Raw genomic sequence first — 72089 nt, forward strand, 5'->3', positions numbered from 1 at the left:
TGGCCACACCTCCCTCCCGGTCGGGGTGGCTGATTGGTCAATTTCTTCTCGAGTCAGAAATGCTGATTGGCTATGCTCACGCTCCCTCTCGGAGTCTTTTAAAGGGACAAACGTATCATAGGGCAGAGTTCTAAACAAGTCTAGACTGTCACAGGAACTGGATAAGGATTTATCTACTTTTGCCAACGAATAGACAATAAGACCCAGGAGGATAGAGAATAGCACTAAAACCAGAGAAAAGTGATTTAAGATTCAAAAAACCTGTTAGAATCTGCCTGCCACTTCTTAGCTGTGTGATATTGGACACATCGTCACTTACATCAGATTTAGAGCTGGAGGCCAATGCAGCCGCCTAATTTTACAAATGAGACTGAGACTCAGAGAAGTTGTGTGATTTGGCCGAAGTCACATGAGTAAATGGTAATGGAATTCAAAATCAGGTCCTGTGACTCCAAGCATTCTTAACACTGTATCAAGCAAGAAAACTGACATTCTATTTTCTAAAAATCTTTTCCAGCTCTAAATCCTGTATCTGACTTCTTCACTCACATTATCAGGAGCCTTTAGCCCATAGGTTCACTGCCCCTTTTCTGCACCTAGTAAACACTGCTTCTTCAGGACAATCCTCAAATAACTAGGTCTCCAATCTCTCAAATCAAGTCAGGGAATGACCTTGTTTGCTGCCTTGCCATTCTATATTAAGTCAGAGCCCTGAAAATCTTAGATTCCAGGTAGATGGGAAAAACTAAAAAGGTTTGGCCTATTGGAAAGTCCCTTCCACAGCCATCTCTATTACTGGTGGACAAAGGTCATCGTGTACTCTGTGCGAGGGAGAGAGTACATCATGGGTTTGACTTATCAGACCCTGTCCTAGACATGTAACAGTATCTAATGTTCTTCCAAGTACAGTAGATAACATTACCTAAACAGCAGGGGAAAACCATGTTCCTGAGAAGAGCAGAAAACTAAAGAAAGATGTTGGTTTCCTAATTGTCATCTGCCATCATATAAAGCAACTCAAGACTAAATACAATGCTTTGAAAAGACCTCCATTTTTCAGAGTCCAGGTACTTCTCTTCCATTCTTCCCCAGCCCTTCTTCCCCCACCCTTCAACCTCTCAATGCATTCAAAAGTGGCATGAATCCCTTGTTTAATAGGGACAGAGTCTGGTACAAAAGACCAACCAAAACAATTGTAGATCTTATGGTGTAAATCTGAGTATGTTGGTGTTTCAGATCACACTAAGTGTCCTTAAATTACAAACATAAATCTACAGGTAGTAAGTTAATCAGGGGGAAAAAAACAAAATAAAACAAACAAACAAAAAAAACCTGGATACTATTCTTGGATGGTTTTGTTTAAAGTTAAAAGAGATTCTGATGTAACAAATCATGAACTAAGAAAACAACAAAAAACATCCTATTCTGCCCAATGGAGGGACTCCGGGTAAGATGTAGTATGGCAGTTTCCCTGTCTTATATAAGGGGGGGGGAGGGGAAGAGCCCTATTACAGTAATAGCAACTCACCTGACCTATATTTGAACACCAGTATTTGGCTACCTGTCACAATGGCTTGGTTTTTATTCCTAGGCTATTATGAGTAGAAAACACATCCTTGGTGATACTAGGAGAATAAATGTAAATCCAATCAGTAGGTAACATGTATGTCACAACTTAGTCTGTAAATTTAAATTAAGTAGGGTGGGGAATACACACACATACAATACTGACAAAATCTCTTCATATAGCAAAACAAAGAAAAACAGGAGCAGGGAACCATAGATGGAATCCCTAAGTAATCTGGGACAAGGTAGTGGGGGAGAACGTTTTAAGTGCTAGCAAATGAAAATCGTACTACATTTGGCATTGTGTACATGTCAGCTCCTTAAACTGTCTTTTAACTGAATGCTGTGATCCCCTGAATCAAAGCCTTTGCCCCACCCCCATTTTCAATGTTGAACAAACTTTTACATCTAAATGGTACACTCAAGCTAACTTTGTAAGTTTGTTACATACTAGTTCTATTTTTCTCATTGAGATTCAGTTTCAAAGCATTAACAGGTCATATTCCCAAACTAAAGCATTTTAATTCTTGAATGTCCAACCCTTACCTGTTCCATTTCCACCAGCATTTCAGGCATAATTCTTATTTCAGGAAATAGATTTAGAGATTGCCCTAACCCCCCAGGCAAAGTCCAGGGCTAGCCGTTTCTTTGTCTACTTCAGCCAGGAAACAACACTTGCACTGGAAGAGGGAGGCTTTTTCACTTGACCTTTTTTCAATTAGCATTTTGATTCTAGTCTCTGGGTCACGTGCCGTTTTCCACATTCTAGTAAGCTGGCAGCTGATTCCTTCTGGCAGCCTTGAAAATGCCCAATGAGAAGTTACAGGCTTAATTTTGACTTAAATAGAGTGCAATAGCAAGTCATTATGTATGTCTAAGTGATTTAAGGTAAAACCTTGCTGGTAACTTGTGGCAATTGTCCTTTTGTAAGAAATACTAAGTAGGCAGTTAGGAAACAGCCAACCATGCACTTGATTAACCTCCTTAATCTTGGTCTGGAGGGTAATAGGAGCAATGGGTGAAAGTTGCAAAGTGGCAAATGTTATTTTGTAAAGAAAACTCCACAAATGTTTAAGCTATACCAAAGTAGAAAGGAATGGCTAAGGAGGGAGTGGATGTCTACCCCACACTTACCTCCCACCAAATCCCTTCAAACAAAAGCTGTAACACTTTTCAGACATGTTGTAGAGGAAATTCATGTTTCCAGTTGGGCTCTGAAGCCTCAACTCATTATTTGAATCTGTTTTTTCTCCATCAGTGGCAAGGATACAGTCAAACAGAACTGTTATCGCTGACATTTCCTGACCTTATGTGTTTGAAAAAACAAAAGTTGTTTTTAAGTCTGGGTGAGTGGAGTGTTCTAAACCTTGAATTCGTACTAATGAGTAAAAGTAAAGAGGACACACACACATCTATATACACATCTCTCTTTACCATTAGTACAAATTCATATACATATGTGTATATACATATACATATATATATATTTAGACACACATATTCTTACAAGATGCCAAGTTTTGTAGCATGTGTGTGTGTGTGTGTGTGTGTGTGTGTATGTATGTGTTCTGAGAAGGGATTGATAGGCCTCATCAGACTGCCAAAAGGGTCTGAGACACAAAAAAGCATAAAGGACCCCTGTGTCTAAGTTTGAGAGTTATCATTCTAACCAATACTATGAAATGTTTATTTCTATAAATGCCAAGATATAAGGAAGAGATGCTACTTATTTCATAAATAGGATCGTTTAATTCCAAGATTTTAAGAAATCACATCCTAACACTACATTAGATGTAGATTCTATTCTATTTCCTTCTACGACCAGGGCAGAGCCACCTGCCTTGTGTACCTCCCTTATAACTCAACTGTCTCTTAAATACTGTTACACATTTCAGCTTTTCAGAAATATTTCTACATGTTTGGAAAGCTGCTATTCCTGTTCAGTTGCTTTTCCTGAACTAGCTAGAAATGGCAATATTGGCTTAAAAACAAAACATAAGATCCATCAACCTCAGAGAAATGAACGAGAGAGAGCAGGCTGGATTGCACTTGGAAAATTCATAGCATTTTCAATGACTTTAAGCATCAACCAGAAACAAAAACCCATCATTTTTTTTTTTAAACCACCAGTGCTTTTCTGATGGTACTATATAGCAATGAATCTTGGATTAACCACAATGCTATGGAATCAAAATTGAAGGTCTCTCAAATGATTGGCATCAATTGCAGCACATTACAAATAATGTTATGTATGGAGTAACATAAAATATATCAGATATGTAATCAGAAAAAGCAATGAGCTAGTCACATAGTAAAAAAAAAAAAGATAAAAAAAAATACCTGGATGCTGCATTGGCACCAATGTACTATTACAAGAAAGTCCTCAGGGAATTGGCTCAGGCCCCCGTGAAGAAATGACAGAGGGCATGGGCGAAAGTTGTGCAGGATGAGAAGGCACAGATGGGTTGTGATAGGCACCACCGGAAGGGGAGCCACATCAGTGAGATAACATATATAGCAAAGCAGGCCTTCTGTCTTCGGCCACTTCTACACTGGTAAAGTTCCAAAACAGTAACTAAATTTGTTTTGAAGTAACAGCTTTAAAAGAAATTTAATTAAGAAAAAAGTCTCCAATGGGACCATCTAGTGGCAGAAATCTTTTTCTGAGTATGCTTTTTGGAGACAAGGACAATGGAGTTCAATAGCTCACATTTACCTAGAATGTATTGGCTTACTATCCTCACCAGTCTGGGAGGCAATGCAAATATTATCCCTAGTTTACAGATGGGAAAACAGGCACAGGGGTTAAGTGATACATACAGAGGGTCACACATCTCTGTGTCAGAATCAAATTTGAACTTGTTTCCTTTCCACTGATCTTTCTACTATACCAGATTGAAACTCATTGGATATGTCTTTATTCTCAGTTTAAGAAGAAATGGTAAAGGAATGAGGATGTCATATTTCTTGGTATTCCCACTGCTAGCTAGAATTAAAATGTTCTTTAAGAATAAGTGCTCAGCAATCTAAGTATACTCAATGAGAAAGGATTCTCTAATTTTTTTTAATACTCTGAATTCCCCAATTTCCAAAGAGGTATTTTTATTTGCAAACTATTTCCCAATTAACTGTAGGTTGACTTCATATTTGTGAAGAGCTTTGAATGTCTAATATTTACACTGACATTTTTCTTATGAGCCTACCACTTATGAGCCCATGCAACTTAGGACTGTTTTCATTTTTGTTTTTAAATCAAAATGTCAAACATTTATTCCTGACAAGTTTTGTCACATTTCCCCAAAATTTCTAATCCAAAGAAATATTTACCAGCTCTTAATTCAGAAAGAACTCACTATAATTTAAATGCCAGTTAAGTCACCTATCCACATAGTATCAATTCAAAATACAAAGTGTTGTAGTCTCAAAACTGAGGATGGCAGGTAACTAAAATGGGGAAAAGTCATAGAATCCTTGTGAATTTTTATTTTATCCATAAATCTAAGTTAAATACATCCAAGGCCACCCATGACTAAGCATTATATAGTGGCAGTTTTGCATGGCAGAGAAACAGAAGATATACAAAAGAGATCAATTTTGTTAATCATATTTGTTATCCCTTTTTTTCAATGACTTTCATAAAAAAATTTATTTCACAGAAGCATAGATTAAAATGCATAAAAAGGGAAAAGGAAAATAAAGTTATAGAGTGAGAAACATTAAATAATTTGGAATCAATTAATTGCAGTCATTAACATTCTGTGACAATCCAATTAAATGGTCTGATTTGTAGTTTCCATGACATTTGTTATACAGATGTACATTAAGTTTTATATATATATATATATTTAGAAGTACTCCAAGTGCCATCATTCCTAAGGGAAATGCAAATAGATATTTCTTGCTAGAAAGAAATATGCATACCTTTATACATAGCTAAATAAATAAAGGCTTCTTCCCCTCCTGCTATGCACCCCCCTCCCAATTAAAATCCTAGTGTATTAAAGTTTATTCTTCTATTTCTTTTAGAACCTGAGTTAACATTCATATGTGAAACCCAAGGGAAAAAAGTATCTTTATCTGAGGCCTCAGATTCTTATTGGAAACTCTTCCTTCTAGCACTGGACAAACATTCAGGGCAGAACTCCCTAGGAAAAGGTATACATATATTATTTGACTAATACCTAGAACATCTAAGTAGTTTTAATTGCTTCTTGCCTTCTTTGGCTTTCAAGCTTGAAACTTGCCCTAGAAGTTTTTTTTAATTACAGCTTTATAGAGGAACATCTATCTGGGGCCAAAATGACCCTATAACCACTGGAATATTAGATAAAACTGTCCACATCTTGTTAGCCAACCTTGAGGAAATGAGGAAGCATGCCAATCCTCTGTCCTCATGTTTCTCAATTACTGCACCCAAAGATCCCAAAGCATAGATCTGGAAGATAATAGATAATACCTTGCTCCCAATCAATTCTGGATGACCTTCCCCTACCCTCCACCCTCCTCCAAGGAGAAAGCATCTTTAACACACATCAGAGATGGGACTTTTCTCATACAAAAGGGAAAAATGTGGCACTTTACATAAGAACTGCTATGCCATCATTTCAATTTGAACACAGAACTGGATGACCACAGCACATATCACCAGTCTCTAGACAGCTAGAAAGAATATCCTCTAATAAGTCACTTTTGGATGGGTAAACTTTTTGAATGGACTTTTTCGTTCATCCTCCTCTTTGGAAAGGATATTAGATTATCAAATAATCACTCATTTGGAGATGCATTTGCTGCAAATGTAGGAATTGAAAGGGATAGGTGAAAATGACTAAGTCTCCTTATTTTAATATTCCTCAAACTCATACCGAGCCTTTATTCAAAATGTTGCAATGAGTAGCCCTAATTTAGTATTTCAATCTAAACGTGATCACGCAAGATAGTAAGTTGAGTACTTTAATTTTTGTCTCTCTTTTTTTTTTCTTTTTGGCTGCTAACAAAAGTGCAATAACAATGCAGCAGATTTTGCTGGGAGAATATATAATACCAATAATTTTTTTAAAGGAAGACTAATCGGATGGAAGTATACAGAAAAAATTGAAAGAGGAAAAAGAGAACTGAAGCATGGAAATCAGCTATATAGGCTACTACACTACAGTAGTGAAAGTATGAATGGAAACAGAAATGGAAAGGTTAAAGAAAACTAAAATGGGACATTATCTCTGGATGTGAAGAGTCGAGGTCAATGGAATACTGTATACTTTTCATACAGCTAAAGAGAGGTGAATTTTTAAATTATCAGCATCATTAAAATCTCAGAATTTGAGAGTATTCCAAAAACCAATAAATTATAAATAGTCCTTATAGATTATCTGTGATGTCTTGTCTCATGATTCCAGAAACTCCATAGGATCTCAGTAGCATTTTCTGTTACCTAGAAGAATCATTAGCAAATATATTAGCATACAAAAAGTATGGATTTATACTGTAATTATTATAATTAGTTTCTCAGTCTTTATAACTAATTAACAAAGTATATTATTCCTAGGGCTTGCTAGAATTTTGTCTGTTTTCTAAATCAATGAATCTGTAAAGCATTCTCAATATGCCTCCTTTCTTCTCTAAGTCAACTGGAATGCAAAGCATTCCCTACAGAATACTTTTCACTGATAAGTATACAAAAAAAAACTGGATTAACAATACTGAAAAACCTCACCTTTATTCAGAATAAAAAGGAACTTTTTGAATCTCTCTCCATACATATGGAGTGTGACAACATAAGGAAATGACCCCACCCCGCCTCGCTTCCCTCTTTTAAGTTTCAGCTTACAAAATAATATTAGGACAATACTTTATACTGAAGTCATTATTGTCATCTGAGAAACAATCATTAGCCATTCTGTATAATCTATTCCAAAACAATGCTCTGCACTAAACTTTGAGGAAAATGAGTAGAGGTTCATGGAAGAACTCTGTTCTCTCTGATGACCAAATTTGGGAGATGGCCACACAAGGGCAAAGAGACTTTTGATCCACCTGGGAGCAGTTCCTTCACTCTCAATGCCCAATTGGGGAATGATCAAATTAAGTCTTTGACTACTTTATTAAATAAACATATCCTCGAGTTCTCCTTTTAGAAAGTGCAAAGGAGGATCCTTGGAGGGACTACTTGAAGAAGAACTAAAATAATTTTAGGATAATGATTCTATAGGGTGCAAGGCCATTTTAAAAAGTTAACTATCATTCTGAGACTGTTACCTAAACTCTGAACCCTTTCTTAATCTTGACTGTGGTATTTTGTTTATTGTTTGAGAATATCATAAATGATAACTCCCCAAAAGCTTATGTTAGAGAATCTTTCAAAGGCAAGGGGAAGTTCTGCCCATTTTTGGACCTTTCTCTCTAAGTAGCAATAGCTATAATGATTTAACTCATAAAATTCTTTCTGGCAGGCTTATGCCCACAAAAAAGAGCATCCTTTTTATTCAGCAGGCACTACTTCTGAGTTAAGCCAGGCAAAACTGACCTTTTCTTACCTTCTTTCAAAGGCACTTTGGGAGTACAATTTTCTTTACTCTCGTGCTGAAAAGCTTTAGAAGGATCAAACCTCTTGAAACCTTTTGCTTCATTCACTTGTTCCTGAAGCCTTTTCCCAGCTTGTTTTTCCTTAGCCAGCTGAGAACGGAGTTTAGAAACCTCCTAAATAAAGAAAAAGCAAACAACCAGTAATTTTTATTTTCCAATAAAGATGTACTATAAATGTCACTTGCCAATAACGTACAAAGTTTCCCAAGCATAGGTTCTTAACCTGAGACAGAAAGATTCTAAGGTATCTGTGAACGTAGACAGGGAAAACATTTACCTCTTATTTTCACTAAAATAAATTTTAATGAAAATACAAATTTTCACTCTAGCTAGAAATTAACATTCCTTCAATTATTTAAAAACATTCTGAGAAGGAGTCCAAAAGTTTCACTAGACTGCCAAAGGGGTCCATGATACATACAAAAAAGTTAAGAACCCTAGTTTTAAAGGATGTATTAAAAACAGATTTCAAGTTATTGTTGCATTCAAAATATTTAAGACTAATGATAAATTATAAATTAATCTGGAATAATCTTTATTTTTCTTTTGGCATATCTGTAACTAAATTGAGACAGATGATTTTCAAGATGGTCACTTAAATATTTGGAGTCCTACCTGAGTTTGAGCCTTGACTCTGCTGACTTACTAGTAAGACCTTGAGTAAGTCACTTACCCTCACTTTAATTTTCTCAACTATAAAATGAAAAGGGGAAAAAATGGTGTGGGCAAAATGATCTCTAAGACCTCTTGCAAATCTAAATCCAACGATCCTAAAAGGAGTTAATCTCAGGATAGAAATGTTTTTCTTACTCCACTCGCCAGTTATCATATAATTCACATTAAAGGCAAATAGAAATATTTATGACAATTTTGCCTAGTGTTCCCTCATATAGTTAGATAAAGTTCTTCCATCCTAAAAATATCATGGTAATTTGAAACACTGAACATTTCAGGATATGATCCCTGCATTTGTTTATTTTGCTAATGAAAATGTTTTCCAATAGAACAAAATAGTTAAAAAGTAAATTGAAATCCAAGTCAAGTGAAGTGAAGAACTTCCTCACTGTGCTCCCACTGAGGTTAGATCAAAGACCTGGCTGGATAAACTATGTCAGGGAGTACTCAAAAACTTTGCTGGTGTCATAGCTATACCACTGCTGGTGATTTCTGAGGACTGAGATAAGAGAATGGAAATGGAAAAATATCCCAACTTAAAAAATGGAGAAAACAGATACTTGCATCTTATATGGTGGCAAGGATGAATTCAATTTTCGGTAAAATACTAAAACAGATTATTTAAAACTATTGTGAGTAGTTAGAAGAAGGTGATCAGGAACAGTCATTGAGACTAACCTTATTTCCTTTTTGGATAAGAGGGCCACCATGGGAAAAATATGAACACACACACACACACACTTCATAAAATTTCAAGCTGGAAGGGTCCTTATTGATATAACACAATTCCTTCATTTTAGTGAAGAGGAAATTAAGATTCTAAGGGTTTAGTGACTTAATAGTAGATGCACAGGTAAAAAGTATCAAAGCTGGGATTTAAACCCAGGTCTTCCAACATTATGTCCAATGTTCTTTCTACTACATTCCCTTTCTTTCAAGTATAGATGCTAAATGTCTTTCGGAAATCCAATGTCTCATGACATCCTTGTAGACAAATTGGAAAGATGTAGGCTGAATAATAATACATTTAGAAGGGTATAAGACTGTCTGACAGGATGGATCTATCTATTATTGGATAGACATTAATCTGAAATAAAATGCTACACAGTTGTTTTGGACCCTGTTCTGTTCTAAATTTTTGACAGTGACTTGGGTAAAAGCATGGATAGTATTTTTATCACATCTGAAAATGACACAACACTTTAAGAGGGGTAGCTAATAAACCAGATGAAAGAATTGGAATACAAAAATGTTAAAAGGCAGGAATGGTAAGCTGCAGCCAACAAGATGAAAGGTCATAAAAATGTATGTAAAATTTCTGCATCTGAGCTTTAAAAAAAAAAAAGTCTGCACAAGGAAAGGCTGTGGTGTAATATCAAGAAATAAGTCTCCATGAAAAACACTTAGAGGTTCTGGTGGACATCATACTCAATATGTCAATAGTTTGACGATGAACCTACAAACCTAATGAAATCTTAGGCTGCATTAACAGAGCCAATGTCTGATGTGAAGGAGATTACATTCTTTCTATATTGCGATCTGGTCAGACAGGCTATTCCTGGAGTACTTTTTTTCAGTGTGGGATACCATATTTTAGAAAGGACAGTGAGAAGCTAGAGTACAGTAAGAAGAGGAGGAAGAGGAGAAGGAAAAGGAAATCATGCTAAAAAAGTTCATGGAATGAACTGGGGAGATTTAACCTGGAGAAGAAAAAATCTGAGAGATGTGAGGGGTGGAGGTGATAGAAGGGAACTTTAGCACCCTTCAAACATCTAAAGAATTATTATGTGGATGAAATATTAGTTTGGACCCAGAGAGCAAAACTAAAAGCAGTGAGTTACTCTGAAGCAGATTTTAACTAAACTGAAAAGTTCCTAACAATTGGAACTGTCAAAAATGGGATGATCTGCAGAGGTATTTACATATAAGCTGCATGACCATGATGGAACACTGTGAAGTAGGGATTTATGACATGGACATTGCCTATGAAATTACTTCCAATTCTAATATTCTGTGATTCCACTTAAATTTTTGTAATTCTGTTTTCAAAAATTGGGGAATGAATCTACTAATCCAACTATGTGGGAGAGTCTTATTAATCTTGTGAATGAAAGCAAGAATGAAATGTTAAATTTACAAACCAATTTGAGCTGGTTATTTTCTTCCTTTAATTTCATGACATGTCTAATTTTTTGCTTTTGATTCTGATGCCCCAATAACTTAGCATATGATTCACTCAGTTTATTCAGTTCTTCCTGCGTTGTACCATGTTCAGTCAATAAAGCTCTCTTTTCTGCTTCAAATGCATCCAATTGTTCCTAAAAAAGATTTACAGACAAAAATTTAAAGGTCAGAATTTTCAAGTTCACATGCATACATATTCAGCTAAACCTTAGAAATTAAATTTTAACATATTATTCTAGCATGTCTTATATCGTGATAATGCTAAAAATATGAGCACAGTTACTGAATTCTTTTATGTTGAGTTTTCTCTATCCTCAGGACAAAACAAATACTTTAAGTGACAAACAGAAACTAAACCAATTTTTTTAAAATAAAAAAATTAGCAAGACTAATTTAAAAGATTTAAGCATGACAGTATCATGTACACTTCTTTTAATAAGAAGTTACATTAGAGAACAGACTTCACATTATGACAGGTATAGAATCTTCTTCAGGAGAGCTCAGGTCACAGTTATAAGTAACTGGCATTAAATATTTCTAAGACAATCAAAAGTAACTGTTTAAATTTATAGTGGACAAACCTGAAAAGGCTTTGTTTTGTTATAAAGTTCTTCATAAAGGAAATGCCATTTTTCCACTTCTTGTGTTAATTCCATATTCATTTCTCCAGTTTTGCTAAATGAAGGGAAAAAAGACTAAATAACAATAAGTAACATAGTTGTAATTTGAGAAATAGAAGTGTTGTAAGGTATTACCTTGTTTCTTCCATCTCAAGTTGTCTGTTAAAGTCTTCACTTTGTTGCTTGAGTTTGTTCTGTAAATCAGATATCTGTTCTAGAGAAGAAGCTGTTGCTTCTTTTATTTCTTCTTCTTTAAGTGCCAATTTACTCTGCACGTCTACAAGCATCCTTAGATTTCAGGCAGATATAAAATCAAGTAAATTTTCTAGTCCTTCATGTGAAACTGAAAGTTGCATATCCATGATTTTAACTTTCATTTTAATTACTATAAAAATTGAATGTTAAAATTCATGAAAGCAAAATAAAATCTTATACCTACCAAATAGCATGTATAGCAATACACTGCCTGAATTAACTGATTTATAACAAAAGTCCCTAATTAAATCTTGCCTAATGCCTCTCTTATGAAGAGAGAGAAATGTGGATTCTACTATTCTAGTAGAGTTCTGGGTTCATCATGCAAATTATTGAAGCCATCTAATAAGACAAGAAGGAGTTACAATCCAAATAGGTGAACAGCATCAATGATATTATAGCTGTCTTGAAATACTAATAAAATGTAATAAGGCTTATATAAGTATGGTACTTAGCATTTCCTCACTATGGTAATTAAGTGTGTAGGTGGTCCTACCTTGCATATTCTTCATCCTTTTTATTTTTAGCGTGCTGAACCTCTAACATTTGCTGCCGAACAAGCTCAACTGTTTTTTCTGCCTCAAAAGCCTTTTTCCGTAGTGATGAATTCTCATACCTAAGATCCACCATTTCTTCAGTCACTGATCCTTTATGGCTTTACCAACAAAAAACAAACAAACAAACAAAAAAACCAAGGTAATCCTTTTAACCATTGTACAATGACAAGCTATTATCTCACCAACTTCCATAGTTCAAAACCTATTTAATGCACATAGGATAGAGAAGGGGAAGGATTGTAAAATAATTGTACGCTGAGACAACTAAAAATTCAAATGTCCTAAAGATTATATTAGTTGGGATGTCACTCCTCCAGTGTTCATCTTTCACCACTATGTTTCCATAAGGTTTTCTATAAGGTGCAACTTAGGAACTAGGTGGTGGACAATATACCTTTCAAATTCAGTGATGACTTCTTTAAGATTTTGCAACGTATTGTTGTACTTTTCCTGCCAGTGCAGAGAGGTCTGATTGTGTGCTTCATTGTTTTTCTCAATTTCATCCTGTTTCCTGGGAGGGAGTGGGGGAGAGGTAAAAAATTACATTTTTTTGCCAAACAGAGACACTCAAGAACAATCATTAGGGCTAAATTATGCAGGAGACTGAGAGTGACAAAAAAGAAACACTTGGCTTAAAGATATGTCACTGAAAAAGTTTCTCTCAAACTATTACAAGGTTATTTGGCGTCATTATATGAGTAATTCTTCCTAGACATTGTTATTACTCAAGGACTTAAGAAAAAAGATCGCTATAAAACAAAGAATAAAATGAAAAACTTTTAAAAATCTGCGTTTTGAAAAAGTTTCACATACTTCTTAAAATACTATGAATGGACAATACAAAAAAGATAAAGTTTTTAGGTTCGAAAATGTACTCGCTATTTAACCAAAAATCATTTGGCAAACTAGGCAGAGCTAAAATAAAATTACAGTAGAAGAAATTTCAATTACAAAATGTGTTCGAAAAATGTAAGAAAACAAAGAAATTAAAAATAGAATTGAGAACCTATCACCTGATCCTCCCATCAATTTGATACTTATAGAACCAGAAGACACCTTAGAAATCAGTTAGTCCAAGCTTCTCATTTTACAGAGGGAGAAACTTCAGCCCAGTTAGGTCAAGTGATTTGAGATGCCTAGGCTAGATGGCAGCAGAAATGGGACTAGAGCTCAGGTATTCCAACTCTCAGGCCTGTGTTCTTTCTATACAAATTATTCAAGAAACCAAATAACCTTAGAACTTGCCTCTTTCTCAAGAGATCACAGTTAAAATTTGTAAAGCAAAAGAATCAAGACATAGAATTAATATTTATTTTATTTTTATCAACTTTAAAATTAAACTAAAGACTCTACAAACCCTTTAAGCTTTTCTTCTAAGAGTTGGAGCTCTCTAGCTCTGGATATATTCTCTTGTTCCAGCTGCTTCACCAGTCTTTTAGCCTGCTCATCCTTTTGTTGTAATTTATCTAACTCACTCAATGCTTCTTTTAATTCTTCTTGAAAAAGATTTTTCTCATTAATTAACTCTTCTTGAAATAGACAAAGCTTCTGATTAAGGCTAGAAGATAATTCCTATGACCAAACAACATCATCTCAAATTATTCTTATATATTAGTAAACCAAAACTGAGAGATGCATATCAAGGTAGAATCAAGCAACATAAACACATTAAGAATTAATTCAGCAATATTCCTTCATCTTGGAGAACAAGTAAGTGCTTACCTGCTCTTGTTGCAGACGTAAATCAGTTTCTGTCTGCCTTTGTTCCAGCTTTTCATTTTCTTGTTTTTCTAGAGTTAATCTTTCTTTCAAGCTTAGTATCTCAGCACTGAGATTTTGTTCCCGTTCTTTGTCTTGCATGACAAATTCCCCTACAAAAAGACATCTCTAAAACATTATAACTATATAAAGCATTATACTTGAACGAATACAGTCTCACATTAATAGTCCATTGATCTCTCTTTACTGTTTAAATATATTTGTGTTTGTTTTTTAAAAATTCAACTGCTTTAAATATCCGAATTATCTGACCTGTTTCTTCATGAACTACATTATACATTCATTTGTCTTCAGAAACAATTATCATAGTAAATTTTTACTGGTTCAGACTAAATGGGGGAGAAGTAAAAAAGTCTGAATAATTCAATGATTGAAAAGAAATGCAACTCTAGTATTAATTAGAATGACAAAATGTTCTGGGAAAAAATTCCCTGGAAAAAAATTACTTAATATTGACAATTATCATATTATACATTAAAATTCTTAACAGGAAGTTTTTTTTTAAAAAAACCTCTTTAAAATACTGAAAGGGGTCCCCCTACAGATATTAATGCCAAGAATAAATTACCAAAGTTAGAAAAAGTTAAATTCAATTAGTAATACATTACTACATTGTAGTAATGTTATATAGTTATATATAGTATGAGTATATATAGTATGCATGTGTATATATTATATATATACTTATATATATAAGAATAATTATAACATTTCATGGGCTTGAAAAATGCTATAATTAATAGACTAAAAATCTAGTTTTTTACTTATCACCCATCAGAAAATCAAGAATTATGTTTTTAAGCAGTTTTAATGAATCACATTCAAGCCATTTATGTTATTATTACCACCAGAAAATTAACATTATTAGAGGCTTAAAGATTTCAAAAAAGAACCTGTAAGATTTTACTTCATTGTATTTTTTTATTTTACTTCATTGATCATTCAGCATTATGTAGTTATTTTATGTAGTATTGCAGCTTTATGTACTATTTTTTTCCTTCCTTCCTTTCTTTTTTTTTTTGGATAATTTTAAATTATCATTTCTGTGAATAAGTAATTGTACCTTTTTGCTTTTCAAGAATCTGACATCTATTGTTCAGGTCTTTAATTTTTTTAGATAATACATCCACGTTTTCATCCAGAGACTGCTTAAGGATCAAAATCTCTTGATTCTTCTGATTCAAAGTCTCTTCCAATTGGACAATATCCAATTTATATTTCTCCACTTGATCTGATGTAGAGCTTCATTAAAACAAATTTAGAAGAAATATAAGTCTCATTAGATGTTATGTTTCATATTTTCCCAAATAAGAAACACTTGAGAAGACATTCACATTACCTGACTTCTGTAATATATTCCAAGAGATTTTCTATTTCTAATTTTTCTTCAATCGTTTCTTTTTCTGTAGTAACACTACAAAAAATAGTGGGATACACACTATTTTAATACAGTCTGAATAAAAATTATGGCCAAGGTAAAGTTTTGCTTTAAATTAAAGATTTTCTAAAATTACATAAATTGTCAGGCTATGATCTCCAATGAATAACCTTTTGAACAGTTTAAACACTTCTAGAAGAATTCAAAACCTCTAAGGAAGTTATGCAGCTATAAGGGTCAGAACTGCTATTCATAAGGTCATCAAACATGGCTCCAGAAAAATCAGAACTTTCTAGATAGATCTTAACATTAGTGAAACCATTCCATCTATAAGTTTACAAATCAATAGAGTGGAAAAGTATTCCAGTGGAAAGTAGTGAGTCTGGGAAATACTGACAACAGTCCCGTCAACATTTAGAGAAATAGTGAAAAACAGTCCAATGGAGGCTTTCATTTAAATTAATTTTGCTGATTGCTAGACAGGCACATTATCCAACCATTTGAGACAAAGCCTTTAGATTCTGTTTTATCAACTTACAGTTTTTCCTCAAGTTGTGCCAAGTTTCCTTGAGAATCACGAAGGTTCTTTTGTGCCATTTGTAGTTTGATTTCCATCCCTTCTTGTTTATGAACAACATTCTAAACAATAAAATAACAGTTTGTGATAGGAAAAAGCTCTTATGGTCTTAACAGGACAAACCTGAAGACAATGCTCACCTTCTTCTTTGCTTCAATCTTATTCTTCAGTTTCATTAACTCTAAGCTTAAATGACTCATTTTCTTCTGGTTACCATCTTCAGAAAACTAAAAACAATTTAAAATTCAGAAGTATTTTAGCTACAAATAATTATTAAATATTACATGGCAGTTTCTTGTTCACCTAACTACGGTCAGGGTTGATATTTCTCCAATATACTGCAATAGGGACAAGTAAGCTGATGTTACAAATGTCAAAACAGTTGACAATACTCCATTACTGACTACATAGACTGTCTCATCCTTTCTTTAGTTTGTCACATGTACTACTAAACATGTCAATATGTTGTTTAGAGGCTGCTTAGGCAATAGCTAACCCTGTGTTATGGATTCTTCCTTTTAAAATCCAAAGCAGACCTATTTGCCTCCTTAAATCATAATCGATTCAAAATACCCACTTCAGCTCTAAACATGTATGTAACAAGAAAAGCCAACCTGAATCAAGGTTTAGTGAAGTTGTATTTAGATTATTCAATAAAAGATGATTTTAGGAAATTCTCAGAATTCTTCTTTATAGGTACAATAACCCTCTTAGGGCACCTAAAATCCAACTTCTAATTTGCAAATCCTAATATAGAAAATAAGGATTCTAAGACATGTAGACAAACTAAAGTGACTTTCTTGTAGATGGCTTTTGCTTGGTTCCAGCTAATCAGAGATTATGTTATACAAACCTGGGATATAAATATTTTACTTATAAATCCAAACAGAAGAGAGCTCTAATCCAAATCTTTACCTTCTATCTATAAGCATTTTCATAGGAAAGGATTTATTGACTGTGTCAACAGTTTTCAAAATTATTAAAACATGAATGAAGCTTTTCAGAAATCAGTTAAGTAAACTCCTTAAATTGCTTTTTGGTATCAAACCTACTCAGTGATTGCATATGATCCCTGTAACTATAATTGTCTCTTGAAGTCATAAATAGGTAATTCTCCTTCTTTTCGCACATTGGCCCATGTGGAATCAGTAGCAGAAGGGGAAAAAAAATCAATCAGTAACTTTTTAAAAAGAAAAATATTTTTAAAATTTCACAGTAAGAAGAGGGAATAAATACTTTAATTAGTAACACACTCAGAAGGAGAAAAGGAGAGGGAAGAAATGTAATTTTTTGTCAAAGTCTTGTAAAGTAGAAAGGAACTAAAGATGTAGACCTGGGTCCACCATCCAGCTCTGTCCCTAACCAGTCTGGTGAAGTTGGACCATTCATTTAGGCACTTTGGGCCTTAGTTTCCTCATCTGTAAAATAAGGAGGTTGTACTTATCAGTGTCTCTCTGCTCCAGGAGGTGTTGCTTTTAAATTTCCCTTAAGTTTAAGAACAGCCAGGGAATGAAGGAAGTTACCTGACTACCATGCTACTCTCTCCTGGGAAGGTCTCCCAAGCTGAAGAAAGGCACCTGGGACACTGACCAAAAAAGACTGATATATCCCAGAACAAAACTGTTTGAAGTAAAAATGTATGCATACATTAAGCAAGGAACTATTATGATAGTGAGGTAGATAGGTGACAATGAATAGAGTGGGAGACCTGAAGTCCAGAAGACCTCAGTTCACATCCTGCCTCAGACACTTATTAACTGTATAACCCTGGGCCAATCACTTAACATCGATGTGTCTCAGTTTCCTTACATGTAAAATGAAGATAATTATAGCACTTAACTGACAGAGTTATTGTGAGGACCTAATGAATTAACATATGAAAAACAATCTGTAAACCTTAAAGTGCTATATAAATTAAAATTATCATATAATTATTTATGCACGCTTAAGAAATAAACAGCATTACCTACTTAAAAAGAAAAAAAACAAAATTAAGATATAAATTATAATGCTAAAAATTCATCATGAAACTCTAAAATTCTGCATGTGTATTAATTTCAAAGCACATTGCCTACCTAGGAATGTTTTTCACATAGCAGCTGCTCAACAAACAGACCAGTTATGTTTTGATCCGAAATCCTTACAGTCTTCATAGTCATCCTTATTTAAGTTGGGGGAAGTGAGTTTTAGAGGAAGGAACTACTGAATAATGGTTGCCACAATGTGTCTTACAGGTTACAATACAAGTGCCAGTGTAACCATTAAAAAAAAAAAATTTCTAACATTTATAAAACCCAAATCTTCCAAGGTACATAAATACATTTTTCATTTGTAAAGCATGGATATTCCTAAGCTAATGCAAATATCCAATAAAATTATTTAAAATCTCTATTTTTTAAACAAATAAAATTAAGAAAAGTGAATACTACTAGAGCAGTTTTTATACTTGACTAACCTTAGTAACTAAGATTTTGCAACTAAAATTGCTGACAGACAAAAAAAAAATTTGAACTTAAATGTAAGGCCTAAATACCTTTGCTTTTAGTAGTTCATTAGCTCTAGTTAATTCAATAAGCTGCTTCTCTAAAGATGCAATATTTGCTGAGAGAGATGTTTTCTCTCTGACTGCTATGTTTAGCTTTGCTTCCATCTTCTCAAACTCTGCTTCCAAATCTTGAAGATGTTTATCCTGTATTGCACGTTCTTGCACTAGGGTACGTATCTAGAATCAAATGACTGAAAAATAAGTTCCATATATACAGTGTACATAAACTGAATTTCATATACCAATATAATCTAAATTCTACCTATTTCAATCAACTAGTACTAACTTCCCACACATATTTTCTTTTTAGATATGTCTTACCTATTACAAAGTTATTTTCAGCAATTTGAACAAATTGGAATCAACATTTTTCCCCCCAATAGGACTTAACAATTAAAGTAATCTTACAGGAGAATTTATCAGAATTCAAGGTCTCACTTCTGGATGCAATTAAGCAGTTTCAATACCCACATATTTATGTACGTAGACTGTTATGGCTGGAAGGGATCTTAAGAGATAATTTTAAGTAAATACTACCAGAACAGAAATAACTTCAAGGTCATACAGATATTTAGTAGCTCAAACGGAATTGGAACTCAGGAGTTCCAGTGTCTAATTCAGGGTTTTATTTTTTATTATACGACACTACCTTCTCCAATGTCCTTAAAAAATATTCTTACATATAAGATCATACAAAAAGCTCTCACACTAATAATTGCTATGCTGTTATTCTACAGTTCAACCATAAAGCTTTCAAACACCTAATAGCCCACAAAAGTATTTTTGAATCAATGCATCTCATGAAAATTATTTTCTTTAACTTTAGGACTGTCATTGATGTCAACTTCTTAAGTATATATGGTATTTTATCAGTAGTCACTGAAACAATAGCTACATCATAAACATTTACTGAGTAGCTATTATGTAGGTTTTTTTTTTGCATAGGCAGTTGGGGTAAGTGACTTGCCCAAGGTCACACTGCTAGTAAGGGTCAAGTGTTTGGTCTGAGACCAGATTTGAACTTAAGTCCTCCTGACTTCAGGGCCGGTGCTCTATCCACTGCGCCACCTAGCTGCCCCCTCAGTAGTTATTACGGAAAAGATATTGTGTTAATAGCTAGAGATATAAAGAAACAAACAGTCCCTATATCTTATACAATACAGAAGCCCTTTCCAGTTATAAACCCTGTCTAATGTGATGCAGTCCTTCTTGTTCAGGCAAAGACTTCTACATGATGCTCCATTCCATATTCTCCAATAGATTGCCCACTCTATCATTCCCACTCTCTCCCTAATCTTCAATCTCTCCCTATCTACTAGCTACTTCCCTACTACCTATAAACATCTTCGTGTCTCCCCTATCCTCAAAAAAAAACCTTATTTGAACCACTCCTCCCACTATTACCTCATATCTCTCTTCCCTTTTGTGGCTGAATTCCTTGCGAAGGTTATCTATAGTAGGTACCTCTACCTCCTTCCCTCTCACTCTCTCCTTAATTCTATATGCAGTTTGGCTTCTGACCTCATAATTCAACTAAAACTGCTCTCTCCAAAATTACCGATGATCTCTTAACTGTCAAATCTAATGGTCTTTTCCCAGTCTTCAACCTTCTTGACCTCTTTGTAGCTTCAATCACCCTCTTCTCCTTGATATTTTCTTGTAGGTGTTTGTGACACTCTTTCCTGGTTTTCCTTCTACCTATCTGACCACTCCTCAGTTTCCTTTGTTAGATTTTCATCCAGGTGATGCCCACTAATCTTAAGTGATCCAAAGAGTTCTGTCATGGGCTTTTTTCACTTGGATTCAATTACCATCTCTCTCTCTCTCTCTCCTGCTGATTCATAAGTCTACTTATCCAGCCCTAACCTCTTGTGCTGACCTTCAGTCTCACACTTCCAACTGCCTACTGGATATCTAAACTGGATATCCCATAGACACTCAGCATGTACAAAAATGAAGTTGTTAACTTTCTCCCTCAAGTCCTCCACTCTTCTCAATTTCCCTATGACTGTTGAGGATACCACCATCCACCCAATCACCCAGGCTCACAACCCAGGTGTCATCCTCTATTCCTCACTCTCTCTCTCACCTGCCTCATAGACACTATTGTCAAAACCTGCTGATTTTACCTTTGTAACATCTTTCTAAAACACTCCCTTCTTTCCTCTGACACTGCTACCACCCTGGTGCAGGTCTTCATCACCTCATGCCTGGCCTATTGCAATAGCCTGATGTTCCCCTAACACAAGTCTCTCTGTACCCAACTCTATCCTCTACTCAGATGTCAAAGTGATCTTCCTAAAGTGCATTTCTGACCAGGTCTCTCTTCTCATCTTCTCCCTCCCCCCACTCCCCAATAAACTCCAATGGCTCCTCCAGGATCAAAGATAAAATCCTTTATTTGGTATTCAAAGCCCTTCATAACTTGTTTCCACCCTGCCCTCTCCATACACTCCTTTCCAGTCTTCTTCTGGAATGGGAAGGGAAAGAATATAGGAGGAAATCCAGGCAATGTAAAAAGCAAAAGATATTAATAAAAATCTATTTTTAAAATAGGCTTTGTTTTACATTTAAAGTACTGAAAACATTTTTCTTACCTCTTTCTCCTGCATCTTCAGCTTTTTCACCTCTTTAATATACCTTTGAGATTCTGTCTATTAAAATATCAAAAGATACAATAAATAGTAAGCATAATTTATGAAGCTAAAAATCTTTGAGAAATTGACTTTACAGACTTATTTTGTACCTATAGAACTCATTGTGCTCCACCATGACAGAGGTAAACCTGGGTTCTTCAAAGTTGTGTCAGCAAAGCTATAGAAGCACAAGCTTTCACAGGACTTTGCAGAGGATGTCAGTGACAGCCTGTGCCTGCATTCTGAGGAGTAGCACTACAGCTCGATCACCAGGAGGCTGGCCAGGTAATGAATTCTTTGGTCATCACAACCCAAGAAAAAAAGAAAACTTCAAAATGACCTTTAGTTCCGTGCTGCCAGCCCAAGAAAAAAAAGAAAACTTCAAAGTGACCTTAAGTCCTGCGCTGCCCCTTTTAATTTCAGCAGTGCCAGGGGATGAATAGAAGACTGAGAAGCTAAGAATTATACTGTTTGGAGACTTTTCATAACAGTTTAGCTGTTGGTATTCTAAATGTAAGATTTATGTGCAATAATCAGTGAATAGATACATTCCTGGAGGAATGGAATCCTCTCAATCTTGACTTTTTTGCCGTAAGTGAAACCAGAAGATACAGTTGCAGCTAAATGAAAGGATGGTTCACAGATTCACCTTGGAGTGGCAAGTAAAGAAGTTGGTAGAGTTGGTTTCATCAGATGTCCAAACATAATTTCATGTGCATTTGGTTATCTTGCATTTAAGTGATCATGATAAATATTTATAAAAATACTACCATGAAAACAGTTGCAGTTTATGTGGCTACATGTTTTACAAAGTATGAAGAGGTAGAAGATTTCAACAAATAACAAATTCGATCAATATATACTTGATAATGGGTGTCTTCAATGCAAAGGTCTATGGCCAAAAAAAAAAAAACCAATGCACTGGAAAATATGGTTCAGGAATACAGAATGAATGTGGGGGAAAAATAGATTGCACTGGACATTGTGAGTAACAAATAACACAAAGTAATGACATTGATTTTCACATACAGGAAAAGACTCATTACTATTACGAATCATTCCTGAATCAACTTGAATTGATCAGATCACTGACTTGTAAAATCAAAAATCAACATAATATAAATGTTTAAATAAAAATATAAATCTGAATGGAGATGAAAAATAATTCATTGTAAAATCAGAAGTTAGAACATAATGGGCAATATCACTTCACAAAATAGTGAGAAGCAACAGTGCAATTTGGTGAGAACCCCAATTAAGCAAAGTATTTCTCAGGATATTTGAGGATGACACTGAAAGAAAGACAATAAATGAGAGCCAGAAGAGTATTCAAAGAACAAGTTTGTGCTGGAGGTGAACATTCTCCTATACCTAGAGAGCCTACAAGTGGATTTCTATAGGAAAATTCAGGGTTTTAAACTTTTGGTGCAGAGGGATTGAAATCTGTTTTCTAAAATCAAGACTAACATAAAGTAGAAGGAACCAAGTAGAACCCTATGAATAAAGGATGTTCCTAATTAGAAAACTCAGGGTGGTAACACATTTTGAGAATGAGATAGAATCTGCCATTAAATAAAAAAAATTATATCAAGAAACAATAAATTTGAACTTTAGTATCCAAAAAGACTAAATTAAGGTCAATCTATAGAAGGACAAGAACAGAATGTAAAACAACTCAAGCATGAACCAAAGGTCCTTTTTTCTACTCTAAATTAAGGTAAAAGACAACATTGATTCCTAATATTTTACCCAATCATAATTGTTCCTAGGTTACCTGTCCAGAAATGGAAAAAAAGGTATCAAGACTTGCTTTCTCTATTACCAATAACCTTTTAAATTTTACAAAAGACACTCCTTAAGGCACTGGAACCTTAACCTATTACAGCTCTTAGTAGTATTTGCATTAAGATGGTAAATACTAGTCTTTAGTCAAGTAGTAGGTTCAGTCTGAAATATTGATCAACACTTTCTTTGCTTTTACAAAATATATTCCAGGAACTAGAGATTCTTTAAATTAGTTTTTATACGCTGTAGCCTTTTGTATCAATGTTCCTATAATCCAAAGGAGCAACATCCATAGAAAGGAGGCTACCATCAAATGCTACCACAAGGACAGAGAAGCTAACCTAAATGAAGCAGCAAGACATGCTGAGGATTATAAGGGGGCATTATATGGCAGGTGGGCCAAACCACCTCCACTTCCCTTAAGACTTCCATGGAAATGGTGGAAGGCGTTCACACCAAATGCCCTAGAATTGCCATATCCCCCAGGCTACCAGTTCTTCTTCCAGCTTAACCCTATAATCATCTTCCCCAGGAGCAATCTTGAAAGAAGAGGGCTGCCATCCCCACAACCATCAATACCAAGTCGATGAGGCAGGATCTGAAAATGACTCAAAGTCCAGCACTCTTTCCACTGTCATACTGTGTTCTTCAATAAGAGCTCAACATCTTGCATATACAAATAACTACAGAAGTTCCATTAAGCATCATCTATTCCTTACACCTCATTAGTGATAAACAGAAGATTAGACTTTCACGATATGCTTTAAACTAGATCCTGTTCCTTCTACGGACATATCACCTATTCCTCCTCCCCATATCAGATACACATATGTGTACATAGATCCAAACACACACAGGCACTAATAACTATAGTGTTAGAATACAAATATTGTTCCCACCACCCCACAAATTTTAAAGCAACAACAAGAATTGTGAAATCTCAATCAGTTCATGGAAACAACTGAAGACTGAGACCATTTGGAATTAATAAGTACATTTTAACAACATACATGTGACCTGAGCTAGAACAGAACTTGTAGTGATGGCCTTAAACAGAAAATCATTTTATGAACTTACAAAATGCCTTTACCAAAAAAAAAAAGAAAGAAAGAAAAAGAAAGATACTGGAATAGATTTCTCACTGTTTTCTTGAATTTAATCATGCATTCACAGGCTACTTCAGTCAGTCAATGATAATCTTTCATTATTTATTTGGTTTATATCTATCATATAAAGTTTCTTACCTTTAATCTCAAAGGTTTCAGATTTTTCGAAGTTGTGGATGTAAGCCTATCTTTGTTATTGTTAAGACCTTGTTGATTTTCCATAGAAGCTGCCGTAAAAATTAAAGTTTAAATGTAAATAGAGGTAATGCATTTCTTAACAGTAGGGGATTCTAAATATTTTAAATATTATGTATTTATACTAGATTTAAGATGTAAATACAAAGTAGCAGCCTAATTTAATCTTTTTGATCCAGAATAAAAATTCAAAATCATTAGTCAAAATTTTATCTTTTCTTCTTATTTATATTTCCTAATTGTATCCTGACTAAATCTTTTAGGAATGAAAGAGTCAGGGAAAAGGGCGACTATGAGAAGGTAAAATCATTTCATCTGCATTCATATGCTGGTTAGACTACAGGCTAGTTTTAGTACTTAATTACATTCATAAAATATGTCAAACACAGAGCACTCTAAGCCTTCATAATTCACTCAATTTTGTACATAAGAACTGCCTGCAGCTTCAATGTCTAGTTTTCAGACATACTCGGACATCTCTCTAAAATATAAATAGTTTCCAAATTTTAAAACTTTAGGTTATTATTCCACCTAGGGACTGGGGATGCAAATGCAAAAAGGCAACATCTGCCATCCTCAAAGACTTTAAATTCTACTAAAAGAAAAACAACTTGTACACAGATAAGCAAATACAAAATAATTTTAGAAGGGGGGAAAAAAACCCATTAACAACTGAGAAAGATTGGAAAATACGAAAAAAATGCATGAAAGTATGTAACTTGTCCCTTTCATTTTGGAAGGTATTATTACCCTGACCACGTCTAAATCGTTGTGATTTCTCAAATGATACAGGTCCTTTTGGTATTTCTGAAGTTTTGATGTCATAAGCTCCTGGAGATGGTGCACAGCCTAGAAATAACAAAAATCAAACATCCATGTTTTATTTATTCATCATATTTATAGGATAAGATATGGAAAATGAATAGATGATTTGTAGCAAAAATGGCATTTGTAAATGAAGCTGCTCACTTGTTTCCCTTCGTGTAAAAAAAAAATACCAGCTGTTTGTTGGTACTGAGAAAAACAGAGAATTATTTTATTCAAGACTGAGGAACACAAGTCCTCCTTGAAACAGAAACACCTTTATGGAATACATTAGAGAATACTTGCTGTGGGACTTCAGATTACTAAAATTTTCTTGTTGCAAAAGACCCATAGCTGTCGGTTTTAGTTCGTGGCAAATATGCTTACAAGTGAGGGAGTTGGTAGATGAAGACTTAAACCAAAAGAAATGTGACACCAGTAAGCTCACATAGTCCTTTGGGCCTCAGGCATCTCTAACATAAGAATCATAGCTATAAGAAAAACAACACTTCCTCAGACAGATCTATTAAGGAAAAGTCATTAAATATAAACAAATAAAATATGCATCTTATATTAAGTGATTTTTTTCACACTGAGGTTATCTTCATTTAGTGAGATGACAAGCAAAGGGAAAAACTACAATCCTCTCTAAGGAAGAGTTGAAAAAAGGCAGTTTGTGAGAACATCAGAGAATCCCTAAGATCTCAGAGTTGGAAGGGACTTCAAAGGTCATCCACTACACTTTATACCTGAAAAGGAATCTTTTATATTTATAATATTTGTAATATATAAATATATTTATAACACCCCTGACAAATGATCTTCCAGCCTCTGCTTAAAGACCTTCAGTGAGGAAGTACCCATCTATAATAATGGTACCTAAAGCTGCCCCTAGCCCCAATATTCTAACTTCCTTATGGGCCCCACAGAACAGCAGGCATGTCCTGATTTAACCATACAATCTGGCTTTAACCACACCATAGGCCCCCAGACTCAATACAGCCATTGCCTCTAGATCCAATTCACATATTTGAACAGGTGTGTTCTTGTAATCAACCACAATCACATCATCTATTTAGCCCAAGATAAGGACTGGCCAATCAGAGGGCAGCATGACCAGGATATCCGGCCACTGAACCCAGAAACAAACCTTCCCTATTGCCTAATTCCTTAACAACTCCCTCCTGTAAATATTCATTATTTCTGTTATGTAATTGCATCTTTATCCTATAAAGATACATCTTGCTTTGTCTGAAGTTCTCTCAACCTAGCCTGCTTCTGAGGGGTGTCAATCCTCAATAAATGCATATACTTGGATTAGAGGTGGTCTGACTCTGAATTCTTTGAGATGGTGCCTGCCACAACACACCAGGAAACTGAAACAGCAGTTTAGGGTTTGCAAAACTCTTTACATTATCTGATTTTATCTTTACAACAACCCTCTGATGTTGGTGCTATTATTAGTCCTATTTTAAAGATGAAGAAACTGAGGCAGAAAGAGGTTAAGTGATTTGCCTAGGGTCATATAGCTAGTAAGTGGCTGAGCAGCTATTTGAAGGACTTCCTGACTCTAAACTAATACCAACTCTAAACACTTTGCCACCTAGTTTCAAGGCCTACTTCTTGAAACATTCCACTTTGGGCAAGCTCTGACTTTTTTTTTCTCTTTACTTCCCGCTGAAATTTACGTCTCAAAATTCCACACTCATAAACATTAAGAACAAATCAAATCCTTCTTTGGAGTAACCTTTCAGATTCCTATAGACACAGCAAGGTGTTGCTAGATTTACAAGATCAAAGTAATCTTTAAAGATAGACTAGCCCAGTTCTTAACCTGAGATCCAGTGGTTTTTGTAAAATTGTTTTTATAAAATTATGCATACCCATTGATCCAGCAATACCACTGCTACGTCTATATCCCAAAGACATCCACAAAAAGAGAAAAGGACCTATTTGTATAAAAATATTTATAGCAGCTATTTCTGTGGTGGCTAAGAATTGGAAATCAAAGGGATACCTATCAACTGGGGAATGGCTAAACAAGCTGTGGTATATGATTGTAATGGAATATTAATGTGCTATAAGAAATGACAAGCAGAATGATTTCAGAAAAACCTGGACTTACATGAACTGATACATTGTGAAGTGAAAAGAACCAGGAAACTACAGTAGACAGTAACAGCAATATTGTTCAATGAAGAATTGTAAATGACAGCTATTTTCAGCAATACAATGATCCAAGACAATCCCAAAGGGATGAAGCACACTACCTCGGAAGAAAGAACTGATGTTGATTGAATATAGACTGACACACGATATTTTTCACTTTCTTTCATTTTTTTTCTTTTATTGGAGTCTTTTTATACAAAATGACTAATATGGAAATGCTTTACATAACTGCACATGTGTAACCTACATCTGATTGCTTACTGTCTCAGCAGGGAGGAGGGGAGGGAAATAGAATTTGGAATTCAAAATTATAAACAAAAATGTTTAAATATTGGGGGAAATTGATATCTATATTTCAATTTGTTTCCTTTGTAACACTACATATTTTAATTCATATATTTAAAAACATTATTCTGGGAAGGGGTCCATAGGCTTCATCAGAGTGCCAAAGGAGTGCATCATGCACATGCATGTATATGTATATGTATACACATATACATACACATACACACACAGAGTCAAGAATCTCTGGCTACACATGAATAAACTGAAACTCGGACGTGGAAAATGACTTTGAGAGACAAGAAGAAAAGTATAGTTAATTTTAATACCCAAGCCTCACAACCGCTGGTACACATTGAAAGCTAAGAATAACTCTCTACTTGTTCTCGCTTAATAAACTCTTACCAAGTAGTATAAACCTAGAAGAAAGTCAGGGCCTCTGGGTCCCACTTTCACCACCCACTTCTCATCACTACCTCCCCAGGCTTAGATTCTGATGAAAGAAGGCGGCAGATCTGGGTCATGAGAAAAAGAGAAACACCCCTGGCCTCCGACTCCAAATTAGTCATTAGAAGCTTCCCCACTGGAAGATTTCTCAGGCTCTCCTCTATACTCACCAGAAGGGTCATTGAAGCGTTTAAGCGGGGCCTTGGGGAAGGCCATGTCAACGACCACACGTAGCCTCCAGAAACACCAGAGATCCCAGCAACCGCAACCCTTTCAATTGAATTCGAAAAGCTCTGCACGGTCCCCTCCCTTCTCAAGAGAAGCCAATTGGAACGTCGGCTCTTTCTACTGCACCAATCCTTGTAGGAAGCATTTCGGAGCATGCGCATATAGCTCTCCAGCCAACCAATTAGGTGGGCAAGCACGCAAGGTTCGACGTTTGAGGAACTCAGCCAATAGGAGGGCAAGTAATCGCCATTTCCGGAATAGCTTCTGGCGCTAAGGGCGCGGATGGGATGTGCGCAAGCGCATTTCAAACAATGATTTTTGATCGATTCTGATTTCAACTGATTATCTGAAAGCGTAATGAATTTCGCTTGACTTTCCCATCTCTCAGACATTCCTTTTCCTAATATTTCCCTTATTTGTTCCTTTTGTGCAAATTTCCCTCCTAGATCACTTCAGAATATTAGTTCTTTCACTTACAGCGCTGCCAGTACCAAGATGGTCACTCCGGTGAAAAAACTCGTTTCCGCCCGAACGTCACAGAGCTGTGCGCGTGCGCCCTAACCTATGGGCAAGATGGGCAGAGACGCTTCTGCGCCTGCCCAGAAGGAATCTTGGTTGGCACTGAGAGGATCATTGGAATCCGAGTGAAGCATGTCTGCCCCGTTTGAGGAGCGAAGTGGGGTGGTTCCTTGTGAGACGCCCTGGGGCCAATGGTACCAGACCCTAGAGGAGGTGTTTATCGAGGTCCAGGTGCCACCGGGCACTCGTGCTCAAGAGATCCAGTGCGGCCTGCAGAGTCGGCATGTGGAGCTAGCCGTGCGGGGCCAGGAGATCCTCAAGGTAGGGGCGGCCCTTCACTCGCATCGGGTCCCAGCCTCAAGGGACCGACTCCTGGTGTCGGAGCCGAACCGCGCTCTGGGTCCCCGTTCCTTTCCCCGGGACCACGCGATAGGACTTCATTCCCATGGCCTTCCAGGCTTAAGGGCAGAGATTTCTTAATCGTTTCCAAAGTAAACTTTCCTCGAGCTCTTTTATTGTTGTTATTCCGCATGCTTGAGGATGACTTAGCTCCCCTAGCCTTATCGGAGAGGGGTTTTAGGGCTGGGAAAGAGGATGCTCCCTAACCAATAGACCTCGTCGTACTTCCTGAAACAGGGCTGTCAGATGCCCAGAGTTACCATGGGAACGTTTAGGCGATGACTTGGAGGAATCTTGTGAATTGCTCACTTCTTTGTTCTCGAAAACTTCAAAGTCGACTGCAGTCCTTGCTACAGACTGATATAAGTTGAGAAGATGGGTTCTGGAGAAAATGTGCCACACTTAGGGCAAATATCATAGTCTCTAGAGCAGGAAGGAATCTCAGAAATCATCTGGTCCAATTGCTGCATTTTACAGCTGAGAAAGCTGAGGCCAAGAAAATCTCCTGACTTGCCCCAAGTCATACAGGCATTGTAATAGGATCATAGATTTAGAGCTGGAAGGAACTTTAGAAGTCATTTAATCTAATTCTCTCATTTTACAGATAAGGAAACCAAGATCAAGTGACTTGCCCAAAGTAACATAAGCAATAAATGGGAGAACCAGGATTCAAATCTAGGTCCTCCAACATCAACCAAATCCAGTGCCCTTTCTGCTGTACTGTGCTAAGTCCTTTAAATAATAAACTGTAGTAAGTTCAAAATATTCAATTTTCAAAATTACTTCCCCCCACCTTTTCAGAAATATCTACATATGTATCTAATACTCATGTACAGTGGCAGGTGCCTTTATTTTTATCATCCACCTCCTTTCTCATAACTAAGGATGTCTTCCAGAGCCCTTCAGATCAAAAGTGTCAAATAAGGGGATCCAGATTACAATGTATTTGGGAAATATTTAACAAAATAAACAAAAATGCAATAAAACATAGATAATGTGTGTATGTGGTTTTCTTAATATGTAGCCAGAGGGGATCCTTATGTACCATTTGTTTAGTGAACTGAAGTTTCTCTTTGAGTTTGACACCATTTCATTGATCTAATCAGCTCTCTTGGGTTCAACTCTCATCCAGATACAAATGACTCAAATCTTTGGACAGTGCTATCTGGTTATATGGTTATCTCAAGGCCATCATGTCTCAAACGTAATTTAATCTTCCTTCCCTAGCCAACTCCTCTAAACTTACTTTTCCTGTGAAGGGTACCATCTGAACTTGACTTAGGATCTAACATCTATACAATATATTATATTTCTGTACTCGTTCTTTTATTAATGGGAAAGGCACTTCATGGGACACAAGACAATGACTTTTTTTTCCTTGAAAAATTCGGTCCATATAATAAAGTTAAATTTCTTCCTCTTCCTGCATATATAAAACAGATTAAGGATAATGCCTTATCAGAACTTATTTAGTTCAGCACCTAGCTCCAGATTTTGTACACACTGGGTATTTAATGTTTATCGAATTGAATTTCCCAAGATGCCTTTTTTTTTTTAAATGCCAAAAGACCTTGAGCACTGCAAAATAAGGGGGGATTTACACAAAATACACTGAATTATAACAAAATTATATGGCAGTTTCAGCCCTTTATGGATTCACATGGCTTCTAGAAAAATTTTCTTATTTTAAAACCTTAAAAACTTAGGATATTTTGGCTTCTTCATAAATGTTTTCTCAGATAAGAAGGCTCTTACTTTACATTTCTTAAAAAGTTATGCTTTTTGATCTAGTAACTAGCAGTTTAAAAGGGGGGGTTGGTTGGTGTTCTTTTAGAAACGTTTTTAATTTTATATAACAAAACTCTTTACAAATCACATAACTAGACATATATTTTTAATACCATTCTAATTATAGCTTTCCCAATAGACAACTGTTTATTAGTAAAGTTATTTTAGGAAAGGGAAAAGGGAAACTTGGAGCATTCATTCACTTGTATATCAGTGAGAGAGGTTCTCTGGATTGAGTTCAAGTCCCCATGTTCATATCTTAAGAAATATATTTGGACACTAGTTTCATAAATTTTAAGGTAATTATCTCTTTATAAAGTATTATAGTCTTTATAAACTCTATAAAGTGTTGTAAGATTATCTCTTCATAAAGTCTTAATAGTTTTATGGCTTTGCTCCAGAGGTGACCTGAAGTGTCTAAACATCTGCAGAAAAACAGAATGCCCTAGTTTTATAATTAGGAAGACTCTTTATTGGTACAGTTTTACTTGATTCCATCTACCTTATGTTAGGCATAATTTAAAAAAAAAACAGTTCAATCCCTCTGCATCAAGAGTTTAGAACCCTAAATTTTCCTAAGGGAAGTTTTCTTATAGCCTTCTCCTATGTATAGGAATTAAACTGCTAAAAATTTGATGGCTTTAAAAAAAATAAGCACTTCAATTATCTGTGGGTATTTTCTTCAGTGATGCAAATCCCAGTCCATCCACATTTGTCCCAAAGTGCTTGAAGGCCTTCCTCAACCTCCATCCAGTTTACTATGAGTTTACTATTATATTATGGTAGGAGTACAGTTAGTTTGTCCCAATGGCATATACCTATCAATATGATGAGTCAACATCAACATATAATAAAGCAATGTTTGGGGTTTGTTTTGTTTTGTTTTTATTTTGGTCTTGACTTGTCATTTCCTTGGTATAAGAATCCCTTAAAAAAGAAATACCCTCTACCAATGTAAATCTGAGACTGTTCTGAGACTTTAGTCTTAAGAGTTTACTGGGGCACCAAGAGAATAAGTGACCTACCCAAGTTCACACAACCAAGTAAGACAGATCTTGAAGCCAGATCTTCATCACTCTAAGGCTGTCTTACTATCCATTATGCTACTCTGCCTCTCTGTGACAATATGAAGGATTGAAAAATCATGATGTATATATTAAATCATGAAAATTTCTTTAAAGTTGATTTTACATATTTGATGAATTGCAACATTTTGGGGCAATCTTGCAAATTTCTCTTTTCAGGGCAAACTCTTTGATTCTACAATAGCTGATGAGGGAACGTGGACACTAGGTAAGGATATTTGCTACATTTGAAAACTCCATTTGGCATATTTTCAGCACATATTGTTTCTGGGTCAGAGGCCCCTCATCCCCTCTAAAACATATTATTTTGTCCTTGCATCTTTAAAAACATAGCAACTGAAATTTGTTGAAAAAAAAATCTCCCATGATAACTTGAAGGATTTTGAAAAACCAAATCCAATGATAAATTATAATTTCATAATTTGTAATTTTTCTTGTAGAGGACAGAAAAATGGTCCGCATAGTTCTTACCAAGACAAAGAGAGATGCAGCAAATTGTTGGACCTCTCTCTTAGAAACCGAATATGCAGCTGATCCTTGGGTACAGGACCAAATGCAAAGAAAACTTACCCTGGAGAGATTCCAAAAAGAAGTAAGTCACATGAATTTATGAATTCCTGTATTCAGCATGTGTTAAATCCACGTAATAGCTATTAACTATATACACTAAGCCTTTATAGAAAGTCTTTGGAAAACCTAGTGTTTTATTCATTTTAAAAGTGTTCATCCATATACTACATCACTCAGTAACCTATCTTATGAAGTTCACTTAGTCCAGATATGTCACTCAACCAGATTTTGGTAGCAGTTAATTACTGACCTCAGATTATTCTTCTCCCTGAGTTCAGTACCAGGCTCATAATATTAATACTTCTCTCCATCCCAGTTCCTGTCCTAATACTTGAAGACTTCAGCTCCACCACCTCTGCTTCTGCTTGCCTGGTTGCTGAACTCTACTAGAGAAAGTCTTAAAACTGGGCCAGCTGAATCCACTGCAAATTTGTTATCCAGTCTGAATAGTTGTCTACAACTATTTAGGTGTATCAGACTAAATCTGATCAGATTTCTCTTGCATAGCCCACATCAGCTGTTCTAGACCTTCTCTTTTCTTTCAAAGCTATCTACATCATCATCTTTCCCCCTCTTCTCAACAAGAGGACTTTGACTCATTTTGTGGAAAAAATGTGGGCCGTTATTATCAAATGTCTTCTCATCTCCAGTTACAAATCTCATATAACTGCAGCAGCATCCTCCATCCTTGTAATAGCTGTAGTCTCAGAGAATAAGATGATCCTTCTCCTTTCCAGTGTAAACATGTACTCCATCTTTTCCAGTCTCTGATATTCCACATAGCTGAATTAAAGCACATTTCTGACCATGTCATTCACCTGCTCAAAAAGCTCCAGTGGCTTCCTATTCCCTCTGGGATCAAATAGACTCCATTGTTTGACATTTAAAGGGTTTTACCATCTAGTTCCAGATTTACTGCACATTTTTCCTGTTCACAAACTCTTTGGGCTTGCCAAACTGGTCTATATGTTTTGTCAGATACAAAATTCCATTTCTCTTCCCCTCACCCATCATGCTTCTTCTCTTCTTGAAATTCACTCCTTATTCACCTCTCCCTTTTAGAAGTCCTTCCCCTCTCAGTTCAAGTGCTACCTCCTACATGGCGACTTTTTGTATCTCCTCCACCTTATGTCCCTTCTTCCAATTACTTTGTTTCTTTTGTATATATTTTGTATCTATTCTACATGCATATAAGGGTCTGGTATGTAAGTGCATAATGAATGCTTGCTGATCACTTTCATATATGCCCAGATCCTTCCTTGTCCTTTAAAAACCTTCAGTTGATATTACCATCCTTTCTATCACTGTTCTTTCACAAACTCTCAGAAATGTCTATACTCATTGTTTCCAGAACTGGGCAACATAGCTTCCATCTCCGTATCCCCAATCAAAAAGTCTCTCTAAGGTCATCAGTGAGCTCTTTATTGCTGATACAGTGGCTTTTTCAGTTTACCTTCTAGAGATTCTTCTCTTTTTAGGTGTTCCTGACATTGCTTTTTCTTGGTTGTTATTCATCAGACCAATCCTGTTCAATCTCCTTTCCAGGATCATCATCCATACCCTAACCCCTGTACATGAACTCTAGGGATCTGCCCTAATGCTTCTTTTCTCTCCCCATTTTCTTGATAATCTGTTTAAGCTCTCATGGGTTCAACTGCCATCTATATCCAGGCGACTACCAAATCTATGACTCAGCCTTCATCTCTCCCCAATTCAAAAACACTTCAGTGGCTTCCCCATTGCCTCTGATAAAATAAAAGTCCTTTAAAAATCCTTCAAGTCCATTTAAAGTGCTTCATGTTTTTGCTTCAACCAATCTTTTCAGGCTAATTACATATTACTTTCTCACACATCCAACCTTCCAACCAAACTTGCTTACCTGCTCTTTGTTACTTGTCTGTATCACTTGCATCTTCCTGCCTCCATGCCATTTCCCCATGCTTGAAGTAGTCTCCCTTTACTTTCTCCTTAGGAATCCCTAACAGCTCCCTTCAAATTTCAGGTAAAATATGAACATGTTATATCGAGGTAGTAAAAGGTAAGTGCCTTGAGGACAAGGACTGACTCACTTTTGCCTAGCAGTGTCTGGCTCATTCTTCACTTAAATGCTTTTATTGTACATAAACCTTATATAATAAAAATGTAAATTTACTAATTATCTTCCTTCCTTTCAGAACCCTGGTTTTGACTTCAGTGGAGCAGAAATCTCAGGAAACTACAGTAAAGGTGGACCAGATTTCTCTAGTCTTGAAAAATAAAAAACTGCCATTTTTAACTGTTCCATGGACCCTAGATGTTGCCAATGTAGAAGGATTGGATTATGTGATTGAAGAAAACTTCATTTGCCTACACAGCTGAATGAGAATTGTAAAAAAAATTTAAATATGACTTCAAAGAATGCATTCAAAATGTAGTTTACATAGAAAACATTCTGAATTTCAATGGAAACTTTTCTGGAGAAGTGGTCTTTTTTTGGACTTACTTTGCTCAGCAGGACATTTTAAACAGGTCTTGAACTCTTATTAATTTGTTAAGCAATGGGCCATAATCATGCAAAGCTCAAGTGTGCCTTCAGGGGAAATTAAAAGTTTTTCTTTGGAAAACTGTAATTGAGAATAACTGTCAATAAAGCTTTCTAATTCCAAAAATGGGATAGGTGTTACCCACCAATTTTAGAGTACCAAAGGGAAATGATTCACCTTAGTGAAAGTCCAACAATGATTGAAAAATAAAAAGTCTTATTCTTAAACTGGCATAACATTCCTATGAAACGTTGTTTTATGATGTTACATGCCTTATAGTACTAAACCCATGTTTTTTTTTTTTTTTATGGGCATGTGGGAAGAGCTGGAGATAGAGGGTGAAATTAGCTAAAATGTAGTTTAAAAACATAATGTAAACAAAGTATCCTTATGAGCCTAAATGTAACCCAATAAATCAATTTTAGCAATCATTAGCTCCCCTTAATAGTCATAGCAATCTATGAAGAGGATCACTAGGGTAAAAGATACCCTGTGTAAGTCAAGAACAGTGTAATTTTGTTGTTTCTACCAATAGTCACTGTTTTATGAAAACCAGATTACTAATATTTCTTCCTATAGTTTTGTATAAAATTGTAGGATTTGGATGTAACTGATTACTTGGGAAAGAAGTTAAAAGAGCAACAGAAGCCAAGGACAATTTCTAATCCTTCAAGCCTCCAATCTCTAGATTGCTGAGTAGGTAGAAGGACTGAGACCTAGTATTTGTATTACCCATTAGAGATTAATTACTAAATGGTCTACAACACAAGTAAACATTTTTTCTTGGCAGTGAATACACATTAAAGGTGGCCAATATGGAAAGCCAAATTCCAGGCTCTCTGGGTCTCTTCATTTTACCTAAAGCAAGTTCTTATCCTGGGGTTATTTTAAAATATATATATATGTATAAAATATAATAAATAAAATATATATACATATATAAATATGTACACATATACACACATATTTTGATAACTTTTAGTACATTGGTTTCCTTTATAAGCTTAAAGATTTTATACATTTGAAATTCTTCTTTTCCAAAGGTCCATAGGCTTCATTACATTGCTAAATCATTCATGACACAAAAAAGGCTTAACAACCTCTGACTTCATTGTGGAGTTACATTATAGGATTTTAAATAAACTTCAAAGTTTAACTACACTTTGTTGTCTGTAAGTATTTACAAGTGTTTGAAGGGCTGTCACAGACTTTTGCTTCTTCAGAGGTAAGAAGCAGGAACACTAAAGTGGAAATTACAGAATTATAAGTTTTATCTTGTTGTAAAAAAAAACTTCATACCAGCTGTCCAAAAGTAAAATGGGCTACTTCATTCTGGGTCACCTTTTCTGGAAGTCCTTTTAAGCAGAGCATGTAAAAGAGATTCTTCAAATACAAAATGAATTCGATTACTTCTGAGGTCATTTCTGTTCTAAAATTCAATGTGAGTTACCTATAGTCACAGTCTCACAGAGCAAAGAATAGCAATCAATACTCCAAACTCCCAGGTCTGTGATCTTTCATCTATATCAGGTACCAGAACCTAGTAGAAATTATTTGCTTTATTTTGTTCTTGTTAGGATATACCCAACTGGCAGTTTGGAGATAATTTTAACTATGTACAGAACATTCCAGACAATGCATTTCAATAGTTTTATTGAAAGGTCACTTCCTTAGTACCAGAACATAATGGTACTGTTAGGTTACTTCAGCCAACTAAAGTTTGCACTGATGAATTAGAAAGGAAATTCTTCAATGAATCAGATATTTAGGAGTAACTGAAGAGTGCATCTGCAAAACACTTTACAAAATGAAGCATAAGACATACGAGACATACTGTGTTTCTTTGGTTTATCTTTAAAGGGAAGTTTTTTTCCCCACAACATGATGTCAAAGGGAAATTTGAACTCTAGTTATAGCTATTGTGGAAGTTAAGCTATATATTGCACTGATTAACTATATGCTTTCCCAACCCTATGTCAATTTAGATTCATTAACCTACAACTAGCCTTAAGTGCTCCACCTACCTACCACATAATTAGTCAATTAAATTGTTGCTTACTTGAATCTGGATAGACAACTCACTTTAGTCTAAGTTGAACTATTACAGGGGCATTATGACAATAGCATACCCCATATGTACTGTTTTTAAATAGAAAGCTCTATACGAAAAGTCCAGTTTCATACCAACTGTAATCCTTATTTAAAGCTCCAGAGTGTTAGCATTAGCATATATTGCTTTAGAAGGGTACAGCTGAGGTTTCAGATTGGCAGACTATGAGAGTTGCTTGTACAACAGAAATTTTCTAAGGGGATAGATATTGAGATAAAAATCATTCTATATAAAATTTTGTATACCATATCACTTGTTCCCTAGGATAATGTTGAAGATCACTTAAATTTAACATGTCTGTCTACAACTTTAATAGAATTTTATAATCAAATTTAAATGAAAAATATGCCAAACAAAAATAAATCTTTAGAAGTATTGGATTATCTAGTTGTATAAGGCTTTAACAAGGTTGTTTATACTGCCTCAAAGACTAGTAACCCTGACACTATACTAAAGTGCATCATACCATTTTTCTGAAATTTGATGTGAACTTGCATCACAATCAAAATAACATCAATTAAAGTCAATCACACCTTGCCATCAATACTACCTATAATCAGTATGCTGATCCAGATACTACTAGATTGGATCAATATTAACTGTTAATTCACAGTATAGTCTTCCATCCTTATTCTACATTAGGGTTCACATTTGAGTTTTAGTTTTTATAAACATGCTTCAAAGACAATCATAATTTAGTCCTGAACACATTTCCAACTGCAGCACACATAATCAATTTCCAACTATAGCCTGTTTTCCTCTCAAGTCTGAAAACAACAATGCTAACCTAGTTGCTATGTTTCAGGCTTCACAGCTTAAATCCATTCTAATATTGGAGTCCACAGTTCTGATGTGAAATAAGCCTTCAAAACAGTTGAATTTCTTCACCATAAGAATCCTATTGAGACAAAGGAAATAAGCTATTAGAAGCCTACAAAAGTACATGCATATAATAAATTTTAAAATGACTTGTTCATATCTAAAGCTTTAGAATCACGAACTATTTCAAGAACTTTAATGATGGAATGATTTTTTTTAATTAAAAAAAAAACCACTTTCCTACTCCTTACCATAATTAGTATAAAATTTAAGAATTTGGGAAAAAAAGATGACTCTTTATGAAAAAATGTTTAAAAATTTTAGGAATAGGCAGTATATGTACAGTTTGTACTTATGTGTATAGAATATTATCTGACAATTATTTTTTTTGTGACACCTCTCAGTTATCTAGGGGTTTAATGAAACTCACAAAGCACAAAAACAAATTCACTGATTTTTTTTTTTAAAGATAGGTTAAAAAGAACCTTTGATAGGAGTAAAAAGGGAAGAGCTATTGCAGGAGATAAAATCCAAAAATCTCGTATCCTGATAATCTTTTTTCTCCCACTAAGTATCATATTAAGATTAGTATAAAGCAAATAAGATCTATAGAGTGAACTACATTTATAGAGGCATTTGTCTTAAGCTTATGACCCCAAAAAGGAGCTTCTAGTTCAGAAAGTAGGACACTTTGGGCTCTATGAAAAGCTTTCAAAGGGAAAGGCCTTCACAAGAGCTTTAAATTACACGGGAGTTACATGCATGTACAGAGACAGAAACAATTAAAAATATGTCATTCAGAATGTTTCATAAGTGAACATTTTAAGTAGTTTCCATTTAAAAATGAATAAACTATTTTGATGTTAATTTCAATTCACTATGTTTGGTTCATGCTTAGGATTCAAGATTTTTTTAAGAACTATGTTTTCTTAAATTTATAATTTGTATATAATGCTGAGGAAGGCTGTAGAAAACAATACTACCATCATAAAATTCCTTATCCTACTGATCATATGTTTATGCAAAGCCTTAGGTACATCAATAATATAGGAAAAAACCCAAAAAACAAAAAACTCTCATATTGCAGTGTCTTGTACATAGTAGACACTCAAATCACTGATGTCGTAAAGCAAGGTTAATATTCCTTTAGCTTTCTCAATCTAATCTCATTTAAAAGGTTTCTCAAATAACATTTGAACATTTAGTACAATGAGAATTAGCATTTAACCCTTAAGTCAAAGAAAAGTTATGGCCCTAATAGATTCTTATTTCAAAAATAATTTAGAAGCAAATTACCTATTAAGACCCAGTTTCAGGGATTGTTGGAAGATGAGCGATTTTGTAATAACTATGCTTCAACTGACGTGCAGTGCGCCCAGACACAATCCACTTCAACTTCTGAACATTTGGTTTAGAACACTTGTTTGATGAGTATTCAGTTAGGCACTTTGCTACAAGTTCCTGCCAGAAGGTCAGATCTCTGCAATTTATCTGCATAAAAACATTTTAAATTATTGCTGAAATTAATATTATTGTGTATTTTTCTTATCTGAAAAAATGGTCTAATTAAATATACAACATTCCTTTTGCTTTAGGAGATATATTAAAAACGGTCAGCTGTTATACAGATTTGAGCAAATGACAAATACATACCTTGGAATGTTTCTGAAGACATTCTACTCCTTCCATCAATTCTATAAATTTCTGTTCTTGAATCTCCAGTGCAATTATAGATAATGCCAATACAGAAGGCTAAAAAAGATAAAATTTGTAATAAGTGTTACATGTAAAAATAGGTTTACATCAATAGATTTAGTATTAAAGTATTTACCTTTGCTTTAGAAAACATAATCCTACAGTGGCATGCCTTAAGCTGAGCTTCCAGTCTTTCAAAACTCAGGTTCTTTCTCCTTTAAAAGAAGAAATAAAGTAAAATCATCTATATGAAATTAGCTGTCAAGTCAAAAGACAAAAACTTCAAAACATTACTATAAACTTTTAATCATAGCAAGAAAATGAACTTTAATTGAACTTGTTTCTTTTAAAAATAATGCTATTCAATCAAAGCGATCTATAGTCATATGAAAAAAATACTGTAACTCACTACTAACTGGAGAAATGCAAATTAAAACAATTCTTCGGTACAACCTCATACCTACTAGATTGGCTAATAGGACAGAAGAGGCAAATGACAAATGTTGGAGGGAATGTGGGAAAATTAGACATTAATGCACTGTTGGTGGAGATCAGCATGGATTCAACCATTCTGTAGAGAAATTTTGAACTATGCCCAGAGGGCTATAAAACCATGCATACCCTTTGACCTAGCAATACTACTATCAGGTCTGTATCCCCAAAGAGATTTAAAAAAAAGGAAAAGGACCTATACATACAAAAATATTTATAGCAGCTCTTTTCTGGGGGCAAAGAATTAGAAATTGAGAGGATGCCCATCAGTTAGGGAAATGGCTGAACAAGCTGTGGTATGTGGGAAAACTATTATAAGAAATGATGAGAATGCTCTCAGAAAAACCTGGAAAGACTTGGGTGGGCTGATGCAAAGTGAAATGTACTGTGCACAAAGTAACAGCAATACTGTAAGATGATCAGCTGTGAATGACTTAGCTATTCTCAGAAATACAACGATCCAAGACAACTCTGAAAGACATATGATGAAAAATGCTATCCATCCCCACAGAAAGAACTGATGGTGTCTGAATACAGATTGAAGCACACTTTTTTTCACTTCATTTTTCTTGAGGTTTTTTTTTGGGTCTATGTTTTCTTTCACAACATGACTATTATGTATAAAAAAATAATGCTATTCAGTTCTAGTGACATTTCTGAATGTGTCCCAAAAAGAAAATACAGAAATCTTAATTACTAATGCCTAACATCAGTCAAATGAAGCTTCTTCATGCCACAGAAACCAAAATTGTCTTTTTAACTCTTTAAAAATGATGTGGGATTTAGTTTTCTATTGAAGTTCTTTTTTCTCTGGTTTGTGAAAGATTCTAAGCTGGTAGTTTAGTCTGGAGCTGGAAAATTTGATGAAGCACAAGCTCTTTTGTAAGAGGGCCCAAAGATTACCTACCAATCACTTATAAGGAGGCATTAACAACTACATAGCTTCCCATTTGATTTTTTTAAATGAATACCTAGCTGCTGAGGCAGAAAATAACATCAGCTGTCTTTTTTAGTATTAAAATGTCTGAATGATTAAAATTGTTTCATAGTATTAATGACCAGTACATGGAAATCATACCGCTATTTTATAAAACTCTACTTTCAAAATACAGATTACATACCTTTCAAATGGTAAATTTTCACGAATGAGTGAATAATAGAGCTGTAGAAACTGAAAAGAAGTAGTAGCTTTGACTTTCCAACACACCTTCTCCAACACAATCTTTTCCATTCTCATCAGGTCAGAAACTGTGAATTTGTATTGGCTTATTCGTATCAAATCAGTGGCTAATGGGACATTTCTCTCTTCCTCTGTCGATTTCACAGCCAGATAGAAGCAACTTAATCCCACACATCCAAGGTGTTTCGGCTGTACCTACAAAACAAACAACCCAAAATATTGATTCTCCATATTCAAATTAAGAATCAACCCAAAATGTTAAGTCTCCATGATTTTTAAATCAAACACATTTCAACATTTCTAAGTGATTTTCTTCATTATTATTATTATCCTTTTTTATAGAGAAGACAAACTGGATTCAGCCTCCATATGGCAAATACTTTGGGCTATTTTTTATAATTATAAGTGATAAATTTAAACAATTCCATTCACACTCATCTGCCTTCATTCTCATCTCCTGCTTGGATTTTTAAATTGATTTGGCTAGGAGAAAGGGTATAAACTGTGGCTGTGGAACACAAATGACTTGCCCACTGAGTATAATCTATATGACTTGGGCATCATTGGCATTAACAAGTGAAGCAAGCATTTTATACACAGTAAGCTTCTCTTCAAAGAAATTTGTTAATAAAGCATTTTTTATAAAAATATATTTTTGGGTCAACCTAGAAATAATGATATAGGATTATTATAATAACAAGTAATAATAGTTGGACCACAATTTCCAAGTTTTGTCTTTCCTAAAGAACATTATTTTTACACCCAAAAGAAAGGTGCTATCCCTTTCTAAGCACTTGATTCTCAAATCAATCCAGCTAGGTTTTAATTTTCTAGGAAGTATTTTTTAGTAATTTAGATTACAAAGTATATTCTCCAATTTATACAACTATGAAGTTTGTGATACCACAAACACAATATGGTAATACTTATGAACAAGAGCAATAACACATGCTATTCCCAGTCTCTGCCAGGTGAAATCCTATTTTTCAAAGCCTAAGTGATCCCTCAGACCAGATTTGATGGCTCCTTCTTCTGAATCTTGAAATCAATTATTTAATACATCTTAGGGCACTTTCCCCCCTTGTTTGTGAGGCTCACATTAAACTATGTGCCAGCTTTCTATCTTCTGTAATTTGTAGCAAACAATAATTTGTTGAATGATTTGGCAATATGCCAATCTTTAAAAAAAATGCATTCTGGGCTATGTACCAAAAGTTAGCAGATTAGTTATTTTTATTTTCTGGGGTAGGCAGAAATTTCACAAATGAGGACCCTTAATAAACAAGTCTTTTTACTTAATTGTCTATGGATAGAAAGGCACACTAAAAAATCTAGAGTCAAGGACATGGGTTCAAATCCTATCTCTTATCCTACTTGTGTGACGTCAGTTTTTACAGCTGTAAAATAAGAGTAGGACCGCCATTCCTCTTGAAAATCTTTAAGGAGGCTGAAGTGGAACCACCTGGAACACTGAATACTCATGGGTCACCCCATAATTCTTATTTCCAATCTTATAATCTGTCCCCCAACATGTTTATATTTTAATAACAACATAAAATGAAAAGTCAAATACCCAGTAGTCCTATCTAATCCAAGAGCAATTCTGTTAAAATGCAGAAATGTGTTATTCAGAAAATTCTAAAGTTAAAGTTCTAAGTTATTGTCCAAATTTGTATTATTAATTATGAGTCACCTTTATTTTTTTGGTAAATAATATTAGTGAACAGTATAATAGTGTTTCAATAGAATGATGAAAGAAAAAGGCCAAGCTTATAAAGTTTACTATGTATATACTTTGATATCATATACATATATGTATGTAAATATAAGAGACTAACATGTCCATTCTCCCAATGGAATATAAACTACTTAAATGCAGAGACTGTTTTGTCTTTGTCTCTGTATCCCCACCCTGGCTTAGCACCTAACAGATGCCCAAAAAATGCTAGCTGAATGGATCCTGGCCATAAATCAACTCAAAGTAAACAATTTCATCTCAGATATCCCAAATCAAGTAGCATTTAGTGTGAGATACTTTAAAACATACCTTCATTTTGGATAGAAATCTGTCCAGTAAATTCACAGCTAGAGAAAAAGTCTCTGTGTCAAAACCAAAGAACTGAGTTAGGCTAAGAAGGTCTTTCACTTCGAAGTCCCTCAGTCTTGCGGTCATCCGAAGGCCATTATCATGAGCAGATTCAATTAGTCTCAAGCCACAGACCTTTGGCTGACACCTGGATTCCTGTTCCAATAGAACATTCAGCTGGTGCAGCAGTTTCTGAGCTTCAGTTGTTACCAGTGCTTCTATCATCTATATATAGTGCAAGACCGAGAAAGGAGCAGTAAGACAGGAGGTCAGAAAGGGGGAGTGGGGGCGGGGTAGCTCTTTCTTTGGTATTGCTATAGATCTGGACTTCTCCCCAGTGATGTTTACTTGGGAAGGGGGGTGGCTGACGCTCAAGAAGGGACAACTGAGAAACCTTCAAGGCCTTTCAAATCAACTTCCTTTAATTCCCAACAAGCCACCACCCATCCTAGTACAGCCATTGGGGCGGAGCGAGACACGTGTGCGGGGGGTGGGACCCGCCTCCACTTCCACCTGGCGCTGACAAGTCTAGGCTAGCGCTCCCAAGGCACTCCCGGGGGAGGAGGGCCGGGGACTAGCGAAGAGGCCCGGGCCTGAGAAAGAGACGGGGCGACGGGGAGGGAAAGAATACGAGGAGCCGGACTGGAATTGAGGATGGGGGGACCGGGGGGAGGGGAGGGTGACAGAGGCAGAAGACGGAGATCTGGGGAGAGTCGGGGCTGGGGAGCAGACACAACTCGGTGGGGAGAGGCAGGGCTAGGGGGAGACATAGGGGTGCGGGGAAAGAGACAAGGTCGGGGGTAAGAACAAAGGACTGGGGGCGGGGAGGGGAAGGAAAAACTGACAAGAGACTTGCAGGTGGTGGAGAAGGGAAGTTGGGGTGACGAGACCAGAGACTTGGGGAAGAGAACTGGAACTGGGGTGTCGGGGGGAGGGAATGGGCGGCGCTGTATCTGTGGATCCTCCCAAATCTAGAGCCTCTCCACTCCCCCCCCCAAGCCCTTCACCGAGGCCCGCCCCCGCCCCCCCCAGGTCCCCGTCCATCCCACTCCACCCCACCAATTCCAAAAATCTTCCAACTGCTCCAACCGCCCGCTGCCAACGACCCGGGCCGCCCGAGCCCTCACCTTGAGCTCCTCGCGGCGGCTCTTCCTCGGTAGCAAGCCTCCCCCCCGGGGCCTGTCCTCTCCTCACCCTGAAAAATTAGTCCAAACGTCCCGGACGACGCGGGAACTATATAAGGGAGAGGAGAGGGGCCCGGGGGGGAGATGACGGAGGGGGTTTGCAGGGCAGCGGCTCCAGCGAGCTGAGAACGATGCCAGTCCCAGGCCGCGGAGCGCTGAGGCAGCGGCTTGGGGCCGGCCCAGCTATATATAGCAAGGCGGGGCTTTCCTCTGGGTCCTCTGAATCTTAGCGCTGATTGGCGCTACTCGTCCGGATGGACGGTAAAGGTTGGGTCTCGACTGGCCTATGGTGGAAGCTAGGGTGAGGGGGTGGGAAGAGAAAAAAACCAACCAATCACAGCGCTAATTCCTTCAGCTTCAGTTCAAGTTTCCTACTCACCGAAAATTCCTCCCCCCTCACCCCACCGAAAGTCACCCATCCCCAGGGGCTAAATATGGAGAGGGGTTGAGCTAAGAGCCGCACCCACCTGCCTCGCCCCTCGACGTGGTCACAGAATTCGGCCCTGATTGGTTGAATCTAGTTCCAGAATTTACTGGAAGTTTCCTATTAGGGAAAAACTTTAGCCCTAAGGTATTTTAATTCATTAGTTCGATAGTTGGTGATAGTAGTGGTTGTTTTTGGTTTTTTTTTTTTTCCCCAAAAAAATGCAGTAACTTAACCCTTGATTTTAATACTGTAATGAAGGAATGTAAAGAAAATGTGTAATGAATGGATGGGGCAGGTAGGTGCCATAGTGGACAGAGTGCCAGGCTTGGAGTCAGGAACTTACTAGCTGTGTGACCCTGGACAAGTCACATAACCCTGTTTGCTTTATTTGTAAAATGAACTGGAGGAAAAAAAATGGCAAATCATTCCAGTAGTCACTAAGAGTAGGACACTGACTGAACTGAATGAGTGGATGAATGAATGAGTGATGAAAGCATTTATTAAGTCCTTACTATGTAGCAAGCATTGGGCTAAGGCCTGGGGATATAAATAGAAAAGGTAAACAGCCTCTCCTCCCAATATAATTCATGTTGGGAAACTATACATATAGAAGGAGTCAACTGTGTGGAGGATAGAAAGTCCTGGTGATCTTTAGGTTGCATCACTTGGGTGAATTCTTAATGTTCAGAGGCAAGTAAGATGGAAATGCTTGGAGTCTGGACCTTTCAGCACCAGAGCTTATGGTAAAGCTCAGTGGTTTGCCTTCTTACTTGAAGTATTGTAAGTGGTGACTTTCTGCTCATCAAAGCTGTGTGAGTGGTGTCAAGTCTAGAATGAATCAAAACCATGAGTTAAGGAATAAAGCCTCTTTAATTGAGATAACAGGGGAGCAAAACTGCCACCCTGGGGGATGTCTAGTGGATTTCCCAACCAAAGAGACCCATGAAAAAATTTTTTTGTAGTTTTAGGAGGAGAGAAGAAGGAGATAGGTGAGGTGCCTGGTCACAAGACCCCAGTGGCTTTTGGCAATCCAGGCAAGGTAAATCACTTCATTCTGGCTGTTTTGCCCCTCATGCCATGAATCCCAGTGGAAGGGGGCAAGGACACTAGAAGCTGAGATCCAGCTTGAACTGGACTCCTCACAAGGGAATATCCCTGGGTGGGGGGATCTAGGATGTGATTCAGTTCAACCTAATCAAGAGTAAATATTGTCAGAGTAGGAATGTAAGGATATTGCTGAAATTCCCACGGGAGTGGCAGTCCATATTACATTTGGTATTAACAATTTCTGTCATTATATTAACAATTTTGTCTGTAGCCATATTTGTCCCAGAGATGAGGAAGCTGTAGTGCCTCAGCCCATGATAACTGGAGAGAAGAAAGTGAATTATGAAGTGGAACATGTCTTTGTGGGCTCCATACTATGAGAATGGAAATAACAATAATGATAATGACAATGATAGTTAGCATTTATATAGTGCTTTAAGGTTTGCAAATAACTTTACAAATATTTCATTTTATCCTCACAACTCCTCCATGCCTGATCAGCTTCTTATCCATGTCCTCTTGAAAGTTCACCCAGGGTTATAGGGGTTATCGTCTCATTTTCCTCATACTGGAAAGTATCAATGAAGCATTCTGGTCATCCACTTGTCCTCCCTCTTCTTACTATATTCTTACTACATGACTAAGATTTCATATAATTTTTTTGGTGACATCCTTTGTCTCTGAAGTTCCCCATTGATGATATGTTGCAGCCTGTTCATGCACAAGATGAACCTTTCAATTTCTCTCAGTATGATGCTCATATTTAGTTTCTAGGCAATGTTATTCTAGGTTTCACTGACATACAGCAACACTGGCAAAAGGTTATACCAAAAAGCTGAGCCTTTACTGTCATGGAAAGCTTAGGCTCAGTAAAAGTACTTTTCAATTCCTTAAATGCAATCCAAACCACTTTCCTTTTCCTTTTCAACTCTGGGTCAGGCTCATTGTCCATCATTTTGTCTGTCCCCTATATATGTATTATTGGACAAGCTCAGTTCCAATGGAACTGTTCGTATAAGTGTATGCTGAAATCTAGGCAATAGATAATCTAAATTCCTGTGGTGTTTCTTTTATAAATTACCAGGCCAATCTCCATTAAGTGATCACAGATCTCTTCTGGCTGGCTCTTCAGTGTTTTAGGGCTTAATGTAATTCATACAATGTCCTCCACAAACAGAGCATCTGTGAGTCCTCACTATCAATTCTGTCTGTGTTTCCTTCCACAACTTTTACTTGTATTCTAAGGTTTGGTCCTCAGGGGATGCAAAAGATGCTTTCAGTTCTTGAAATAACACTGTAGTTGACTACTCTTATTCTCACCCTCTTCCCCTTCTAACTTCCCTATCACCATTAAGGGCAATACTATCCTCCCAATCCCTTAGGCTCACCACCTAGGTGTAATCCTTGACTCCTCATTATCTCTCACCTCCCACATCCAATCAGTTACAAAGCCTGTCAGTTTTTACCTTTGCAACATGCCCCCTTCTTTCCTCTGACACTGTTACTGCTCTGCTGAAGACCTTTATTACCTCACACTTATACTGTTTCAATAGATTGCTGATGGGTCTGCCTGCCTTGAATCTCTTCCCACTCCAATTAATCCTCCATTCAGTCACCAAAATGATTTTCCTAAAGCTCAGGTTTGACCATGTCACCCCTCCACTTAAGAAATTCCAGTCCTTCCCTATTGCCTCCAGAAGCAAATACAAAAACTCTGTTTGGTGTTCAAAGTCCTTCATAGCCTAGCCCCTTCTACCTTTTCTTTCTTTTTATACCTTACTCCTTGCCATGTACCGTTCAATCCAGTGTCACTAGCCTCCTCACAATTCCAATAATAAGACATTCAATCTCTCAGGTGAAAAAAACTTTCTATCTCTTGGGTCTGGGCATTTTTTCCAGGTGTCTGCCATGCCTGGAATGTTCTCCCTCCTCATCTACACCTTCTGGCTTCTCTCTTCCCTGGCTTCCTTTAGGTCCCAATTAAAATCTCATTTTCTTCTGGAAGCCTTTCCCAAGCTTTCTTAATTCTAGTGGCTTCCATCTCTGAATTAATAAATACTACTAGTTCTAACTTTTGTCAACCTGAAAGTTGGTTAAAGGGGCAACAAGCTAGGTGATAAGTAAATTCATATTGTTTATTCCCTTAAGTTAGTGACATGTATATGGAGTCAAAGCTTTAACTATGACCGAATCAAGCAATTTTAGGAGGACATTTAAACCCTGAGTCAGGATGTCTGTGTTACTCAGATTTATGGTCTCCATTTATGTTTAACCATAGCATGAGAAAGGAATTATCTTAATTGAATAGGTTGTAAATACAATAAGATAGGAGAATGTCAAAGTGTCAATTGAAATTATAGATCCAGGATATCTGTGTTTCTTTTACCATTAACATGACATAGCATAGTTTATGTCCATAAAATACCAAGATAAGAAAAATTCCATTATTCAAGGTAGTGTCCAGGTCTAAGGCACCTTAGTGGTCATAAACAGAAGAATGCTGGTCAGCTATAGTTGCTGACTCAGGAAAGGGCATTTTGGGTTCACTCAGAGTACAAAAAAAAAAGCATGTCTATTATGTTGGGGTGCTTCTGGTTGATTTAGATCAAGCTTTGGCCCTTATTGGGGCTCAAATGATCTTAAATGATAGTTACTTTGTTGTTCAGCCTAGTTGGACATGAGTTGTAACCCCATTTGGGGTTCTCTTGGACAAGATACTGGAGGGGTTTGCTATTTCCTTCTCCAGATCATTTTACAGATGAGGACATAGAGGCAAACAGGGTTAAGGGACTTGCCCAGGGTCAAATAGCTTCTAAGTGTCTGAGGCCAGATTTGAAGTCAGGAAGATGAGGTTTCTTCACTATCCACTGTATCACCTTGCTGCCCAAAACTACTACTTCTTCTTCTTCTTCTTCTTCTTCTTCTACTACTACTACTACTACTACTACTACTACTACTTCTATTACTACTACTACTACTTCTACTACTACTACTACTTCTACTACTACTATTACTACTACCACCTAACAACTAGCATATAATGCTAGGTACTATGCTAGGTGCTTTACAATTATTATCTCATTTGATCCTCAAAACAACCTTAGTAGGTAGGTATTATTATCTTCATTTTACAGATGAGGCAACTGAGGCAAATAGAAATTAAGTGACTTGTTCAGGGTCTCACAGCTAGGAAGTATCTGAGACCGGATTTGAACTTAGATCTTTCTGATTCCAGACACAGTGCTCTATCTACTGTGTCACCTAGCTGCCAAATATTTCCTATTTATCACATATATATAGTGTATTTGTACTCATTTGCTTCCTTCTTATTTCTCTCATTAGATTTCGAGCACCTTGAGAGCAAGGACTGATTTTTGCTTCTTTTTTTTATCCCCAGCACTTATATGTTACATGTGCCTAGAACATATAGGTGCTTAATAAATGTTTATTGACTGATTGATGTACTGTTGGATAGGAGAGTGGCATGGCTGGGCTGTATTTTAAGAAAATGACAGGCAGGAGAACAATTCATATAAAACAAGTCCAAATAGATTAGAATCCAATCATGAAGGACTTTACATGTCAAAGTGAGGAGTTTGTATCCTAAAGTCAACATGGAAACTACTTAAACATTTCCGCTGCCCCCAGGAGAGTAACTTGGTCAACCTATGCTTTAGGAATATCAATTTGGCAGATGAATGGAGGATAGAATGGAGAGGGGAGAGACAAAGCAATGAGGCAAATTTAGGAAGCTATATTGCAAGAGTCCTGGAGAGAGATGATCTGGCCTAACATATTGTGGTAGCTATATAAGTAAAAAAGAGACAGATATCAGTGATGTAGAGGCAGAACCAATAAGATTTGGCAACCAGTTAGATATATAGGGAGAAGTGAGGAGTCAAAGATGTTGTCCAACTTGTAAAAATCTAGGTGACTGGAAAAGGGTAAATTTTTCCAGTAGCACCTGGATAGAGGGACTTCCATCAAGCTGAACAACTACTATGAGAATAGTGTGAAAGTCAGTAATTTGGACAGCAGAAGGAAGGAGCAGAATGATTGGGAGAAAAGAGTTGTACTTGTGTAGGAGACAAGCTCTACAACTGAGGTAGTATACTGAGGGTGGTGTGTTACCTATCTTCCCATCCTCCTATTGGTTGCTTATATCCCCTTTGTAGTTGGGCCATAAACCCTGAGGTTTCTATCCTGGCTACCACTTTGGAGATTGTTGATTCAGAGTACCAATCGAGTGTAGTTCTTATCTATTCACATTCCCTTATCTTCAGAATAATCAGTTGGCATGTATTATTGGTTCTACTTCTACATCGTTTCTTGAATCTCATCTTTTTTCCATTCATACCACAAGCACACTGATTCAGGCCTCCTTGGGCCTTAGCTATTGCCTACTTGTTCTCCAGCATTTAGTCTCTCCTCCTTTCCATTCTGTCTCCTTCATAACTACCAAATTCATATTTCTAAAGCAGGTCTGATCATGTCACTAACCCTCTAAAAAGCTTAAGTGGCCTTTTCTTGTCTCCAGGATAAAACACAAACTCTTCTGTTTGGCATTTAAAGTCCTTCAAGTTATTTTTTTTTTTTCAGCCTATCTCTCCATACTTATTTCATATTACCTCTTCTCATGCACTTCAAGTCCTAGCCATACTGGTCTACTTGCTATACTCATGTAAGATAGTCCATCTCTTACTTCTGTGGCTTTTAAATGCTGTTTCCAGTATAGAATGCACTCCCTTCTCACCTCCACTCCCTCTGAAATTCCTAGATCGCATCAAGACTTAGTTTAATTGCCAAAGAACAAGTCTTTTCCAGCTTCGCACTTGTTGGTGCTCACTGACTCTCACCCAGAATTATGTTGTATTTACTCATTTATGTATGTTTTACATTAGTAGAATATAAACTCCTTGAGAGCAGGATCTGTTTTTTTTTTTTTGTCTTTGTATCCCTAATGCCTCGCACCTGCCACATGTGAGCTTACAATGTTTGTTGAGGAGAATAGAATTAAACAAAATTGAACATAAAATGTTTTGAAATAAGAGGAGAATCAAGAGGATTAGAACTTGAACTGGCTTCTTATACCCCAATAAGATCATTTATTTCTATATTTTATTTATACTTGATGCTTACATATCTAGCATCGAAGTTCTACTCCTAGGCCCACAGGGGCTGGACATACCTTGTCATTGCTTGTTCAATACCCAGTGAAGCATGTATTTTGGACCTGGTTCAGGCTTGGGTTAGTCAGCCTCTAATTAGGAAGGATTAGGCTCTGTTTTCTCATGTTTTTTAGCCCTTAAAAATCCCCACCCTAGTATCCCAGCAAATTTAGTAAATTGACTTACAAGTCAAGGGGGTTCTCACAAAGGGAAGAAGTAAAATAAGTACTCATTATACAATATAAATCAGGTATGGGACAAGTAATTTATTCTGATTCACACAAGAAAAGGCTAAATATAAAGAACTCATAAGTACCCACTAACAGGACTCAGTAACTTAATGGGATTCAACAACCATAACAACATATGTAATAAGTACTATTATTGTGAGGGACTGTCTGATGTTGGCAGCTGCCAGTCGGGTACTGTGGCATGGGTAAGGTAAGATCTGGGTATTTTGGAAGTCGAGGCAGGGACTGTGGTAGGCAGAGTCGTGTGTACTGGGATGGGCTGGATTCAGAGAAGCCATGAGGCAATTGGGCAATGCTATGAGATAAGCTGGGTGCAAGGAAGTAGCCGAGCCTGAACTCCTGAGGCAAGGGGCGGTGCCACGTGGGAGTGGGATGGCAGAGGACTGAGCTCCCTCTGCTTAGTCCCCTCCCTATATGCAACGTCATCCCCAGATGCCTCTTGTGACCTTCCTGACCTTGTGCAGCACTGACCCAGTCCCCTCCTGAGTCTGACTTCCTAGGTCACGTACTCTTGTCTATGCGTCAATCCCAGATGCCTCCTTCCTGTATCCAATCCTGGCCTCCTACGTCACTCCCTCCCCCTTGGTGTGCTAAACTCAGACAGCCCCTTCCGGTATCTGACCCTACAATCATTGGCTAGTAGCGGGCTAGGGAGGAGGGGCTAAGTAGGTACTTAGGAACAAGCGTGGTCAGAACACACACGTGCGCGCTCCCCTGGCTCCTGCCTGTTGCTCTGGCCTTGCTGCTTGGGCTTACTATGATGGTTTGCTGTGTTGGCCTCTGAATAAAGCTCTGGTGTTGGTGCCTTCCGATGGCTTGTCTCTGTGTGGTGATCCGGCTGAGGACCGAGGACCCAGGCATGGGTAAGACTCTGGCAGTGCACTTCTTTTAAGGGAAGTGGGTACTGGCGCACGACTGGCAGAGGGCCGGCGTGCGGCCCGTATAATTATAATGTTCAAGGAAGCTAATATTTAAACCTCATCAGAACACCTCCTAATTCAGCCTTATTAACTCTGTATTTTCTAAACACTCTACCGGTGACATAGCCAGCCTTGAGCCAACCCTCATTGTATGTGGTCATCTTTTTTAATGCAAAAGCATCCCCTACTGCTAGCCAGCTCCTTCCGCTGCTGCAACTAGTTGCTTTTCTCAGTGGTCCTAGGATCTTCTTACCCTTTGAACTCACAAGGTCACCCCTGGACATATCTGTCTCAAAGTTCCTTGGTCATCTGCTCAAGAAAGTAAACACAAAAGAAGCAACACAAAACTAGGTTTAAGGCCTAGAAACTAGGAATGGCTATAGAGCATGTTTCAAAGAAGGGAAAAGCCCCACTACATAGTTCTCATTCAGATGCTTTAAGTAACTTATAACTATAATAATGACCTCTTCTTACACAGTAGGATATAATATGGGTTTTTCATCTAAAAGTAGAAAGATGGAGAGGATTCTGGGAAGATGGCAGAGTAGGTCAGAAAATTTTAAGCTTTCAAGATTGGCCTCTGGGCGAATATAGAGCCCTAAAAACAAATAAAAGTAGAAGGGCTCATAAAGCCCTGGACAAGATTTCCTCCCTGTGAAGAGTAAACATCTCCAGGCTAGGATCTGCTTCAACAAAAGCAGCCACAGGAACTTTTACACCCAGGACAGTGAGGGGAGCTGGGCGTCTGACCTGGGTAAGATCTAGGGAACCTCTGCTGATAAGGAACACCAGACCCAGCTGTGCTGTGGAGACATAGTGGGGGGTGAGAAGGAACCAGCACATGCCCAGTGGATACAGAAGCAGTGGGATGGGGACGTCTCTGCTGTGGGCACTTACAGGAGGCTGGAGGTCTTGATTTAAGTTTGTCAGAAGGGTGAATTGAAGAGGATTAGAGGCACAATATCCCATATCCCAGGACTAGAGGTGATTACTAAATTATTAAAAAAAAAATGCATAGGCAAAGGAGAAAAGTTCCAACCATAGAGAGCTATGATAGGAATAGAGAAGATCTGGGTTCATCTTCAGAGGAGGATACTGAAGCAAAGAAACTCTCTTCTACCCCAAAGAGTAATGTCAAATTGTCACTTGCCCACAGAAAACTCATTGAAGAACTTAAAAAAGACTTTAAAAATCAAATGAGAGAGACTGAGGAAAAACTAAATAAATAAGAGTAATACAAGAAAAAAAAAGAAGATTTTGAAAAGAAAGTCAACCAATTAGAAAAGGAGATCCAGAATCTTAAGGAAGAAAATGACTCCTTGAAAATCAGAATTGGGCAAGGGGAAACCAGTGAAGTTATAAAAGATAAAGAAATTAAAAAAAAAAACAAAACAAATCTAAATATAAAGAATGAATAAAATGGAAGAGAATGTGAAACATCTCATAAGAAAAACAATGAATCTAGAGAACAGATTAAAAAGAGAAAACATAAGAATAATTGGACCTGAAAGTTCTGATCAAAAAAGAATCTTGATACAATAATACAAAAAATAATTAAAGAAAATTGTCCTGAAGCATTAGAACAAGAGGTGAAACTAGAAATTGAAAAAATCCACCGATCACCACCTGAAAGAGATCCTATGAGATAAACTCACAGGAATATTATAGTCAAATTTTTAAACCCCCAGATCAAGGACAAAATATTACAAGCAACAAGAAAAAAACAATTTCCATACAGTGGTACCACAATTAGAATCACACAAGATCTAGCAGTGGTGACACTAAAAGATCGCAGGTCTTAGAACACTGTATATCAAATAGCAAAAGAACTGGCCTTCTGGCCAAAAATAGCATACCCAGCAAAGCTCAGCATAATTATGAATGAAAAAAAAATTTGATCAATTGCCAGACAGTCAGGTCTTTGTTTAAAAGAACAAAAAACAAAAACAAAAACAAAAACAAAAAAACAAACAAACCCTGAACTCAATAGAAGATTTAACTTACAAGAACCAAGAGAAATATAAGGTACGTACCAATGACAAATTACAAGGGACTAAATAAGTATAGAAAGTTTACTTTTTATCTATGAAAAATGTAAAGCCTATGTCTAAGAGTGTTACTAGTAATTAGCTAACTTATAAGGAAGACTGGGGTAGACCTGAGTATGATATGACTTCAAAAAGTAAAACCATTCAAGTACAGATGAAGAGTAATTATTTTTACAAATTATCTTTTGTGAGGAAAAGCCAATACGTAGGAATTAGATGGGTAGGGAGACTGTTAATTCTAGAAACCTACTCTCGTTGAGAATTGGTTTAAAAGGGAAAAATACATATTCATTTAGAAGAGTATAAAAGTCTTCTAAATTTAGAAAGAAATAAAACTCTAAAGGGGTAGGGAGGGGGAGAGGATAAAGGAGGGATCTTTAGAGGGGAGGATGTGGTAATAGGTGAAAAGGGGGATATAGAAGGGGTTTAGATTTAGGGGAATGGAAAGATAAGGGAGGGATTGCTGGAGTGGGGGTAGGTTAAGTAATAGCAGGGTAAGGTAGCAGGTAGAAGTTAAGTAGAGGAATTAGGAGAGATACGAAAAATAAAGAGATATGCACAAATATAAAAAAGATTAGAAGTAGAATTTCTTAGGGAAAGTATACGTATGTATGTATGTATGTATATATATATATGCATGTATGTATGTATGTATTTATATATGTGTGTGTGTATGTGTATATATGTATATCAGTACCTACATATAAATGTATCCAGTGCTCAACTGTAGCCTTGGGGTGGTGGGCAGGCGGGACAGAGGGGGAAAAAAGAACAAAGTAAAAAGTGTACAGCAGAGAACAAAAGAAAACCTACAAGGAAGCGAAGAAAAGATAGACAGCTTTTAACATAATGAACAGTATTTAATATATAGACTTTCTTGAAAAGTTATTGCTATATAATTAGAATCCTGTATTCTGTTGTGCGCGATTTTTTTTCTTACTTTATATCTAAGTTTACGACATTTCTTTTTCTTTTCTTATTATGTATTTGTTTAAGCATTTGTCTAAAAGAAAAAAAAAAGAGAAAGTAGAAAGACCTACTTAGGAAACACAACATTTTTTCACACTTAGAAAAATGAGTTAAACATAAGTTAAATCAACTACAACTCTTCCCTTCCCCCCTTCTCACTCTATATCATTAGAATACTTGAAAAGAATTGTATGGACTAATTAATACATTTGCAAATACACAAAATCTCAGTTAAGAGGAATGAGGCCTCAAACAGAATTTTGCCTTGGTTGAGAAGGAACCACATAAAAGCAAGGATATTTCGAATGATCGGCTTCTGGGGTGTACCTCAAAGTCAGTATGGAATCAGCCAATTTTTTTTTAATACTTTCTATGCCTCCACCTAGAGTTTTGTACAATGAAACTCATGTCCAAAATCATGCCCCCAAGGCACTGTGGTCAGATCCTCCATCTACAAAGAAAGGTTTAATCATCTTCATTACATAGGACTGATCGTGACATTTTAGAAAAACTTTCTGCAAGAGTTGAGAACAAAAAAAGCTTTCTGATTATCCTTCCATTATCCATAAAATTAAATTATGCATTCCCTGTGTCTGCCAGATAAGTGAGGACTAAATGTTTTGCCTTGAAAAGAGGTAAACTATATAACATGGAATCCTGGATAAACAACCCTTTAAGACTGATTCAAAGTGACAACCTGAAAAGACTTTAGCTAAAAAGGGCCAAAGTCTCCCACTGCATCTTGGGCCATCTCCAGTGGTCCCGATAGACATCTGGCCACTGGATCCAGAAGGCTCTGGAGGAGAAAGTGAGGCTGGTGACTTTGCACAGCCCTCCCTCACTCAAATCAAAGTCAATTGCAAGTCATGTCATCATCTCTCTGATGTCATGGTCCTCTTTGAGAATGAAGGGCAAACCACAATAAGTTTCAGAAAAGGTGTGCATTCGAGAGATAGATAGCAACAGACAAATCAACAGAGACTTAGAGACAGAGAGACAGAAACAGATGTGGAGACATGGAGATAGAGACGCATAAAGAGACAGAAACAGAGAGACATAGACACACAGAGAGAAACAGAGAGGGAAGGAAGAGAGAGAGAGAGTAAAAGGGAAAGAAGGTGAGAGGGAGAAAAAGTGAGGGAGAATGAGACAGAGAAGAGAGATTTAAAGTTGGAAGAGACCATAGAAGAGAACACATACTATCTGGTATAACCCTCTCATATTACAGATGAAGAAACTAAAATCCAAAGAGAAAATAATTTGCTTAAGGTTACCATCTCTCCCTCTCCTCCCATCTTGCCCCCACCCCCAGCTTTTGAGCTCCCTTTGTTAGTCTTCTTCCCCCAGTAGATTATAAACTCCTTGGGGGTAGGGCCTTTTTTGTATTTGTATCCCTGGTGTTTAGCAGTGAGTTGGGAACATAGTATGTGCTTAAAAATGTTTATTGACTATGACTATGACTGTAAATATGATTAAGTGGAGGAGATGGAATATGAATCCAGATACCAAATAAATGAAATGCATGGTATGTTGTGAGGGACCCCAGTTAAGAATATGGGAAGATATTCTTTCGATCATTTCTTCTCTTCTTCCTGCATGGTAATAGAAAGCCTTTAAATTGACTGTTGAACTGGAACTATGTGTAAACATAAAAGTCAGGAATAGATGAATATTTTTCCTTGGCACCTTTTGAGAAAGGAGAAAGAAATTTTGTAACCTTTCAGATGGGGAAAGAGATAGCAAGAAGTACTTCTGGCTGCCTTATGCCCCCATTCAGGAGGCCATGTGACTGCAAACCTCTAGCCCATCTTTTTAGTCTGTCCTGTTGTGTTCATAATTTCCTGATCTTAGGTGAATAAGCATCAGAAATTGAATGGATCAGATTAAGATATTGTGAGCTTTGAAAAGTTGGAAAAGTCACTAAAAGTCTGCTTTCTGGAGTCTATAGTATAAGTGTTAACAGCTGAAGCAGCTGAGCTAGGTGAGGTGTCAGACCTGAGAAGAGACCCACCTACTTCATCTGGCCCAACAATGAATTGAACTTAAAATTAAGACACCATGTCTTGCAAGCAAGGAAGCAATTTCTCCACAGACTACATCACAACCAGAAGTGAATTTTGGGTGTGAGGGGGAGTAAATTTTAGCATCTTTGATCCTGCTTTAACCAATGGGTTTTTAGGAGTGAGTATGCTCCAATTTAGGAGGTATTTTTGTACTTTTGATCTTGCTGTATCTTCTTTCCACCACCACCTCCCTCAGTGTCCCTCCCTTCTATTAGACCTCTCCCTTTTCTTCCCCTTCACCCCTTACTACTTCATTCCTTTTTATTCACCCACTCCTTTTTCATTTCCCTTTCCCCTCCTACTTCTTATGGGGTAAATTAGATTTCTCTATCTAACTGATTATGTTATTCCCTCTTTGAACCAAATCTGATGAAAGTTCAAACATCTCCCTCCCTTCTTTCTCTCTACTGTAACAGGTTTTTGTGCCTTTTCATGTGATGTAATTTACCCTTGTGTGCCTCTTCCTTCCTTTTTCTCCCAGTACAATCCCTTAATTAGATCCACTTAATCCACTTAATTAGATTTTTTTTATCATCAAATCAAAGTCAATTTATACCCACCCCCTCTGTCTATGTATACCCCTTTTAAATGGGGTAATAACAATACAATTCTCAAGAGTTACAATGTCATCTTCCCTTGTAGCGATGTAAACAATTTGCCCTTATTAATAACATTTGTTGTTTTTTTCTGTCCTGTTTACAGAAACAGGAGTCTTGTATTTGAAGATCAAATTTTCTGTTGAGCTCTGGTCTTTTCATCCGGAAGGTCTGGAAGTCCCCTATTTTGTTGAATGTCCATCTCCTCCTCTGAAAGGTTATGCTCAATTTCACTGGGTAGTTGATTCTTGGTTGTAATCCAAGCTCCTTTGCCTTATGGAGTATCATATTCCATGCCCTCTGATCTTTTAATGTAGAAGCCGCAAGGTCCTATGTAATCCTGAGTGTGGTTCCATGATATTTAAATTGTTTCTGGCTACTTGCAGTATTTTCTCTTTGACCTGGCAATTTTGGAATTTGGCTACAATATTCTTTGGTGTTTTCAATTTGGGATCTCTTTCCGTGGCTATTTTACCCTATAGTTTAGGAATTACGGCAGTTTTCCTTGATGATTTCCTGAAAGATGCTGTCCATGCTCTTTTTTTTTCATCATGGTTTTCTGGTAGACCAATAATTTTTAAATTGTCTCTCCTGGCTTTATTTTCCAGGTCAGTTGTTTTACCAATGAGGCATTTTACGATTTCTTCTATTTTTTAATTCTTTTGTTTTGGTTTAACTGATTGTCACTCTCTCATGGAGTCATTAGCTTCCACTTGCCCAATTCTAATTTCTAATAAATTGTTTTCTTCTATTAGATTTTGTATCTCCTTTTCCATTTGGCCAATTCTACTTTTTAAGGAGTTGTTTTCTTCAGTGTACTTTTTCCCCAGCTGGCCAATTGTATTTTTTAAGGACTTGTTTCCTACAGTTAATTTTTGTCTTTCCTTTTTCAAGCTATTGATTCTCTCTTGCATACCTCTCATTTCTTTTCCCAATTTTTCTTCCACCTCTCTTATTTGACTTTTAAAATCCTTCTTGAGCTCTTCCAAGAAGGCTTTTTGGGCTTGAGACTAGTTCATATTCCCTTTTGAGGTTTCCTATGTGGGTACATTGACAATGTTGTCCTCTTCTGATTTTGTGCCTTGATCTTGCTTGTCCCCATAACAAGAATCTATGGTCATTGTCTGTTCCTGCTTTTTGCTTATGGTATTTGATTATTTCCTGACTTTTAAAAAAAGTTAAGCCCTCTTGCTGGAGTGAAGGGAGCACTGATCCAAGCTTCTTGTGCTGGGATACTGGGACCTGGTCACTGGCTTTGTGTGCTGGGGTCTCAGGTGCTGGCAGTTGGAGGCTGTAGGGTTCTGGCAGCTTACCTGGTGCTGGGCTGGGGTCAGTAACACTGGAGCTCTTGGGGTAGGGGTGGGGAGTCTGGTTCCTGGAGGATGCCTGCTCACCTGGGCCTTGCACTCAAATATTTGACTGCTGGAGGATGTCTGTCAGCCTGGAGCTTTGCCTCTTCGAATTGTGCTTCCCAGAGTTGTACTGAGACACTGGGAGATTTGGCTGCTGGAGAATGCATCACATGTGGTGGTTTTCCAAGCTGATGTCTACAGGTTCTCTTGCCTCTACTGAGGCACTTGGGGGTTCCGGTGTTGGTGATTCCCTTCTCCACCACCCTGGGGTTCAGGATCTCCCCCTGGTATGCTGAGGTAGGGCTTCCTGTTGGCTTGCTGAAATGCCTCCCATTCTGTACTGCTCCCCCTCCCCCAGAGCAAGGGGGACCTTTGCTATTAATCCCCCAAATTTCTTGGGTTATAAGACTGTTGCATCCCATCTTTCTGCTGGTTCAGCTGTTCCAGGGTTTTTCCTGGGGCAATAATTTCTGGGCTTTCAGAGGTCAGTAAGGGAGGATGAGAATGACTTACTTCTTACTCTGCCATCTTGGCTCCCAGAAGTGGAAGTCTTCCTTGCTAAATCTTCTCAATAAATAACTTATTTCTGAAAGCTTATTAACTGTAACTGACTAACTAATTTCAACTGATAATCAGTGGGAGAAGCAGTCTTGCTCTGAAGATTTAAATGTTAGTGTGAGTAGGGATGGAGAAAATGACTTGGTGTGCAACATATACATTATATTTTTTAGCACCACAAACAATTTAATTCTACAGAAAAGGCAGAAAAGAGAATGATGTAGATGGTTATTGGGTCAGAGGAGAAAGAGGTGTGTGTGTGTGTGTGTGTGTGTGTGTGTGTGTATAAGCAAGCATATGTGCCTTCAGGAGTTGGAGGGGAGGAGGAGTGGAACATTTCAAGTCTGGCTAATAGATAATAGACAAAGAGTGTCTGTTAATTGGAAGCTGTGCAACCTGCAACAGTAAAATCATGTATCCCAGATTTCACATGCATATTCAAATAGCACCACTTCAGTCATTGCTAACTGATAGACCTTGGCAGAGAATGATTAAAACTACACATTGAAGCTCTAGCTTTGCCCCAAAAGGGCAAAGAATCATTATAAGGACTGATGGCAACTCATGCTTCAGGCAAACTAAAACCTGTTAGGAATTTCATCTTTAAATATGAAGGAATATGAATGTGTGTCTACTATGTTCATCATTATTTACTTAAAAAATACTTCAGTAATACCTTTCATCATGCTTTTAGGCAGCAAATTGTGGCACCTACAGGGAACCCCAAGTCATCCAGTTACTAAAGCAGTTGCACATTCCAAGTGAATTTACAGTCACTTTAACATTTACTATGCCAACTATGTTGTTATGGAAACTTCAAGTTAATAACTCACAGATTATAGTGAATGCTTAATTTGGGCTGGGGTGGGGGAGAATAGGGAGAAATGTTCATAGTTAAAATGTGCAGACTTGAGGTTGATCTTTAAGAACATCACTAAATATTTTTAAAATGTCAATGTTTCATGTCACCATTGCCTATTTATGACTTATGCAATATTTGTGCCAGAAGCTCTTATTATGTGAGTTACACTGAGGGGATTTTTCATTTCTTTGGGTCATAGCCCCTACCTGGAAAATCAGAGGCAATCAGTAACTGACACTACTCAGGTTTCTGACACCATCACCCCTTGTAAGCACAAGATTCACCAAGTTAGAGAAGGGAAATTTTATTGGGGGAGGGAGAGGAAGAGACTTTCTAATGAGCAGCCCTTTTCCAAAGCTCTACAAAGGTTCTCAATCATAATTTAGAATAGGCAGCTTTATTTTTCTGCAGTTCCCACCTGGTTTTTAACCAGTCTTGGCTTTTCCTCCTGTTTTTCCTTGCTCCAAGAAGGTGTTGTCAGGCATTGTAACTACTCCAAATTTGTTGTTGCTCTCTATAGGTGTTACCCATGTGTTTCTGGTTGCAGTTGCTACCAGGCATTGCTCTCAGGAATGACTCAAACTCTGCCCAAGTAAATTTTTCTCTACCCTTGAAACATAGTTCTTGCCATCACAGAGGGGAAGGCCCCTAAAATTTTGCATCTGGCAGGAGACAGTTTTCTGTATTATACTTGTAGGTCTGTACCAGACTAAAGATGTCCTCTCACTGAGGATTTTCCCTTTGCTACTGATCCAAGTGACCTCTGACCTTACAGAAGTTTTTCTGTAGAAAGACTCTATTCTCCAAATTCAAAAGATTCCTTATTACCCACTCCAGGTTCATACGTGATGAGTGCAGCTCTTTAAGGCCTTTTTTCCCCTCTGACACCTGAGATGGGTGTTCCTCTATATGAGCAACACTCCCAACTTGTTTAGTACCCAATAAAGAGCCTCTGATTTATTAAAATTGCCTTATAGGACAGGGAAATTATTCATCCTATCCACTTTCTTTCCTAGGTACACACCATTCTTTTTGGGGGTGTGTGTGGCAGAAATGAGGGGAGGGAGAAAAGTTCCAGCAGCTGGTGCACTTTATTTCTAAGATTATTTTGAAGTGTTTTCCTGAGTTAAAACACTTTGACTTGTCAAATTTTGTGGCTTTGAATCAGTGTTAAAAAAAAAAAAGCAATGGATGTATTTATCATGTCCGTATCTAATTCAGAAATGATAAAGCAAGACGTGAATTTTCTTCAACTTTCCTAAAATACCTAGCCTTTTTTAGGAAACCACCCATGAGGAAATTGAGCTCAAAATAATAAAATTTTAGGAACATGATATCTCTATATATTTTGAATGGAAATAGACATCTTTATGTATATTATGTAACTCTAAATAAGATATAAATCAACATAAAAATCCTTGGCAATGGCAAAAATGTGAATAAACATTTGATTCCTAAGAAACCTCATTAAAAAAAACATATTGAGTAATTACAGAAAATAACAACAACAACAACAACAACAACCTTCAATAACTCAATACTTTGGACATTGCTTTTGCCTAGACAGATTTTCTGGTTTCTTTAAGGCTTTCTCCCAATAAGTGGTCTCTCATGCATATGAGATTCTTTAATAAGTCGAATCACAGGGCTATCTCTATAGACTTTCTGATTATGAATATCAAATGAGGCATAAAACAATGAGATATGGATCTATTGGCCAAAGGTTTTACTCCCACTGTAAGACACTTTAAAATTTCAATGTTTCACTGGGATTGGTAATCTCACTGATTTGGGCAACTCTTCCAAAGGAGCAGATTCCATCTAAACTTTCTCATCCTTTGTGACTCTTACCCATGTCCACCTATAAATCCTTTATAAGGTTCAACTCAATATGGTAGTGGGACTTTCTTCAGATCTCTTTTATCTCCAGCATCTAGCATGGTATCTGGCCCATAGCAGGCACTTAAGAAATGCTTATTGACTGATGTATTGATATTATATGGATACCAGTGGGGCACATCCTTCATTGTTTTGTTCATCTCTTTCTTTCACCATATGTCTAGCACACATGTCTTAATGTCTGAAACCTGCTCACACCTGCCGTACTCTGTTCTGATCTTGTTAGAGTGACTGGAGGCTTTAATTCTTTGGAGACTGACATCACCATGCAGTATCACCAGAATAGTTGTTTTAAAAAAAATGGTCCTGAGGATTTCTGAAGAGATGTATGAGACAGAGAGTTCATTTAAACATAGTCTCCATCTTCACCCAGCTCAAAAGAATAACCAATAATGCTAATAAAAGAATAAAACAATAGCAGAAAAAAGTGAAAGGGAATGTTTCAAAGAGAAAAACAATAGCAAAAGACTGATTATCAGTCAATGTTTCTAGCCATACCCAGAGCTCACTGTTTCAGGCTTGCAGTAGTGGGTCCATAGTCTGAATTCTGGTGGTTGTGGTAGCACCTGTTGTTTTCTATCATGCTTTGCCTTAGGCAGTGACCCAGTTGGATAACTACACCCCTCTTTAGAGCAATAGTCGCTGAATCCCACTAATTCCAGTTGTATAGTTGTGAATGTGACAAGTCTCCTGCCCCCCCCCCCCTTTTCTGTTTTGGGGATGAGGGTAGGGAAGTTGACCTAATAGGAATTTGAGCCTGCTTCTAGCTATGTGTGAGTAATAGCTACCTTTAGGTCTCCGCCCCCCCCCCCCAATTGATTGCTGAACCAGAAAAGCTGATGATGCAGGGTGCCACCCCTGGTAGGAGTGGCTTCTGGCTGGTGAGTCTCTTGGGGAAGGTTTTGAAAAGATAAAGTGTGACTCTAGTTGGGGAGGGGGCCAGTGTTTGGGATGTGAAGGAAAAGTCCTTCTCTATAGCAAAATGAAAAGTGAATTCAATAGTAAAGTTGTTACCAGAGGCCCTGGCAGTCTTCCCTCTGTTTTTATGTTTAGTTTCCTCTAGCATCGACCTTGTGAATATAGATTCTAGGAGGCCCTCGAAGGCTGGCAACAAGAGCACTGTGTATTGGAGTGGCTTTAGATGTAGCAACAGTAACAGGGATAAAGCTTTGGACAAGGTGTTGGCATAGGAGAAGGAGGCCTCTAGAAGGGAAATCTCTCTGGTTGTCTGATCATACTGATGAGGCTACTTTTGCCCAGCAACAATGGAAACCTTTGAGGCTAACTTTTTCCCAGAAACTAAGAGGGCCTCATCTAAACCTGCCCAATAACAGGAAACTCTGCCAGATAACAAAGCCTTGCTTCCCTAGCCCATACTCTGTGTACATGATTAGCCCCCCATACTGAAACAAATTTTGCAAGCTAAGTTCCTTGTTCTGTGATCACATATTTGAACTGTTTTTCAGCACACCTGCTTCCCTTTCCTGCCTCCCATTTTCCTATGGTTAACTAACTTCTCATGTAGGAGCACATTTCCAGTCTTGTATAAAAACAAATCCCTGTCTTCCTGCAAACTGCTAGTACCTTTCCCACCCCCCACTCCCAAGGCTGCTGCTTTTGCTTTAATAAAGCTCTCTTGACTAGGAGAATATCTGCCTCTTGACTTCTTTCTGGTCCACCCAACTTCAGAACTTCATCATCTTCTTCTGTACCATCCTTAGTGGAGGCAAAATGCTAATTATCTGATTAGCAGTCTTCCAAGTATTGTTTATGCTCCCACTATACCTCTCAGCTGATTGTAGTAGAAGTGATGAGTCATTAGATTATTTTCTAATCATTCAATGATTCTTTATTTCTTAGTGTTCCATTTCTTGTGAGGCAAATAAACTTCCTGTTCTATACCTAAATCATGTTATTACACTAGGTATCTTTTTTTTTCTTCCTCTCTTTCTGAGGATAGCATTTTAGACTTTGAACCTAGAATCAGTTCTATTATTTACAAATTTATATGTAGGAACTTTCTCCAGAATCTCTGGAGTGGGGGTGAAGAGCCAATGAATGGGAGAATTGGAGGGAAGCTTCTTTCACCTGTTGAGCAATCTGACAATAGCTTCAATGCAATAAACCCAGGGCAAACCATTATGGCAGGTAAAGGATAGAGATGGGCATAGATTACCAGCTCTTGTGGCATCAGCTGAACAGTGCTTAGATAGAACTGTTAGAGAAGAAATCTAAAGGCTGTAAAGGGGTATGTGGGAAGGTTTGCAGGGTGGAAGTGGGGTGGGGGAAGAATGCTTAAAGTTTAGGACCTCATCTAGAGTTTTCAAGAACAAAGGGAAGGGACTTCTGGAAAGAAAGCTTCCAAAGAGGTCAAAGTATAAGTCTATCTGGGACAGTGTTGATGTTACCTCTTAGTCCCTTCCTGCTTCCTCCACTGAATCAGATTGATACTTCTACTCCTTAATTGTGGAAAGTCATTGAATCTGGTTGAAATTGGACAGACTTTGAGAGATAGTAGAGGATAGAAGGACTTGGCTTGCTATGGTCCATGTGATCCCGAAGAGTGGGACATGACATAATGACTGAGAAACAACAGCTTTGAATTTAGCAAGCTGTAGAAATCTATATGGGAGAAAACAAAAGGCTGTAGATGGGAGGGTTACACAAGAATACAAGATTTGATACAACACTATAATAATAAAAGGAAACGGGCTCTGGATATGGCTAAACTCCGTTCAGTACCCCCAAATGGCTAAAAAAAAAAAAGCACCAAAATAAGCCAAAGAAAAAAAAACAATTGTAAGATAAAAGAAGCTGCAGCAAGATAGCTGAGAGAGAGGTCTCTAAGATGAATCTTTTTCCATCATCCAAAAAAAAGCAAATAGTATGCCACATAAAAATAATTAATAATGAGAAAAAAGAGATTAAAAAAATACATCACAAACTAGCAGCAAAATTGATAAACAAACAAAAAAAATAACAGACAAACAAAAACAAACAGGGCAATCTAGAAAATGATACAATATAATGAATAAACACTGGACAATGAAAATTACTCAAAAATCCCTGGTGGAACGGAAAGCAAGGCACATTCTATAAGATCCTCAGAAATGATGATGGAACAATGACAACAAATTCCAGGTTCATACAGAAAGGAATAAAATAACTACTAAAAAAAGAAATAAGGATAGAAATTAATGACACTCAGAAGTCTCAGAAAAGAAATTTAAAATGCAAATAGAGTAGATAATTTAGAATATACAAGCAGAAATCCCTTCAAAAAGGTAATCCTTTCCAAAAATTGGGTGGTAGTTATGAAAGCCTTAAACACAGAAGCGGAAGACAATTTGGTGAAGTAATAAAAAGTCAACAAAATTGGGAGGAAATGAATGCTATGCACGTCAACATGTCTGATTGTGAAGATGGACTGCCAGAGAAAACCAAGAATCATGTCTTCTTCTCCTATTTCTTCTTTCACTTTATTAACTCTTACTGAGTTCTTTGAATTCACTTGTTTTTTTTGTTTTTAAGAAATTTCAGCTGTATAGCTAACAAATTCAACTATACCTTGAAATGTCCTATTTGTCATCCATGAATTTGATAAACCCCAACCTGCTATCACCCCTTCACCATTTTGTCTCCATTCATACATACATTCTGGGAAACACTGCTGGAGGGCTATAAAATGTCAACTAGGAACACAATTGACTTATTTTATCTTAATTGGATCATCACAGTTGCTGGACAAACCTTTTATTTTTCATTAGTTAGATCTTTATTGTGCTATACCAACTATATTGTCTATTCCAAAGTACATCTCCTCAATTGAGCTTCCCAATATGTCCCAATCTTTCTCTCTGCCTCTGTCTCTCGACCTTCACTTATATTTTTCTTCTTTTTCACAGCCAACTTCCTAGAAAAAGCTATCTATACCTGTCATCTCCCATTTAACAATATTTCTGTGGCTTTAGCCAATAGTTGTTGGGTTCCCTGGTTCTCTCCCTCCCCACCCCATCCTCCTCTACTTCTTTGCAGTAGTTGGCACAACCGATCAGTTTCACCAGGATACTCTTTCACCCCTGGGTTTTTGTGACTATTCTCTGTAATGGTTATTTTTCTACTTGTCTTACTAATCCTTCTCATTCTCCTTTTCAGGGTTATCATACAAATCCTATCCACTATGTGTGGGTGTGCCCCAACTCCTTCAAGTGACTTTTCTTGATTTGTTCAGTTTTTGCTGTCCTCTGCCCTGAAATCTTTGTATTTATTTGCATATACTTCAGTGGGTAGCACAGTACCAAAAATAGTAGGCACTTAATAAATGCTGGTTGATTGATTGGTTTATTGAGAAAATAGAAATTATCTTTTATAAACTCTCTGTTCCTCCCCCATTCTGTACCTGAACACCACTCAATATCATCCTTTATATTCTTCCCTATTTTTCTTCAGCCTTGACAAAGAAGTGGTAACTCCTCTGTTTGTGCCTTTAATCCCTTCTATCTCCTTTGGGCATTTGACACACACTTCAATTGCTTCTTCTCTTTTTAAAATCTTCAGTCTATCCTTGTCTAGTAGATTCTAATTGGCTGCCACTCTCTTAGTCTCAGTAATATTTATTTATGATATCCTCTTCTAAACACTGGTTTTTTGCTTCATTCCCTTCCATAATTATCCCCCCTCTTCCTCCAGCCTACTTTGGAATGTCATATCCCATTCATGCACTTTGTACCATAAATATCAAAGGAAACACCACTCAGAAAACTGAAGCAGCAGGTAAGAAAAGACTAATTAGGAAATCAATGCTTTCCTTATAGGGTTAGATTTCTTAAAATCTAGTTTCTTTTCCTATTGTTAAAAATTTCAGCATTATTTCTAGTTCCTCATTCATTACATCTGTGATGTAATGTTAGAGTACAAATATGGTGGCACTACTGTACTTGAAAATGAAACGTATTTATCTTAAATATTTATAGACCTTTTATATTTCTCAACTTTTTGTCTTCTTTCTAGTGTCATCATTAAATACCATCAGGATTACTTTGTTTAGTTGAGTTTCTTGCCAAGTTTTATTTAAACTGATTTTTTGTTCAACTGCTTCTTGCTGTATAATGAGGAAACAGTAATTATAATTTGCTACTATTCATGTCTGTAACATATTAAGAATTTATTTTTTATTCTGAATTTAACAAACAAAAAAAATCATAGGTCCATATACAAAATAAAGAATTACATGTGAAAACATGAATATTTGTTACCTATAGCTTGCTTTTTAAAAGTATGTAATAAATTCAACATGTAACTTTCAAAACTATCCTACTTCTCTATTTTTCCTTCTGAACTTCATTTAACTCTTCTTCTTTGATTAGCAACACTATTCTTCTCCCTATATAAACTCTCCCCAACCCAAACAGAACCAAAATAATATAAGAATTATAAAAATAAGTATTATATATTATATTATAAATTATAAGTTGATATATATTATTGTTGAATTATAAATATTTATATAAGAAACTATTTTCTCTGTTGTTCCTGAAGGCTACCCTACCCTTGAGGTACTCTGTGGGCCCACATCCACTTGAAATCATAATTCATGAACCCACAGTAAGGTATTTACCTTCACAAATTAGTTAGGATACAGTTACTTCAAAGTGAGAAAGTCTATTCAGGGAGCAAAAATGCATGATGATAGATGGCTTTATTATTGTATGGGTGCCTATGAAATGAAATATACTTAGAGGAAGGTCTGTGGAGCTTTTACGTGAACAAGATGTATTCTAAATAAGAAGGTGTAGATGCCTTGTGATCTGCATCAGTGGAGGGAACATCCATTTTGATGAAATCATGAATACACAGGAGTTTTGAAATACATACACGTACATATATGCATATAAATAAATACTTTATATGTAGTAGATTTTGAATTAGCCTATAGAATCTGTACCAGGGAATTTGTACCTGAAGTTTCCCTGAAAAACTACTGGGGACTGAATTCAGCAACATGTTGATTCAATATTTAGATATGTTGTAGATAACAGACTCCCCTAATGTTTGTGGTCATGTGGTAGCTCAATGCTTAAAGGACACAAACTCTTTGAAATGATGAAATGATGCCCTAATTGGCTGCTGAGCTGGAAAAGCCTATGACTCAGTATACCTTTTAAAAGGAAACAGCTTCCAATTCACCCTGTTGCTTCCTCTCCCACAGGGCAAGTAGTGCATTATGTGTCTAAGTACCCTATGAGGGAGATTGAAGGATGGATGGGCTGTGATCTTCCCTTCCCCCCACCTTAAAACTGTCATTCTCATGCAGAATATGGACCAAATTAGGCAAGCCTGTGCCTGTGTATGCCTCTTGTGTATACCTGCCTTTTCCATTTTATGTTTCCTTTTTTGGCTGAATATCAGCCTTTGAGGTAGATATGTCCAGGCTTGGAGGTGACCTTGTGAGTTTGAGAAGTTCAGAAGGACCTTTTAGGGTCTAATGAGTGGAGCTGGATGACACAAAGGGAAGCTTTTGATCAGAGAAGACAACTACCAGCAAGAGGATTGACCCAGCTTGGCCTGTCTTACCAGCTGATGTGTAGAGGAGTTCTATGAACTGTACAGAACTGGGGCAAAATGCTAAATGCCTAATTAGCAACCCCACCAAATGCTTTATCTTCTGATGAAATTTAAGTGTCAACTTCATGTAAAATTAAAACAGTAAAGTAACTGAATGCTGTTTTAAGTCATATCACTATTGTGAGGGTCTTTTGTGTTTTATTTTGTGTGTAGGAAATAAACACCCATCAATACCTGATACACTTTATATATTGAGTACCTTTACATTCTCTTCTTAAGGGAGATTTGAATAAGTCAAAACCTAGGAGCTAAGCAATTTTCTTCAGGGTGTGGAGGTGTGTGTGTGTGCGTGTGTGTGTGTGTGTTTTACTTAGCTAAACAGTATGAGGAAAGAGAGTGTCATTTATTAGAAGTCAGGGTCCCCCAGGACTGAACCCATTCTCATCCTGTACCTGGGCCTAGAGCAGATCAGCCTTCAGAAAGAAAGGGAATGGGCACAATATCCCAGATTCCTGGACCTAGCAATGGTTTCTTAATATTTTACCTGTTATTCTGTCTGTCTGTAGGGATAGTATAGGAACTAGACATTATTTCACTGATATAGCAAACTCTCTGGATGAGGAAATTCCCTCTACCAATGTGGGTTGACACCTTCTCTGCAACTTAAATAGTCTTAGAGGTTTGGGATCTCACCATCCTACAAGATGAATTACATTAACTCTGAAACCATCACCTCTTCAATCAGATAAATTTAAAGATATAGACAGTTCTGGCTATACAGCCAATGGAAAGAGACTATTCACAGTCAAGTGGTAAGAGAATACAAAATGTCTTCTCCCAGAAGCAGACTCTTAACATCTCCTGCATGGGTGAGGACCTCCATCTTAATTGATCTGGTCATGCACAAAGTCCCATTGCATTGTTTTGTCGTGTTTTTAATTCTATGATTTTTAGAATGGACATTATGCCAAGGAAACTTGCAAAAGGTATAGCTGTTGAAGAGCACATTTCAGTGACTGTTAGGGAAATTTTTGTAACTATTGTATTTGTGATTCATAGACTTCTTGAAGTTGGGAGAGCAACAAGAAGAGCAGTAGGAAATCAGGGGCTAACAGTTGCTACCATTTTATTAAATAACAAGGTATTCTTCTTTCTGATACCTTCATTCATCAAGAATGCCCCTAGTATGAGCTCTGCAGGTCCCTGACCTGGGTTAGGATCTGTGTGAGAGTAGACTGTGGCTGGATTCAGCCCCTATCAGCCCTCTGGAAAGGTCTCTTGGTTCCCAGTGACAGAATTGTAGGATTCCCTTTGGTTTGGGATTCCTGACTTGGTTATTCCCTCTGCAAGCTGGGGTGGATGCTAGAACTGACACCCTGCTGTGTTCCTAAACCACACTATTGCTGCTGCCAACTTCTGAACTTCTTTCTTTCTTAATATACCATCCAGGGTGGCCCTATCCAGGAACACCACTCCCCTCCACAGGTCCCTTTCTCAGTCTGCCCTAGATCTAGACTTGGAATTGTGTGGCGGGCAACAAAGCAGTCAGTTTGCACCAACCCCCATTTCAGTGACATGGCATGGGTCTGGTAGTGCCCTGTATGGGTCTGTGGCCTCCTCTTGCCCTTTGTACAGCCACTCCCTGGCTGTCCAAGTGCTCTGCTTGCAGCATATTCTTGGCCAGACTTCATCCCCAGTGACCACAGACCTCCCTGTCTTTCTATGCTGAGTTGGATTGGACAAATGACTTGTTGAGGCTTTCCCCTCCCTGGATTTTCCCATCAGAATTTGGTTTGGTGCATTTTCTAGATCGGTTTAGAAGAGTTTGTGGAGCTCACTGTACTGATTCCTATTACTCTGTCATCTTGGTTCCGCCCCCTATCTCAGACTTTTGAGGGAGTATTTTTGAGCCAACTTTTCTTACCATATGTACATCAGTAAATACCTGGTTCTAAAAGCTAATTAAATAACTGGCTAATTGAAAACAACTGTATAATCACTTGGAGCTTATGAACTATAGTACTAGAAAAACTTCTAGATTCTCAGTTTCCTCAAGAACCTTGAAGGGAGAAGTGGTCAATTGCTCTCTTGGGATCCAAGCTTCTAGTCCCTTGGGGTTTGTAGAAGTATGGTATGGAGTGCTATCCTTTGAGAAAAAAAAAATCCAAAACTTTTCTCATGTGCAAGACAATACAAAGACTGGAGTGCTGAACAATAAAAAAAAAAAAGGTAATTTTTACTTGTGAAACTCACTTTTTCATTCTAGGCTCTACCAAAACCATTGGTAAAAGTTCAAATGAAGCCATAAGATATGGTCATCTGCTTCATACTGTAAAACATTTACCCAAAAAAATTTTTTAGTGACTTTTTAATTTCCATTGATTTTGAAAGTCTTATTCATATTGAGCAAAATGGTGAACTTTGATAAATATATTAATATATTGAGAAACAGAATTGTTCTGGAATTACAGAAATTACTTTGTGAAGATGGACTATTGTAACACAACCCTGCACTATCCACATACATTAAATATGTATAAACACCTATC

At 37.0% G+C, this 72089-nt stretch overlaps 4 protein-coding genes across 5 annotated transcripts in view; 1 reads left to right on the forward strand and 3 right to left on the reverse strand.

Annotated features, from left to right (window-relative positions):
* Window positions 1-2250, reverse strand: part of MAT2B (methionine adenosyltransferase 2B) — a 17594-nt gene extending 15344 nt beyond the window's left edge. The window contains exon 1 of the mRNA XM_027841719.1: window positions 2113-2250. Coding sequence (XP_027697520.1) covers window positions 2113-2142 — 30 coding nt within the window. The 5' untranslated portion in view covers window positions 2143-2250. The remainder of the gene's footprint in view (window positions 1-2112) is intronic.
* A 3004-nt stretch (window positions 2251-5254) lies between these two features.
* On the reverse strand, window positions 5255-28889 carry HMMR (hyaluronan mediated motility receptor). Of its 2 annotated transcripts, none has more exons than XM_027841717.1 (18): window positions 28845-28889; window positions 25188-25286; window positions 24381-24469; window positions 21313-21369; window positions 18704-18892; window positions 16311-16397; window positions 16132-16232; window positions 15555-15629; window positions 15279-15457; window positions 14159-14307; window positions 13794-14008; window positions 12831-12947; window positions 12376-12534; window positions 11760-11912; window positions 11586-11679; window positions 10962-11138; window positions 8097-8259; window positions 5255-6994 (listed from the first exon to the last, which is right to left on the reverse strand). In XM_027841717.1, the coding sequence occupies exons 3-18, from the start codon at window positions 24462-24464 to the stop codon at window positions 6975-6977; spliced, it is 2019 nt and encodes a 672-aa protein (XP_027697518.1). In that variant the 5' UTR covers window positions 24465-24469; window positions 25188-25286; window positions 28845-28889; the 3' UTR covers window positions 5255-6974. The 2 variants fall into 2 exon arrangements, with proteins under 2 accessions (XP_027697518.1, XP_027697517.1); XM_027841716.1 differs by lacking the exon at window positions 28845-28889 and adding an exon at window positions 28310-28829.
* A 40-nt stretch (window positions 28890-28929) lies between these two features.
* Window positions 28930-35477, forward strand: NUDCD2 (NudC domain containing 2). The gene is made up of 4 exons (XM_027841720.1): window positions 28930-29207; window positions 32318-32366; window positions 32599-32750; window positions 34903-35477. The coding sequence occupies exons 1-4, from the start codon at window positions 29019-29021 to the stop codon at window positions 34984-34986; spliced, it is 474 nt and encodes a 157-aa protein (XP_027697521.1). The 5' UTR covers window positions 28930-29018; the 3' UTR covers window positions 34987-35477.
* Window positions 35478-36886: 1409 nt separating this feature from the next.
* CCNG1 (cyclin G1) lies at window positions 36887-44980 on the reverse strand. The gene is made up of 7 exons (XM_027841932.1): window positions 44760-44980; window positions 43594-43857; window positions 41488-41741; window positions 40011-40089; window positions 39833-39931; window positions 39476-39670; window positions 36887-38258 (listed from the first exon to the last, which is right to left on the reverse strand). Exons 2-6 carry the CDS (start codon window positions 43855-43857, stop codon window positions 39479-39481), a joined length of 888 nt encoding a protein of 295 aa, XP_027697733.1. The 5' UTR covers window positions 44760-44980; the 3' UTR covers window positions 36887-38258; window positions 39476-39478.
* Window positions 44981-72089: the final 27109 nt, after the last annotated feature.

The sequence above is a fragment of the Vombatus ursinus genome, unplaced genomic scaffold (assembly GCF_900497805.2).
Source record: "Vombatus ursinus unplaced genomic scaffold, bare-nosed wombat genome assembly UNPS02014863.1, whole genome shotgun sequence".
Lineage (NCBI taxonomy): Eukaryota > Metazoa > Chordata > Mammalia > Diprotodontia > Vombatidae > Vombatus > Vombatus ursinus.

Excerpts from the sequence above, each read along its gene's own strand:
- HMMR (XM_027841716.1), bottom strand. The coding sequence starts at position 28,355 with ATGGCCTTCCCCAAGGCCCCGCTTAAACGCTTCAATGACCCTTCTG. Across the intron at positions 16,233-16,310 it reads AGATTGAAGCAAAGAAGAAG|AATGTTGTTCATAAACAAGA; the intron begins GTGAGCATTGTC and ends TTTATTGTTTAG. Across the intron at positions 12,948-13,793 it reads TTAGAAGAAAAGCTTAAAGG|GAAACAGGATGAAATTGAGA; the intron begins GTTTGTAGAGTC and ends ACTCCCTCCCAG.
- NUDCD2 (XM_027841720.1), top strand. The coding sequence starts at position 29,019 with ATGTCTGCCCCGTTTGAGGAGCGAAGTGGGGTGGTTCCTTGTGAGACG. Across the intron at positions 29,208-32,317 it reads GGGGCCAGGAGATCCTCAAG|GGCAAACTCTTTGATTCTAC; the intron begins GTAGGGGCGGCC and ends TTCTCTTTTCAG. Across the intron at positions 32,367-32,598 it reads TGAGGGAACGTGGACACTAG|AGGACAGAAAAATGGTCCGC; the intron begins GTAAGGATATTT and ends TTTTTCTTGTAG.
- CCNG1 (XM_027841932.1), bottom strand. The coding sequence starts at position 43,857 with ATGATAGAAGCACTGGTAACAACTGAAGCTCAGAAACTGCTGCACCAG. Across the intron at positions 41,742-43,593 it reads GATTTCTATCCAAAATGAAG|GTACAGCCGAAACACCTTGG; the intron begins GTATGTTTTAAA and ends TTTGTTTTGTAG. Across the intron at positions 39,671-39,832 it reads GTCTTCAGAAACATTCCAAG|ATAAATTGCAGAGATCTGAC; the intron begins GTATGTATTTGT and ends GTTTTTATGCAG.